The sequence below is a fragment of the Trifolium pratense genome, linkage group LG4 (genome assembly GCF_020283565.1).
Source record: "Trifolium pratense cultivar HEN17-A07 linkage group LG4, ARS_RC_1.1, whole genome shotgun sequence".
Lineage (NCBI taxonomy): Eukaryota > Viridiplantae > Streptophyta > Magnoliopsida > Fabales > Fabaceae > Trifolium > Trifolium pratense.
The window spans coordinates 24,547,629-24,604,121 of record NC_060062.1 but is presented as its reverse complement, the minus strand read 5'-3'; the positions used below and the strand labels follow the sequence as shown (position 1 = coordinate 24,604,121).

The following is a 56,493-nucleotide window of genomic DNA, read 5'->3' as shown; positions in this document are numbered from 1 at the left end:
AAGGAAGTAAATATAATAAAGGCAAAATTACACTACAAGTCCTTTATCTTATTTTTTTGTAACACTTTCGTCCTTTATCTTTTTTTTTGTAACATTTTGGTCCTTTATCTTTTATTTGTAACACTTTAGTCCTTTATTTTTTTTATTTGTAACACTTTAGTCCCTTTTTTTGTAACAGTTTGGTCCTTTATCTTTTTTTATTTGTAACACTTTGATCCTTTATTTTTTATAAATAAATAAGATAAGGACCAAAGTGTTACAAAAAAAAAGATAAAGGACCAAATTGTTACAAAAAAAAGATAAAGGACCAAAATGTTACAAAAAAATAAGATAAAGGACTTGTAGTGTAATTTTGCCTATAATAAAATATCTTAAAATTTGTGTAGTCAAATTCTTAAAAGTATAAAAGGTATTATTTTCAATATAAATTTCACTTTTTAATTTTTTAACCGGTGCTCCATGTAACGCCCCAAAATTTAGAAATAATTAGTTTATTAAAACTTATTCGCTTTAAGTGTTTTTGACGTGTTAGTAAATTTTTGATGGATAGAATGTAAGATCCTGATATTTTATTAAAAATTTTATTGGTTAATAATTGATTTCATTTGACCAAACCATAATTCATTTGTTTCTTAATTTCTATCGTGAACCAAACGTGATGCCTTGACCATGGTGGATTCATATGGCTTGGTCATATGCTAATTTATTACCTTGATTTATACCAATTCATTTTTGCCACACGTTTTACTTTCATGGTTACAAGACAAGCCACCTTAATGATATTTAATCTATCTTCAAGTAACCCCTTGAATGCACTTGATGAAGAATGATTTCCTTGTCTCACATTAAAATAATTTCCATATAATTCCTCTTATAACCTCCTTGTATTCCTAGAAGTTAAAACGTGAGACTTCCCTTGTTTTCTTGAATTCATCTTTATGACAATGATCTCTTTTGTGAATGATATTCCATACACATCATCAAGCTTTGTTATAAGTTTCATTCTTCTCGAGTTCAATTTGTCATGTGCACGACACGCGAGATTTCATTTTCAACTGTTGGATTGTCGAAACGAACTCTGGAGCGAGAGATATCGTGTGTGCTCTATAGCTGCGAATTTTAGAGTAAAATCGCTTGGAAGTAAAGCGCTTGAGGTAAGGGCTCTTTCCCCATATATTCATACTACGTAAGGATTGTGTTGTGAAGTGGTAATGAGGTCTTTATCTTTTAAAAGAAAATAATTAAAAATAAACTAATAGAAAGAAACTAGTCTTGTTTGAAGTGTGTTTGGTGTTGTTTGAGAAGTGAGTTGATGATGATTTGGTGACATATAAAAGTAATAAATAATTAAAAAAAAAGGGAGAAAATAAATAAAGAAGAAATTCTTATGAAAATAATGTTCTTGGTTTGGTCCATGTACATACACCGTCATTATGCTATAAATTAACCAGTATATTTATATGGTTATGGTTGCTAGTATCACTTGGTTTATGAATACTTTTTAGACTCCGCGTGTGCTGATGTTGTTGCTTTATTTCATGACTTGTTTCATGTAAAGAGATATATATAACAAAAGTTAGTAATAAGTTAGTCAGTTGTGTGTTTGCTTATTTGTGTAATGATTTGTTGTTGTAATTGAAAATAAAAATTACATTAAGATATATGTCGTTGTTTATAAGATGTTGTTGACTATTGATGTTGTTTCTTGATTAAGCCATTGTCTATCGATGTTGTTTCGCGATTAAGCCGTTGATTATTGGTGTTGTTATAAGGACGATGAAGTTGTTAAATAATATTGCCTATTGACGTTGCTTATTATAACATGACATGAATTCATTCATGTGTGCCAATGACGTTGTCTATTGTAGTTGTATAAATGACGTTGCTTAATGATGTTGCTTATTGGTGTTGTTCAACGAAGTTGAAAATAATGGTCGTGTACTTGTAGGTATTCATTAGTATCAGTTTTTTTTTGTGTCTTTTGATCAAAGAGGTATAAATTTATTATTATTTGATTCTGAGTTTAATTAGTGAAGTGTATGAGTATGATTGGTATTTTGGTGTTGAGATTAATCGGTGAAGAATATAACTGGTGTTGAATATTATATTAAATTGGTGGTCTCTGACTACTTTTTTTTTTCTTGAAAAATAAAGATTATAATTTTTAGAAATCTTTTGATTGATGAAGTGTTTTATTATTGTTTTGTGACATTTTTCTTATGGTGAGTATGATTCAATTTGGATAAGGAAATTGACCCTTACATTTAACATTTTAGGTACCGAAGAAGATGCTTGTTTGATGATTTGACTTGAAGCGTGTACGGGGCAAAATGGGTTTTTATAAATTGAGAACTTTATGTAATGGATAGTCCGTTGGGACACTCATTTTTTTTTAATAATTGTGTAAATAAAGTTTTTCTAAATAATTTCTTTATTTTAGAATTCGGTCTGTTACAATTGGTATCAGAGCAATAATCCTCGGACAAATATTTTTGGGTTGGGAGCGATTTTGTTTGACGTATGCCTTAAGTGATGTTTGATCTTTTGTGTTTTGCATTATTATGATAGATGGTTCTTAGTGTGATTTTGCGGTAGACTTTGATTGATGTTTCTTAGTGTGAATCTTATGATTTCTTTTGTTAAATAGAGATGACTTTGTTAGAAGCTATGCTTTCGTTTTTGAATTTTCTATTGAATTGTATTTTGTTACTTAAGAGAAAATTTTATGATGAACTATAGTTTAAAAACTTTATTTTTTTAGTGAATTACTTGTTGAATAAATTTTGTGCTCGTTTTGAAGTTATTAATTTTATGATGATAAAAATATATATATGTGGGGTAATATAGTTGTAGAAAAATATTTTTGCCGTACTTTGAATTATAAAGATTTTTGTAGAAAAGTTTGAGTAAACAAAATTGTGATTTTAGGGAGTATTTTTATCTACCGATGCTTTGAATATTAAACTCATGTCTTCCACAATTGTATTTGGTGACTATGTTTTAGTAGGGAATGAACAACTTTTATAGCTTATTTCGGGGTATGAAATTTTGTTTGATTTTCGTGTTAAATCGATTTTACGAATAAACATGACGAGAAACATGATTGATGAGTTTGATAAAAGAATAGTAATTAGCAAGCATGTTATAGTATGAGGGGTAGATTTTGTGATTCTTAGAGATGATTAAATGAGAGGAGAGTAATCATTTTCTCTATCTCAAACTCTCTACATCTCAATTGGGAGTTTTTATGGGGTTTAGGGGAATGTGTTATTTTATAAATCTTTATGTTGATTGAATGATTCTATGTGTTTTATTCATGAGTTAGAAATGAAATGCTATGATAAAAAAAAAAAATTGGTGCGTTATGAATTGTTGCTGCTATTTGAGTAAATTGAAAGTATAAAATTTTATTTATAAATTCATAAATTTGTTGTCAATTTAAATGTGTTTAAATTAAGTAAAATTAAGTAACAGTGCAGTGGAGTGTATCTGCGTCTTTACTTTAATTGTTGTGCAAATTGTATTCTCCTATAATGTTTTTGTTAGTGAAGTTGCTTTGTTCTCTTCCCCTGTTGTTGGAATTGCGTTCTCGTTGTTGTAATGACGTGAGGTTGGGATGGTGATGTGGCGATGATTCATGGGGAGGGGGGAGGTCCCTTGTTGTAGCAGGGTACTAGTTTCATTTAGGAGCATGGGTATGGGTTAGCCTTTTGGTGTGTGGGGTTGATAGTGTCACCTTGACTTTAAATATTTAGGTAGGAGAATTATAGCTTTGTGAGATATCTTTTAGTGTATTCTTTTATCTAGCTCAAGCTTTTGCATAAGAGATCTCTTGGTCCATTCATAGAGAGAGTAATAACTTGGTGAGGCTTCATGCTTTGATTAATTTTTATTTATTCAAAAATAAATAGTGAATTTTGGCACTGTTTTGTAAATTTAATGCGTTAAAATAATTCTTCTCACAATAAATTGAGGAGTAATTGAAGAGAGAATTATTTTAAAGTTAAAGTGGATGTAGAAGTAAGTAATGAAGGGTTGAGTGTGTAATTGAGTAGAGATAAGATCAGTTAAATTATGTCATCTAATGTTCGAAATGATGATTTTTTTTATAGTAAAATGCTTATATTTGATTGAGTAAAATGGTTGTTCGTTCATGAATATATTTTTTTTTAAGAAAAATGATAGTGATGAATATTCTTGAAAACTCGTCGTTGATGTATGAATGAGACTAATTAGAGCTTCGGCTCAGTGACGTAGATTAGAGCTTCGGCTCAGTGACGTTGATTAGAGTTTCAACTCAGTGACGTAGATTAGAGCTTCGGCTGATCAGTGACGTTGATTAGAGCTTCGGCTCAGTGACGTTGATTAGAGCTTCGGCTCGGTGACGTAGATTAGAGCTTCGGCTCAATGACGTTGATTAGAGTTTTGGCTGAGTGACGTAGATTAGAGCTTCGGCTCAGTGACGTTGATTAGAGTTTTAGCTCAGTGACGGTGAGGGATTGTTCGATAAAATATAACTTTGACACCAGAAAATTTGGAACCTCATGCATTAGATTTGCATCTAAGGATTTATTGATTTTTAATTAAGAATGTTGAGGATTGTGCATTTGAATTGTTTCTTTTGTTGTCCTTGGATGTGCAATTTGTTTAATTCTGTTGTCGGTCACTAAAACCTTTATATGTGCAATTTTGTTTTTCTTTTGCTGTCACTAAAATTGTTTATAAGTGCAATGATGTTTTTGCTTTCTTTTTTATACTATGGATGTTGCTTCAGTATTTTTATTTAATTACTTTGAATAGGTGTTGCATTTCTATGTCTAATTATATGTGTTGAAAACCCTCTAATTCCTTTAGTGATGTTGTTTTTGAATTAATAAACTAAGATTTATGAATTGATAAGGTAATTAGAATAATTGTTTCGTAAATTAAATTTTGGATGGATAGATCGGAGGAAATATACTTTGTGTAAATAAGTATGAAGTATTGTGGATTGATTTTATTTATAAGTGTGCTTTAAAAAAAAAAAGTAAAAAAAAAAAAATAGAAATAAAAAAAATGGTATAATGGTGTGTTTTGTTTCTTTTTGTGTATGTGCTTGCTATTGTATTGTTTGATTCTTTTGGTTATGGTCTTTGTGATAATTGATTGTCTTGTTTTCAAAAGTTTTTGACGGTCAGGTAAATTAATATTATTATTTTTATTTTTGCAATTGAGTTTTGAGATTAATTTTGTTAAAAAAAAAAAAAAAAAAAATTATACAGGTTAGAAGCGCTGCTTTATTTTGGAGTGAAATACTCGTTTAAGAATTAGTTTTCGTTTTCTTTGGATTGTGTAGGCAAAATTGAATCTTGAGGTTGTTTTATTCGGTTAATTTTCGAGGACGAAAATTCTTAAAGGGGAGGAGAGTTGTAACGCCCCAAAATTTAGAAATAATTAGTTTATTAAAACTTATTCGCTTTAAGTGTTTTTGACGTGTTAGTAAATTTTTGATGGATAGAATGTAAGATCCTGATATTTTATTAAAAATTTTATTGGTTAATAATTGATTTCATTTGACCAAACCATAATTCATTTGTTTCTTAATTTCTATCGTGAACCAAACGTGATGCCTTGACCATGGTGGATTCATATGGCTTGGTCATATGCTAATTTATTACCTTGATTTATACCAATTCATTTTTGCCACACGTTTTACTTTCATGGTTACAAGACAAGCCACCTTAATGATATTTAATCTATCTTCAAGTAACCCCTTGAATGCACTTGATGAAGAATGATTTCCTTGTCTCACATTAAAATAATTTCCATATAATTCCTCTTATAACCTCCTTGTATTCCTAGAAGTTAAAACGTGAGACTTCCCTTGTTTTCTTGAATTCATCTTTATGACAATGATCTCTTTTGTGAATGATATTCCATACACATCATCAAGCTTTGTTATAAGTTTCATTCTTCTCGAGTTCAATTTGTCATGTGCACGACACGCGAGATTTCATTTTCAACTGTTGGATTGTCGAAACGAACTCTGGAGCGAGAGATATCGTGTGTGCTCTATAGCTGCGAATTTTAGAGTAAAATCGCTTGGAAGTAAAGCGCTTGAGGTAAGGGCTCTTTCCCCATATATTCATACTACGTAAGGATTGTGTTGTGAAGTGGTAATGAGGTCTTTATCTTTTAAAAGAAAATAATTAAAAATAAACTAATAGAAAGAAACTAGTCTTGTTTGAAGTGTGTTGGGTGTTGTTTGAGAAGTGAGTTGATGATGATTTGGTGACATATAAAAGTAATAAATAATTAAAAAAAAAGGGAGAAAATAAATAAAGAAGAAATTCTTATGAAAATAATGTTCTTGGTTTGGTCCATGTACATACACCGTCATTATGCTATAAATTAACCAGTATATTTATATGGTTATGGTTGCTAGTATCACTTGGTTTATGAATACTTTTTAGACTCCGCGTGTGCTGATGTTGTTGCTTTATTTCATGACTTGTTTCATGTAAAGAGATATATATAACAAAAGTTAGTAATAAGTTAGTCAGTTGTGTGTTTGCTTATTTGTGTAATGATTTGTTGTTGTAATTGAAAATAAAAATTACATTAAGATATATGTCGTTGTTTATAAGATGTTGTTGACTATTGATGTTGTTTCTTGATTAAGCCATTGTCTATCGATGTTGTTTCGCGATTAAGCCGTTGATTATTGGTGTTGTTATAAGGACGATGAAGTTGTTAAATAATATTGCCTATTGACGTTGCTTATTATAACATGACATGAATTCATTCATGTGTGCCAATGACGTTGTCTATTGTAGTTGTATAAATGACGTTGCTTAATGATGTTGCTTATTGGTGTTGTTCAACGAAGTTGAAAATAATGGTCGTGTACTTGTAGGTATTCATTAGTATCAGTTTTTTTTTGTGTCTTTTGATCAAAGAGGTATAAATTTATTATTATTTGATTCTGAGTTTAATTAGTGAAGTGTATGAGTATGATTGGTATTTTGGTGTTGAGATTAATCGGTGAAGAATATAACTGGTGTTGAATATTATATTAAATTGGTGGTCTCTGACTACTTTTTTTTTTTCTTGAAAAATAAAGATTATAATTTTTAGAAATCTTTTGATTGATGAAGTGTTTTATTATTGTTTTGTGACATTTTTCTTATGGTGAGTATGATTCAATTTGGATAAGGAAATTGACCCTTACATTTAACATTTTAGGTACCGAAGAAGATGCTTGTTTGATGATTTGACTTGAAGCGTGTACGGGGCAAAATGGGTTTTTATAAATTGAGAACTTTATGTAATGGATAGTCCGTTGGGACACTCATTTTTTTTTAATAATTGTGTAAATAAAGTTTTTCTAAATAATTTCTTTATTTTAGAATTCGGTCTGTTACACTCCAAGAAGACTAGTTAGCATAATCTTTAAATTTTAATCATTTAGAATTTTATATGTTAGATATATAGGTGGTTGTAATAAGTTGAACTAGTATGAATGTTGCAAATTTCATAGAGTGTGCATATGTTGGGTGGGAGTATTGGCATATAGTATATACGTTGCAATTTCAAAACACATTGTGCAGGCACATGCCCCATATCGATGTATGTAGCTCCGTCCCTGTCTGTTAGTGGTGCTAGCACAATGATAATGAAAGTTATCCACCTATTTGAGGTTTTTTTTTTCCTTCTAATTTAACAAAATTTATATATGCATTCCATATGGAGTACAAATTTGTGGCTATGTGAATTTAACGTAAAATTAGTGGATATGTCATAATGTTACAAAGCCGCCACAAAACACTCTTTTTAGTTTTATTTGGATTGATGAATACAATAGAGTGGGATAGAAAGAATGAAGTAGAATGAAATGGAACAGAATGAAAAAAAATATATCATTTTATTGTGTGGATAATTTATGATGAAGCGGCAAACAATTTACTTTCTCCGTCTCAAATTAAGTGACACAGTTGACTATTGTGCACTATTGATACATATTATTTTGACTATATTTTTCTACTAATAAACAAAAATAAATATTAGCATATAAGATGTTGTTAGATTCGTTTCGATGAGTATTTTCAAAATATCAAATTATAATTTTTACTATTATACAATTACAAATATTAATAGTCAAAATTATTTATCGGCATGCGTGAAACAGTTAACTATATCACTCATTTTGGGACGGAGGAAGTACATTTCATCATTTACCTTCTAAATTGGATGGAGCAAAATTGAGGGTAACTTAGTGATATGGGATGAAATTTTCATTCCATCCAATACCATTTCCAATGTTATTTTTATAGGTAAATTTTTTTTTTTAATAGAGAGTGGCAGACTACTTTCATGGTAACGTGTTGGCACTTGCGGATATGGAGAAATAAGAGTATTTTTGAAGAAGATTTTCGTCGACCCAACAACCCAACTCATGTGATCCTCAAGATGGCTATGGAGATTAATAGATACGAGCAAAATCATTAAAGGGATGGACGCATCAGTGCGATACTGTTTTCATTGGTTGGAAGCAGCCTTGGGAAGGATGGGTCAAGCTCAATTTGATGGTGCTCATAGAAGTTCAGTTTCTCTCTCATGATGTGGAGGACTCCTCCGCGACAACAACAGTATATGTGTGAGTAGCTTCGCACAAAAAAATGGCTCTTGTGACATGCTCCACGGTGAGATGTGGGGCATGTACATTGGAATGGATTTAGCTCGAAGACAAGGGATAACTCAGCTTCAAGTGGAGAGTGATTTAAAGGTGTTAGTTGACATGGTCATGGGAAATTGCAAGGTTAATGAAAGAACTCCGCCTTTGATCAGGCGCATTCAAGATCTCAATAATATGAATTGACAAGTTCAGATTAATCATAGCTCGAGATAAGGAAATAGATCAGCTGATTGGTTAGCTAATTTTAGCATAACCTTGAACTCTTTGGATTTACATATTTTTGAGACTCCTCCTCAAGAGCTTCAAAGTCTTATTTTAGATGATTTATCCGGCGTTTGCATGTCTCGGAACATTCGTGTAATTTCCAAAAGAAATGTTAGTATATTACAATGTTATGTTAGTTTTTCTCCTTACCAGGACTTGAACCCCAAACCTCTAATTCCTTAACCCTTAGCTCAACTAGCTTAACTAGTTGAGCTACCCTTCCCACCCCAGGTAAATTCTAATATGAACCACTTCATCAAGTGGTCCATGGTGGACCAGTCATGAATAACATTATAACGAATACAAATTTTACAAAATTCACCGTTGGATTGAAAATTTATATCATATAGATCATCCATAAAAAATTTAGAAAAATTGAAAATCATTTGATATGTTATTGAGACTCATCAAGATTAACGGTTTATTCTTTCAATCTAACAGTAAAATTTGTATTCGGTAGATCACTTATCCACAATGGGCCACTTGTGAAGCTAGTCGCATTAGCCTATTTTTATAATGCAAACAACGGAACATTAACTTATTTCATCCATTATCATTCCACTTCATCTTTCATCAATCCAAATACGGGCCAGCCCAATACATATTTAGGTCTAAAGCGAAAATTTCAGTGAGGCTTTTTTAAAAATATTAATATTTTTTAAAATTAATATTAGTGGATAAAAATATTTTTTAAAAAAATATTAATTTTTTTTATTAACTTTTTGATTCTCAGAAAAAGGGCCCCCGATAATCTAAAGTTCGGCTGTGAGGTGTTTCCACTCTTGGATTCCAAACATAGCGTTCAATTCAAATATCATTTATAAGGATAAGTATTTCCTCTGATCTTTAATACTCCTCTGAACTTTACTTTTTAGATTCATAGAATGTTTAATGTACTGGACTATAATATGAACCAGATACATCTAACATTCTATGACTCTAAAAAGTAAATTTTTCTTATAATAAGGACTAGAGATGGAGTATAAGAGAACATTTATTTTTAAATATATTTCAATTTATTTAAAAAGTAATTTTTTTTATATTAAGGACCACATATAGCATAATACAGTGAGACATGAAATCGTAATGGAATTTAATCGTGCGGTGCCAGAGGGCTTATTCTAGCATGGGAAAGGGTGGTAGGTCTCCCATGGTGGGAAACAAATATTAACCTTTAGATCACAAGGGTATACAATAGGCTATAATAAAGTGTGCACACCATATTTTATCCTCTTTCATCAAAATCATTTTTTTATTTATATATTATTATTAAATTAATTATATGTTATTATTAAATTATTTTTATATGGAAAAATTTATTTTAATATAATATATATTTCACGTCGAAGTGTACATGTACAATAACAATGGTGAAAAAAAAACTACAAATCGAACTTAGAAATAGATAAGGTGTTGAGAGATGAAACACAAATAAGAGGAAGTCTCGTTGTACTAAATATCTCATTTTATTAATTTAATATATCATTTTTATACTATTATTAAATTAATTTTTATTTACTGGAATTTTATTTACAATTTATTTTCATTTTACTTGTATAATTTTGTAAGTACACTGTACTCTTGCGTGCATTTTACTCAAGACCAATAAACTAGCTTTTAACTTATAGCTTATAATTAATCTCATATAACTAAAAAAGATTTGTGTGATAACGGTCATTTCACCAAGAGTTTATAGGTTATTTTTCATTTTATTTAAATTAGCTTATGAACTTGTAGCTTATTATTATTTCTACCGTATTTACCCTTGATATTTTATCTAATCCAATTCAACCTTTTATAATTTATTATCATTTAAACCAATTTAAAATAAATAAATAAATATAAAAAGGACAAAACTTACCTGCATTTCCATACATGCATTTCTTACTTTTCCTCTCACAAAGAGGTAGTTTTTTTTATTAAAAAATAATTTTCTTTTATTTTTTCAAAATGAAAAAACACAAATAACCACCTCTTTGTGAGTGGAAAAGTAAGAAATGCATGTATGGAAATGCATATAAGTTTTGTCCATATAAAAATGCTAGAGCTAACCAATTGATACCAATTCAGATTTTCAACACAAGCCCCCACCCACCCCTCTCTTATTTTGTTTTTCTTTTACAAAATTTTATTTTTATCATACATAACCTTTTCTATCAAAATCATTTTTTAATTTATATATTATTTTAAATTATTTTTATATGCCAAAATTTTATTTTAATGTATATTTCTCGTCAAAGTGTACATATACAATAACAAAGGTGGAAAAAAAATCTGAAAATTGAACTTAAAAATAGATAAGGTTGAAACACATATAAGAAAAAGTCTCATTGTACTTAAATATCTCATTTTATTAATTTATTTAATATATTAAATATCTGTTTTTATAGTATTATTAAATTAATTTTCATTTACTGGAATTTTATTTTCAATTTATTTTTATTTTAGTTGTATAATCTTGTTTTCTCTTTTAAATACTGTTGTTTAGCAAATGTTTTGGCAAAAAACATACATTTATATTATACATACAAGTTTCTTACGCGCCCTATATATTTTCATCTGTTACCTACGAGTTACTCACGTGACTTATTTTTACTCATCCGTTACCTACGAGTTTCTCACGCGCCTTATTTTTACTCATCCGCTACGTACGAGTTTCTCGCGCGCCATATTTTTACTCATCCGCTACCTACGAGTTTCTCGCGCGCCCACAACATTTTTTTGGTACATTATAAAACAACATTTTAATTCATAATAAAACTATATTTAAATTACTTGCTAAGTTTTGTAATATTAATAATTAAACATAATATAATTTATTTTAAAAAATATAACAATAAGTAATATGATTTATTAAATATAATAAAATTGGACCACACAGACGGGTACGGAACGTGTCCGTCTGGCCACTGGTTAAAATTAATAAAAAAATGCTATTTACAGCGAATGGAAAACTCACGAATCCCATCGTGACGTGTATTCTACCCAACAACAATTTGTTGACTTCCATATTTCCCACTGACCGCCCGTGAATTCTTCCACTGACCGCCCGTGAATTCTGCCACTCTCTAGCTTTTCATTGGCTTGTTTTTGCTTCGTGAATTATTTTTCGTTATAAATAGCAATGCTGAAATTAATATCTATGAAGCATCGACGTCGTTTCACACATACTTCAGGCATAACACTGACAATAACTTGAGAAAATGAAATACTCCCTCCGTCCAAAAAATATAAGCAAAAATAGGTCAACAAAAGTTGATGAATTTGGGACGGAGGGAGTAGATTAATTGCTGTCTAACATCGACATGTGTTTGACTTTGAAATTGTCTTTAATTTTTTTTTTGTTGATAAAGAACATGTCTTTAATAAGTATTAAACATGTAACCAACCATCAAAATTAAAGAAGGGTAAATGCCTATTTACCCCCTGCAAAATTAGAGATTTTCCTTTATCCTGCGCGATTTTTTTTTCTGTTTACCCCTCTGCAATGTCAAGATTTTTCCATTTTGCCCCCTAGATGGACAATTGAGCATCTGACTGTGCATCTTTGCTGACGTGGCATGCACACGTGGAAATACATTAAATTTATATATATTTTTAAAAATCCACGTAAGTTAATATTATTTTTAAAAAAAAAAAAAAAATTTTTTTTGAAAAACAAATTCTTAAAACTTTATTATTATTTTTTACTGCCAAAAAAAAATTCAAGAAATAATAAATTTTTTAAAAAAACTAAATTCTTAAAACTTTATTATTCTTTTTTAATAATTTGTTTTAAGAATCTTTAAAAATAATAAAAAATAAATTTAAAAAATAATAAACTAATTTTAAAATTTTATTTTTTATTATTTTTACAAATTCATAAAACTTTAGTATTATTTTTTTTTTCAGTAAAAAAAATTATTAAAGAAAACATAATAATATTTTCATAAAACTTTAGTATTATTTTTTTTACCGTAAAAAAAATTATTAAAAAAATAATAATAAACTTTTAAGAATTTTTTTTTTAAAAAATATTTTTTATTTTTAAAAAAATATTAATTGACGTGGATTTTTTAAAATAAATACAAATTTAATGTATTTCCACTTGTGCATGCGACATCAGGAAAGATGCACAATCAGATGCCCACTTGTCCATCTAGGGGCCAAAATGAAAAAATCTTGACATTGCAAGGAGGTTAAAAAAAATCACACAGGGGTAAACAAAAAATCCATAATTGTAAATAGGCATTTACCATTAAAGAATAACTACAAATGTTACATGATTTTAATCGGGATTTGTAAGCCAAAAACCAAAGGCGAGTTTATAATGAATTGCAGATTTATCAAATAGATCAAAGGCATCTTCAAATTTGGAACCAAACATGGCCCAACTACTCAGCTTTTTCTCTGCCTTATTCTCAAAATCTCCTCCTTTTTCTAATCGATCTCCCGTGTTTTTAACAAAATGGAATTGATCAATTCAATCTTTCAATCTTTTCATGCAAAATTGATTTGTTTTACAGACAGAGATGGAAATGGTTACGTAAATAGAAAGTATTCACCACCAAACTGGAAAAACAAAAGAGAAGAAAAAAACATTATTGTTTGTTTTTGCTTTACGCAAATTGTGGTTTCCAATTATGGGCTCAATTTATTGGGCTGTTTTGGTTATTTTGCCATTTTATTGGGCTAGAAAAAGTTGAGAAAATTATAGGAGATATTCTTTTGCCACCCTACGCGTTTCCATTTTTAGTCTTCAGTTATTTAAGTAGCACACTTTAAAAATGAGAATTTTTAAAATGATGTCCGCTACTTAAGTATTGAATGTTATAAAAAACAAATTTAATTTGGTAGGGTGTTTTTGAGGTGTATCCGCTACCTAAGTAATGGACATGGATATTTTTGTAAATTCGTAGGGCACGCAAGAAAATGAGTAGCGTGACAAAAGAAAATCTCTAATTATAGAGTAAAGAGAGAGCTTATTTATCTTATGATTCTTAAAAACTGCTCTCATTTAAATTTAAGTTATTTAATCAAGTGTAATTTTTTTAATAACCATTCTTTTACTGATTATCTATCGGTGTGTTTATAAGTAATCCCTGTTTGAGAACTTAGGTGGCCATTTTAGCGAAGAGTCTCGCCCCTTCCTAACGATTTAGGCAAGAATACCTCATAGGGGGTGTGGGAGCGGTTATTTCCACTCCTTGACATGTCTCGTGTGTCCTATTTTTAAGGACCTCTCCTTTCAGTTGTGACTCGATTTTACTCCTATCTGATAAGGCTAATAAAATAAGTCATATGGATAAGTTTTTAGGCGTTTTGGATCCCTGATCTTCGTGGTAGGTCAAACCCAACTAAAAACTCTGAATCTCACACGGTCCACTAACATAGTTGGAGGATTGACAACATTAACGTCTCAGCTCAACAAAAAGGAACAAAAAATAAATTTGAGTTTAATTCTTGCAATCATTTATTTGAAAGGTAACTCTACCTGACAAAAATAAAATAGATGTTTTGCCACCAAACTCAACAATTACCCTCATAACAGATGCAAATGACATTATTCACCTTGCTTCAACAAGTAGATAAAGAAAAAGCTGAGATATGTGCTGTGATTATATGGAGCATTTGGAATCAACGAAATGACAAAGTTTGGCGCAACAAAGATACACCGCAACAGACTGTTATTTTGCGTGCAATGAATTTTCTTAATGATTCGAAGAACATCAAAAGTGTTCAAACTTCTACTTCAGTAGATATGCATGCTGAAACGTTTGTAATTAAGTGAAAAAAACCACCTCCGAGGAGAATCAAATGTAATATTGATGCTGCCTTCCCATCCAATAACAACCACATTAATTGGTATTGGAATTTGTATACGCGACGAGACATGTGCTTTTATTCGTGCAAAAACTAAATGGATTGAACCAAGATGTGAAGTTCATGTTGGAGAAGCTCTTGGTTTTTTGTTTGTTTTACGGTGGGTGCATGAACTCAATTTGGGTCTTGTTGATTTTGAACTAGACTCCAAATTGGTGGTTGATATTTTTCGTTATCATAAGATAGACTTGACGGAGTTTGGTGCTATTATTTAACATTGTAAAGCTATTTTTTCCCTCTTCCTATGTAAACTCTAGTGTTAAGTTTGTAAGAATACAAACAAATGAGTTGCTACGCGCGGCCCCATTTTTAACTAGTGTCCAAATTCTATATGATGTCCCTAATTGTATTGAACGCATATTAATTAATGATATGATATAAACACTAAAAGAAGATGCAAATGACATATTATGATATTACAATAGAGTGTCTATTGAGGTAAAAATCCTAATTGCAGTGCTTTAAAAAACACTAATACAATATTTATCTTAATTATTTACTAATTTACTAATTAAATTGTAAGTTTCTTTTTTCTTGTTGTTTTTTTTTTTAGTAACTAAGAGCAAAATAACATCAAATAGGATTTGTGTCAAAAAAAATCAAAGCGAATAGAAAACTTTTTTTTCCCTTAAAAAAAGGCACAATTAAAAGTAAATTGTCACAATAATGATGATAAGTAAATATCCATACTTATTCTTTTACCCATTTCATTTTTAAAATATTTTCATACTCAATAATTTCTCAATAATAAGTATGAAGAAATCACCAAAGATAGAGCCACCCACATTTATCCCAAAAACAAAATAAAAAAGATAGACCAAATATTATCTGTCTCAATCCACAACAACAACATTCACGATTATTCATTCATTCATCGTTATTCATTGATCAAAAAACAATTAACACTTATGTCTAATTCAATTTCCACTACCACCGAAATTAATACCCCACTTCTACAACAAAACCACTCAGTACTCCCAAAACAAGAAGACTCAATTCCACAAAATGGAACAATTTCAGGAGCAGTATTCAATATATCAACAACAATGGTCGGTGCCGGAATCATGTCGATTCCGGCAACGATGAAAGTTCTCGGAATAATTCCGGGATTAATTGTGATTTTATCGGTGGCAGTTATAACAGATTTAACTGTTGAGTTTATGTTGAGGTTTACAAGTTCTGGTAAAGCGGTTACTTATGCGGGTATGGTGGGTGAGTCTTTTGGTTCTGTTGGATCTCTTGCTGTTAAGATTTGTGTTATTACCACTAATCTTGGTGTTCTTATTGTCTATTTCATTATTCTTGGTAAGTTTTTCTTTGCTTTTGCTTTTTTTTTTTTTTTTTTAAATGTTGATTATTAATTTGTTGCTGATTATTTGTTTTATGATCTATTGATTGATGAGAAATGAAGTGTTGAGTTTTAGTAGTTTTTAGCTCAAATTTTAAGTGGTTGGGATTTTTAAGCATGTGTATTTGACTCATTCATAAACCCAATTTGTGTCCCTGTTATTGAGATTCGTGGGACTAGAGAATAATTAGGTGCAAAATGATAATATTTTTTATTTATTTATTTATTTAGTTATTTATCTATAAATAGTATATTAAATTAAAAATGTTAAATGGTCTAAGTGAATTGGTTCAAATGGCGATAAGAGAACACATTAAATCTTAGTTCAACTGGTAAAAAAGAAATGTCAAAATTATTAAGTCAAACGCCTTGATTGGAATTCGAATCTCAGCTCATACATTTGTTTTTGTGTGAGTTTCACTATTACCATTTGGTCAATCTAAAAAAATGGTGGTAAGAGACAAATAATATATATTATTGTTTATTCAAAAAATAATAATATTTACTCTTTTTTTTTGTTGATAGACGAAATGACAAAGCCATTGAAAACTCACACACACAAAGTGGAGTGATCGGAGTTCGAAACCCGGTCATGACGTCCAACACTAGCAATTTCGGCATTTCTGCCAGTTGAGCTAGGATTTGTGGACTAATATTTACTATACTTTCAAAATAAAAAATTTACTAATTTCTCATACTTTTTTTATTAATAATAGAAATAAGAAAAATGCTATTTCATTATTATTATTTATCATTATTGCATGCAATATATAAAATTTGATTGAACCAAGTGATTTTGTTTAAATAAATAGGTGATGTGCTATGTGGAAATGAGTTCAACGGTACCACACATTTAGGTATTCTACAACAATGGTTTGGCATCCACTGGTGGACCTGTCGCGCGTTTGCTCTTCTTATTGTTGCACTCTTCATTATGCTCCCTCTAGTTATGTTACGCCGTGTAGGTACTACTAAAACGCTGTTAATTTTTCCAAATTCGAATAAAATATTTCTGTACTCATGCAGTCAGTATGTCGGTAACCACTAGATTCAGATCAAACAGTTCACAAAATATGCTTATTTTCATATATCGATTTTAAAATGTGGACTGTCTGATCATGCTTCTGCGGTAACTAATGTGCTGCTTGTGTGAATTCAAGGATTTTCTTATCTTAACCAAGGATTTTCTTTTACAGATTCACTCAAGTACAGTTCTGCATTATCAATCGCGCTAGCATTGGTTTTTGTTGTAATATGTTCCTCAATGGCATTTCATTCATTATGGTCCGGAAAAACACAGTCGGTGAGACTATTTCCTGATTTCTCGCAAGTCACTGCCCTTGATCTTTTCACCACTGTTCCTGTATTTGTCACAGGCTTTGGATTTCATGTTAATGGTTAGTTTCATCAACATATTTAAGTCCATGTGACACTTGCGTGGTTTTTTTTTTTTCTCGTGACATGACATATGAGTTGTTATTGCAGTTCATCCCATTAGAGCAGAGCTTGTAAAACCATCAGACATGAGTATCGCCGTGCGACTTTCGTTATTAATCTCCGTTGCCATTTACTTTGCTATCGGATTCTTTGGGTACCTATTATTCGGGGACTCAATCATGCCGGATGTGTTGATAAACTTCGACCAGAACTCCGATTCGAGTGTTGGTCGATTGCTAGATGACATTATTCGGCTAAGCTACGCGCTCCATCTCGCACTTGTGTTTCCTATCATGTTCTATTCCTTGAGGGCCAACATCGATGAATTATTATTCTCAAATAAGCGTCCTTTGGCTTTGGACACCCGAAGATTTGTGTCACTCACTCTTGTTTTGCTAGCATTCACATATTTTGTGGCTGTGGAAATTCCAAATGTTTGGTACTTTTTTCAATTCTTGGGATCTACCACCATTGTTTGCCTCTCATTCCTCTTCCCTGCTGCAATCATTTTAAGGTATTCTATCAATTTGTCACCTCTTTGTTTGTCACGAACCATAATTTTGATGGTTTACTTAATGTTTTAAAAACCGGATCAAAACAGCTGGTGGAATCGCGAACTAGTTAGTTCACCTGTTGGTTTGATTTCGGTTATATTTTAGTTTAGTCCGGTTGAATTGGGGTCAACCACCGTTCATCCGCAGTTAATTCAACTGGTTTTTATTTTTGGTTAACCAGTTGAACTGTGATTGAATCGACAAAACCACGTTAACCATGACTCGAAGTTCTCGCCTATTCGAGTATAGGTCTCATTTTTTAAATATTTGATTCCTAACTCCTCCCCCAATGCTTTTGAACACAGGGATATGCATGGTATATCAAAAACAATAGATCAAGTAATGGCAACAGTGGTGATTATTTTGGCTGTTGGGACAAGTGGAATTGCTATATGGACCAACTTAAATGGTTCCAGTGCTGATTAATTACCATAATCTCTATTACACCAATGAATCCTTTTCAAGTTTGAGGTTTCATGATGATTCAGTTCTCACCAAAAGAGTGATTCTGCTTCTACAAAGATATGAATAATACTTGTGTATATGAAGTTATGCAAATAGTGTATCACATGATTTGGTGTACTTGAATTCTCTTATTCTTTCAAATTGTTACAATGTTATATATTACTCACATTGGTCATTGTCACTTAGGGTGCGTTTGGTTTTATGGAAAGAAAGTGGGAGGAAAAAAAATTACGCAAATTAATGCATGAACTTGGACTAAAGTTTGTCTAAATTCATGCATTGGTTTGCCTAATTTTCTTTCCTCCCACTTTATTTCCATATAACCAAACGACCTTTATTGAGGTGCTGGATAAAATATTAAGAACTGTGAATTTCATGAATCACTTAAATTTTATCTAAGTGAATTGGAATGTGAATGAGCATTTTAACTATAATTTTTTCGACATGCTTAATGAACTCATGCTCACATCAGAATAGTTATCAAGAATATGAAAATTAGAAACATAAATGAACAAGTTCATTGTAGCGAAGAAAGAAGGAATCAAGACTCAGATCATATATCTCATGGATCAAAACTTGATTTTTCTCTAATATGAAGAATGATGCTGTGGAGAAAAATGAAGGTTGCAACTTGAACTTGTGTTCGCGAATGCTGAATAACTTGAACAAAAAGATGATGAATATGAATATGATGATGGCTACACAAATGATTTCAAGCTCTAAGTTCGATTCTCCCTACCAATTTATACAAAGTGAATGCGATAAGGTTAATTGTGAATTCCTTAATTCAAAATATTTTTAAATTTTTGAGTGTATTGAACACTCACTTCAAGCTTTATCAATCAATGGTTATAATAGTTTACGTAATAAAGTTGTCAATAATTCTCTTGCACACTAGAGAAAATGTCAAATGTATTTAGTTGAAATTTAGTCTAAATACATTTTAATTTTTATTCATGTTTAAGATCGGATAGAGTAATCGTTAAGATTAAGAATATACTAGTATTTCTTTTGTTACAAAATAACTTATATATTAGGAAGAAAAAAATTCTTACCAAGATCGGTGGATTTCAATTTTCAATACAACATTAATTATATGTTTCAATTGTACTCTGTTTAACTTTTTTATAAGAGAAAATTCATTTTTTTAAAAATTTATCAAATAAATAAAGTATCTAGTCCATATTATAAAGAAATACATAAGTAAAACTATTACTTGCACCATAGGAAAATATTCACTTTTTAAATACATTCAAAATTTGATGTATCTAGACAATAATATAAACTAAATACATTAAACTTTTGATGTATCTATAAAAATAAATCTTCTCTTATAATTAGTTCTTCCACTTTACATGAAAGTGAGGGAGTTCTCCATCTTATTTATACAATTTTCTTAATAGAGTACTATATTCTATAAACATTTTATTTTATTAATAAATTATTAAAAAAAAATATAATGATTTATTTTTTGAGTAACGAATACTACCTATTTTTAAGACAAATATAGTTCAAAATTTTACACCAATTGGTCAATACATACTCACATCATTAATTTTCCTATTAAAAAAATGACCTACCAAAAATAAAAGAAAGACACATAATATAAAGATATCATAGAATCAACCCACTTTTCCATCCACATACATTCACTCTTCTCATTCCCCACATTTTCATCATCTCTTTTTATTCATCCAAATCCAACCTGTCACAAACACACACACCATTTTCTTCACAATAACAACAACAATATCACTGTCACAAAAAAAAACCTCTCCAATTTACCAAACCACCCTCATCAATTCAACCCTCACACACTCTCACAGTCTCTTCATCAATGGCATTTTCGTCTTTCACTAAATTCAATAATTCAAAACCAAACTTCTATAAAACCCAATCTTCCGTACATTCATCATCCTCAAAAAAACAAAACAAACCAAAAACAACAACACTTGATCATACTTTTTCCTCCATCGTCGCCGGAATAATGTCGCCGGTGACCGGAGCAAACATACCTCTATTGCCAGGATCAAAGGTATCTCCTGAACCGGCGGCAACGGTTTCCGGTGCGGTGTTTAATGTTGCGACGAGTATAATTGGCGCCGGAATTATGTCACTTCCGGCGACTTTGAAAGTTCTCGGAGTGATTCCGGCGTTTGTTTTGATTTTGGTGATTGCTTTATTGGCGGAAATATCGGTGGATTTTTTGATGAGGTTTACACATTCAGGTGAAACGACGACGTATGCTGGTGTTATGAGAGAAGCTTTTGGACCTTTAGGAGCTGTTGCAACTCAACTTTGTGTTGTGATTACTAATCTTGGGTGTTTAATTATGTACTTAATTATTATTGGTAAGTAAGGATTACATGCACTTAATCTTTGGTGTTTATATGCAGTTTAATCATAAAAAATAGTTCAAGCAATTTTTTATTTTTTTACTTATTTTAAAAATTGTTCTACTTAGATTTTTGAGCTTGATGAATGAAAATTTCAATAATAAAAACAAAAACCTCAGCAATAATATTTTTAGTTGTTTAGTCAAGATTAACCATGTGATCTCAATTGTATTAAAAAAAAATACACGTCATCTCAATTAATGTAGAGATGGTTTAAAATTGATTTTTCCTTTATAAATTGTACATAAAAAAATATATTTTATAAGTGTGTAATCTAAATATTAAATAAATCAATAGTTACCATTGTTTTTTTGAATGTAAATGTGTGCAAATTATGGTTAAATGTGCAAATTATTATATTTCCATATTAAGTTGTGAATATTTAGATACAAGTGAGATTTTTTTTTTGTGAATTTAGTACACATTTTATTTGGATATTTAAGTAGATAATTCTGATTACTTTTTGGACCTATCAGAATTATCTACCACTGCAATGTATCAATACATATTCGATAAGATGTGTACCGGAGTGATCACCTTATATTGTCATAATAAGCTCATTTGAATTTTGGTATTAACATTGTGTATTATTTGGTGTATTTCTCAGCTGATGTACTTTCTGGAAATAAACCTGATGGAGAAGTACATTTGGGTCTTTTGCAACAATGGTTTGGAATTCATTGGTGGAATTCAAGGGAATTTGCTTTAGTCATCACTTTAATCTTCATTTTGCTCCCATTGGTATTGTACCGTCGTGTAGGTAAGTGCCAAAGTACTTAAATTAATTAATATTTGAGCTTAAATTTTGATATTATAAAGGTAATTAAAAAATGTTACTACTATGGTTACAAAATTGATATGATTTATTGTTTTTTACAGAGTCGTTGAAGTTTAGTTCTGCAGTATCAACTCTACTTGCTGTGGCATTTGTTACAATATGTTCTGTGTTGGCAATTATTGCTCTTGTGGAAGGAAAAACACAAACACCTAGATTGGTTCCTCGTTTGGACCATGAAACTACTTTCTTTGATCTTTTCACTGCTGTTCCTGTTATTGTCACAGCCTACACATTTCATTTTAATGGTAAGAATCTCATTAGTTACTTTCCAAATTCACATTAATAATTTAGAGATTAAAATTAGATAGGATCATGTGGCTTGTGGCATTGTGACAAGTAGTATTATCGAGTATCGCGAAGTTGAAGAGTAGAATCCTCAACTAATTGACTTCTTAGAAAACGGGGTGAAGTTGAAATTATTTTTCTAAACAAAATTGAGAAAGGAAAATATGTGAAGTTAATAGATTGAATAAATGATCATTTTACAATTATTTTTAAGAGAATTTAAACTTGATCCATTAAAATTACTAAGTTATATACGTTGTAAACAATAGATAGTATGTGTATCAAAACACAATGCTATTTGTTTTTTACATGATCCTTACAATGCAAACTATTATTCACCTTGATTTTCCAAATGCTACACACTTTGTAACTTCTGCAAAATCACGGTGGATCACAAGATTCTTACGTACTCACCGTGATCCGAACCATACATTTTGAAGTAAGAATTGAGAATATATATTTGCTAATAATTGATTTTATTTTGCAGTACATCCAATTGGATTTGAGCTAGGAAAACCATCAGACATGACAACAGCAGTGAGAATAGCACTAATCCTATGTGCAATCATATACTTCTCAATAGGTCTATTTGGTTACCTTTTATTTGGTGATGCAACTCAATCAGACATTCTCATAAACTTTGATAACAATGCTGATTCATCATTTGGTTCATTACTCAATACTTTGGTCCGTTTAAGCTATGCTTTTCATGTCATGCTAGCATTTCCTCTCCTCAATTTCTCATTGAGAACAAATATTGATGAATTCTTCTTCCCTAAAAGACCTTTGTTAGCTACAGATAATAAGAGATTTGTGGCTATTACTTTGGTGCTTTTGGTTTTTAGTTACATTGCTGCTGTCGCAATTCCGGATATTTGGTTCATTTTTCAGTTTATGGGATCAACTTCTGCTGTTTGTCTTGCTTTTGTGTTCCCTGGTTCTATTGTTCTAAGGTAATTAATCATGTTCTATTCATTTTCCTGATGTATCTAGTCGATATTATATCATGTCGAAAAAATGAATGTTTACTTATAATAACAGAAAGTGAAATTTTCATTTCTTTTCTATGTTAAGATTTTTTCTCATAATGAACCATTAATTATGATTTCTCTAATTATTTTTTCTTTTGTCCAAAAATAACAGGGATATTCATGGTATATCAACAAGAAAGGACAAAATTATAGCACTAGTAATGGTTATACTAGCTGTAGTAACAAGTGTGATTGCTGTTGCCAACAATATATATAATCTTTTTTAGTAGGAACACATAAATGTGTATTCTCTTTTTTGCCCTGTATCTACAAATTAGAGAGAGAGTTCTAGAAGCATATGTGATACTTGAGGAGATTGTATCTCTAGATTGTTGTAGATGTTATTGTAAAATTCATATATCAAGAACAAAATATAAAATGTAAAATGTTAAACATGCATATTCAATAGTTATATTGTTTTTAGTCTCTGTCTGTGTTAAGTTATAAAAAATAATTGATGTCTATAATATTTATCTCATTCTTGAACCATATATAGAATTAGACTAAAAATATATTTAATCTTTATATAATATGAAAGTTTAAGGTCTAAGTAACAAATAACATGGGTTTACAACAGAAATTCATGTTATTGGTACAAAATATTCATTAGTTATTTTTCTTATGAAATACTCCCTCCCTCCGATCCTTAATATAAGAAAACTTTCACTTTTTAAATACATTAAAACACTGATGTATCTAGACTATATTATGGTCTAAATACATCAATGTTTTAATGTATCTAAAAAGCGAAAGTTTTCTTATATTAAGGACCGAAGGGAGTATTGCTTTCGACTTTTGGGAAAATTTCTTCGTTCAACTATATTTTTTCATCCAAAAATTGAACTTAAGATGTATTATTTAAGGAATTTGAGTCAAATTTCACTAAACCAATATAATGTGCTGTGGTGCATATGAGTCGCATTACATGAGTTCTAATTAGGTATGACAATAAAACTCATACCCGCGGGTACCCACCCAAACCATATCCGTTTTGACGGGGAAAACCCGAGTTGACTGGGTTTGAGTTCGGGTTTGGGTTTTTCCCGATTTCAAAAGATGGGTTTGGGGCGGGTAATGGGTACATTGATACCCACCCCAAACCCGCCCCGCTTATACTAAAAATTAAATTTCACCTCTTTTAAATTAGAAACGCTTAAACAATCTCTTAAATTACGTTCATATATTTATTTTTTAATTTAATTTGAGTATTAAACAAACTATTTTCTCTATTTTTTTTTATTTAAAAAAAATATTGTTGAGAGAAAATAATTTTGAAAATTTAACTTTTTTTTTTAATAAAAAAATACTAAAATATAATATAAATTCACGTGAAAAGAGGCGTAATACGGATACCCGAAACCCGATGGGGATACCCAATCCCCGTTGGGTATGAGTTTGGGGTTATCATTTTTATCCCAGCTCAAATTTGGGATGAGTTTGGGGAAACCCGAACTTTATGAGTTTGGGTTTGGGGAGGACAAAACCCGTCCCGCCCCATTGCCATGCCTAGTTGTCATATGATTATATATATCAATCAATTTTCTTTCAATATATTCCTCTTCTAATCTAGAATGTGGTTCAAGTGCTAAAAATGTTATTGGTCAAAAATGAAATAGAGAACACATGATCCTTGTTAGTCCACGTCCTGTTACTAGTACTTATTCGTTTGTATCATATAAATGTTAATAATGTCACATTATTAATGTGGGGTGCCCCATATTATTAATCGTGGTATCTACCAATGGATTGGTCCAAATAGTAAGAGTTTTGATCTTCTTAAACATATGATTAGAGGTTCAATTCATGTCCCATACATGGAGAAAATTTAGTTAAAAGGATAAAACTCACCTTATATGGATTCCTCGACAGAGATTAGCCATCGTTATAGCGGTAAAAACTTTATACTAATATTATGGTAACTAAAAAAAAGTGGGATACCCCCTTGTTTTCTAGCTAAGCATTTCAATTTGATGTCTAGTTTGTGGTAAATGAGATGAGTTGAGCTATTAGTAATTATTTGAGCTTGATTAGTTAAGTGTCAGTAAAAAAAATGTTAATGTGTGATTATTATGTGTTTCCTAAGCTTATTGTTATAAACAAACCATGCAGACTGAACTTTGCATTTGTCTTCTTTGATGTGCACCCTATTATTTAGCATGAAAATATGGCGCAAAGCAGGGTCCTTGTAGTTTTTGGACTTGGCTATCAATTTTTTTTGCAACATCTCTATTATCTGCTCAATCTGCTTCACGAAGATAGAAGATGTTTCTACTTTATTGTCAACCTTGGGGTATTCTTGTAAAATTTGTTCCAGTTTCCACCGTGACTTGCAAACAGAAGTCATGTAGTTCACGACGTTGACAGTCATTCGGTGATGTTGGCCATAAGGCGTAGCAACTTGCATTGCTTCTGGGACTATGAAATAAACTTATCCATTTCCATGAAAAGGTCTCTGCTAGCTTCTCCTAATCTATTTTGAACTGCAATTGCTTTGTTCAGCAATGTTGAATCAGGGAACAAAGATTGTAATTTAGGAGTTATATCACGCAAATGCTTGAATATTTTAAGCATTTTCGAGAAACGCCATTCTGTAGGACTCCCAGAAGCAAATGTATCTGCAAAATTCAGTAGCTGAAACATTGATTTTTGGCAAACCTCAATGAAACAGTGAGAAGTGGCAGAGGAGAATCCAAGAAGACACGTTTGCAGAGTTTTTGTTCAATGGGAAACAAAATATTGATAGCTACATCGGAAGCAGTTATCCATCTTTCAAACATGCAATCTAAAAATTGCTCCCTTTGATCCTCACTCATGGTGTTGATCTTAGTCTCTGGCAGTGGCAACCCAAATATTTTATTTATCAGAAATTCCTGTAAGAATACCGAGCGCCAACTGCTATACACATCAGAGCACTCTTTCTCATAACCGGAGGCTACCATCAACTTCACAATTTCGTGAAGATTTTGTATCTTTCCTAACGAAAGAGCAGCCATCACAAATTCACAATTATCAAGTAAATGTAATGCACTTTTAACTATGAGATTCATATTTTCCTGTTGAAGTGCATTAGTAAAAGTCGGAAGCTGTTGCATCATTCTTGAAAATTCATTATTTGGCCTTGGTAGTGAATCCATTTCAATGACTACGAAATTTCCACCTGGAAGCTGTAAATACTCTTGTTCTGTTGTGGTGTTTATGGAAGTAAAAGAAGAACGAAGAATAATAAGAGAATAGCTGAAACCTGCTCCAAGGATGAATAACTGCAATTTAATCTTCATGAGTAACACAATTAGACATCCAAGGAAAAAATAAAGAAGACCCACCTCAAATCCGCACTGAGATTGCCTTGACAAGCACATTGACATGATAGCGAAGGCGGCACATGAAATCAAGCTATATGCATCTGGTTTCCCATTTAGACAGATGTGATTGTCAATACCAGAAATGCGGTATGGGCTTTAAACCGAAGACTTCTTGATGACTGCCATATCTTTGTATACAAAACCATAAAGCTGGTGATGAAGCTGAAAATAGTGTAAAGAATAATCTTCAACAAATTCCAATTTCCAAATAGATGGTTGAAGGAAGAGCTAGAGCATAACAAACCAATCCAACAACTGCTAGCCCACAAATCTCCACACTATTGTCTGCATCAGCCACCTCCGAATTTGGATAATCATGGACATGATTTTCTCTCTTTAATGAGTTACTTAAAATTGTTTTCAAAGATAGATGGATGCACTTAGATCAACCATATGTGGCACTGGATGAGAAGTCATCACCTTATTTCATATGAAGTTTCGAGGAATGGTACCACAAGCCAAAGTAAATATAAGAAATTATTAATGGTATTGACTAACTGGAAAATATTAGAAATAAATGGCATATTTTATATTTAAAATCACATCATAATAATCACTCAAGTATGCTTCCAGGTTTCTGCTAATATATTTAGAAATTTGAAGCGGTAAACTTAAGTGTCTCTTGATGCCATTGTTATAAATTTTTTAAAATTTTAAATAAAAGTGAATGTTGAACGGGTTTTACGATGGATGGACTTTTTAGCAAGTGTATTAAAAATGTTGTAAGTAATAATATTTAGCAAGAAGAAAGGGAGATTTTGTTGTTATAAATATCCTGGTGTATTTAAAAGTAGAAAAAATGACAAATTAGCGTGTCACATCATCAAAATAGATAGTCATATTTCAACATGTATAGTCATAAGTTAAAAATACGGAATCTTTGAATTACAGGAGGTAAAGCCAAAAAAAAATAAAAAATTATAGGGAGTAATGCAAAACTCACCCAAATTACAGGGGACAAAATACCTATTAACCCTAAACATAAATAACATATATTTAATATTTCACTCACCATTTTCTTTTGCAATTTTTGAAACATATTGCATTTTCAGAACATTATTTTTACTGTCTGCATTTTTCGTATTTTTTTTCTTCATATATTATATATATATTCTCTCTATCACAATAGAACAAGAAATTGTGAAGCTACTTGGATTTTTTTTTTTAAGAATAGCGTTGCACTCCTCTCTAACAAGTCTTTCATGAATTTATCACAAACCGAGATTTGTTCAATAACCTCGTCTAATGGAATGTTGACTTGAAGCTTAGTAAAAATCTCCATGAACTTCACCACCTTACTTGAACAGGATCTGTTCTATAGGATCGTACTACTGTGTCCTTGATTTCTAAGGAGACAGGAACATAAAAATCTCCATGAACTTCTTAAATTGACCTTCATTTTTTATTTCCTTCTTCTTTTTCAAATGAGGATATTGTAACTTAACATAGTTAGATTTGCCATTCTGCATGACCGCAAAATTCGTGTCTCATTCTTTGATCTTGATGTTTCCGGATTTATTGAAGGTTGCAGGTTTCATAGGTTTGGATTTCGCGTCTGTGCCGCCCGTTATCCGTATTAGTCCTTGTGGCTGATTTCGAACTGATTTGATATCCTCATCATTGATTATTGGACTGTATGGCTCAAAAGGTCTCTAAACCTGTTGTTCGTCGTAGGGGGTTGTTGGTTCTTGGATCAATTTCATGTTGATGGGTCCATGCACTAGAACGTAGACTTTGAATTAGTCTATTAGGACTATTTAGAAGTTGGTTATCAAATGTCCTACGCTTTTGTTTGGACTCACTGGGTTAGGTTTATGTGCCCCCAATTCTTGTATATATATATTTTCTTTTTTTATTAATAAGGAAATATAGGCAAAGAATGAGGTGAAGTCTGTTTTGTCCCTTGATGTCTAGATGCTCTTCGCTTATAAAAAAAAAAAACTTGACATAGTACGGAATGACTTACTACTCCGGTTTTGAATATAAGTAAGAAACAATTTTTTTGTTTCATTGAATAAAACATGTATTAAGGAAACATATAATAATTTCCATAGAAAGCATTTTGTTGCCAGCATATGAAAACTTCATTGGTATGTTTTAGGATGTTGTTGGTAAAAATGCATATGAGTATATCCAGGATGGAATGCCTGACATTCAAGATCATCTTAACCGGTCGTTTTTACTACAGGGATGTTGATTTTTGTCAATGGATCATATGAAAATTAGGTTGTTTGTTAGTAAAGGTCTGTAAGTATTTATGATAGTTAAGCTTTCCAATTATGATATCCCTATTTCTTGTTAGGGAGGACATAAAAAATGGATTTTTCATTCAAAGATTTGACTAGAAGTGGCTTTTGCATTAGTTCGAAAAAATTTAACTTAGTTTTACACCATACCTTCAGAGTATAAACATTTGAACATAAAGAAATCATTTCACTTCAAACTCAATTTAAACCAAATTAAGTTCATATATAATCATATCTATCAATGTGTATCACCACACATAAACCTTGCGCCACGAAAAAGCATCAGGTAAAACAAGCAGAAGACGACGGCACCAACTTATTGCAGGCATAAAATAAAGTTTAAACTAACCTGTTTCTCCCGGGTTTTGGAACAATCAACCCTCTCTTCTCTATGATTTTATGCCGATCCTCTAGAAGGGTGTACCAATCCTAATTATCTACACCAATAAAAGTAGGAAAATCTTATTGCATGTTTAAATACACCTACCTTAAGCTTTCAAAATATAATTTACAAGCCTACCTTAAGCTTTCAAAAGGATCCATTGATCTCTTCAAATAGAACTTGAATGGGAGCAGGCTGAAACCTGTTACAATAATGGAATTGATATAAACAAATTATGTTGTAGAAATGAATCAATTCACTAGAACGTGTTTCATTAAACATCGTACAACTAAACCCGTCCCCATAAATATGACAAGCACATAAAAGATTGCTTACTTTTGTGCTTTCCTAAGCAGGGTGGACATTCCTTTAACTTCTCTTGTTTAGCAACTTGTCGTGCCTCAAACGTCTTCTCAATTTTTCCTCATCTTCATGCTTAATTTCCTCAACGATTTTAGAGATGCTGCCTCCAAAAGAACCATGAATGTCTTCTTTGAAGCAGCTTCTCCATTGTCACCATCATTTTCATTATCACCTTCATCATCGTCACTCCCATCATCCCACATCAAGAAAATAAATCTGGCCAAATTGCAAGGTTACTGAATAAGAGGGAATAGAGACTTGAGACATATACATTCACATATCAAAAGCTTCGTACATGTGGAAATTTTTTCATAAGTACAATATTTACATATTACGTATGATAATAAAACCAAAATGTGTCATATGAGCTTAACTCAGTTGGCAGGGACGTTGCATTATATATGCAGGGGGCCGGGGTTCGAACCCCGGTCATCCCACTTATACACCTTAAGGGTGGAATTTCTAGCCACTAGGCTACTTGACAAAAAAAAACCAAAATGTATACTAAATGCTTTAGAATAAGTACATTTATCACCCCACATATCAAACACATCAGAATCTAACATGGAACCATCCTTATATAGATTATTTGAAGGAAAAAAGTCTATAAAGAAATTTGTGATGAAAGGGAAAAAGGATATTAATCAGCCATACTGTGGTAACAAACAACTTACTGACCTTATGACTATCTTGATTAACGCCTATACTTTAAGACACTGCTTTCCGGTTTTTAGTGTTTCTTTAGAGTAGAAGAAGGAACCGGCTTAACAAACTGGTTTTTCTATAGCACGCTATCAACACGAAGCACTTTTTCCCTGTGCCATTATCAATATATCGACCCAGCTATGAATCAAGCAACCAGAGTTAGCAGAATACAAGCACACTGATGCAGACAAGGTAAGAACCACCTAGCAAACTCAGGATCTCTGCCTGTGACACAAACAAGCAGCCGCAGGGACAGAACCAGAAAAACTTATTAAGGTTGGCAAAAATTTAACTCATGTATGAATCTTTGTTTGGTTTGAAACCATATACTCGAATTAATCAATTTAAGCACATTTTTTTAAGCGAAATGTTTTAATATAAATGCATATTTCTAATGATATATTTAATTTTTAGTGAAAATATTTTAATAAATAAAACGCCTTATTTTCTTTTATAATGGTTGAGTAACTAGAGTGTTTGGGTTTGAACCACGATTTTGCATTTACAATGCGATGTATAACAATTGTTTCTTCTTAGCAAGAATTAATTCACATTGAGAAAATATGAATAACTATTCTAATGAAAACATAAAATTCTAACTCTATGAGAATGTGGCATTGGAAAGAAGATATGGTGAATGTCTACCGCAAGAATCGAAAAATACAATAATTTGGAGTAGTAATGTACTTCCTCCGGCTTTAATTATAAGGAAATTTCCATTTTTTAGATTCATTTGATAACTAATGTATCTGACAGGAGTATACCAGAGTGCATGAGTGGTGTTGATATTAAATTCAACATCATGCATTTTTCTAAATCTAATAACAATCAAAAGCGAGTATGTAACTTCAAGTATGCATATTGATACATTTTGGACTAATAGGGTGGCGGCTGCCCCTAATCAAATGCACCTAGTTCCGTCCCTGAGCAGCGGCATCATGAAGGTACTGATTGAGATACAATCAAACCTTCACACTGGAACCAAAACGGACACAAAGTTTGAGATGCGACCGAGTTGCCAAAGGATTCCAACCAAGAAACAAAAAAAAATCAAGCACCTTCCGGAAGCAGCCTGCAGGGATTACCAACGCAAACTACACTAGGATAAAAAATTCGATGTCCAAACAGCAACATTTTGAAAAGATAACACCAAGACTTCAACTGATGGAATCCAGGCATATAATCGGAGCTATCAACCACTGAGAAGTAGAATAACCGAAACTTCTGACTTTAACTCTCAGCCAATTCCACAAAAGCAATTTCGCTTCTTCCACAATCTTTGAAACTGATATACTTTTGTTTTAAAAAATCTTTGCGTTTCTAGCTTTCCAAATATCCAACGACAAGCGAACCAAATATATCTGAGACCTGATGCAGTACCCTTCTTTCCCTGTGCTTTTCGATCTTCTTTTTCTACTAATACAGTACTCTCCAACCAACAAATTACCAAGCAGGAACTAGAAACATAGATTATTATAACTCATCATCTTTTACAGCAACAAAACCTTATCCCACTAAGCGAGGTCGGCTACATGAATCAAACGACATCGTAATGTTCTATGCATGCCATAATTCTATTTAATTAACTGATTAACCTAATTTGTCCTCTTCCACATAAACTAAAATTAGAAATCTTTTCTCACGCGAGTTTATGTAATTCATGGAAATACATAAACAACTACAATAAGTCAGCTACAACATAAAGGCCTAGTTTGGATAAACAGTATAAATAAGTGCTTATAAAACATAAGCACTTATATATAAGCTATTTCTATTTTTTTTTTTAAAAGTCAGACTGTTTTAATATAAGTTATAAATTGGTTTCATAAGCTATCTTGGATATCTTACTGAAATAAGCTGAAAACAACTTACGGACATGTCATAAGTTTTTTCTATAAGCTCTTCCAAATAATCACACAAGTGTTAATGCCACTAGATAAGCTCAAATAATTCAATCCAAAGAGTCCCTAAAACTAAAATTGATTTCCATCTACAAGCTTATGTAATTCATGACAACACAAATAATCACAATCATAATTTTTTTAGCTTTTGTTGCATAAATTACAAGTCCACACTACCTCATAATGAAATATTAAAAACAAAATTTCCATAGAACTAAACAATAATAATTAAAATTAAAAAAATGAAGAATATTAAAAATGAGATTGGTACCTTTGGATTTGTCTTCAAAAAAAGAGAGAATCAATGGAAACAGCTTAAAGAGAACCACCAGAAAGAGCGTCTTTTGTTGATTTCTCGAAGAAAACTTCAATCTCGGCGGTGCTTATATACGTTGTCGTTGTTGTTGTAATGATGCAGAAGATGGAGCATGTTGATGGGCTTTACTAATTGGGCCTGCTAAGTTCGGCCCAAATGTTTACTCCCAAAAAAAGGAAATTTCTCTTTTATCCTTTCATGTTTCTCCCACCCAACCCCCAAAATTCTTTTTTTGTCATTTAAAATTATTTGAAATCTATTTTTAAAAGTAAAAGAAAATTTCAAAAAATTTGAAATCTATTTATGTTTTTTATTTAGATCTTATGTTTTTATGTTAATCTTTTGCGTTAATCGGGTATCATCTATGCAAAGCTGCAAAACTATTCTCTCGAGTTTTGTGCGACTCAAATGAATGTCAAACTCTTCTTAAGAGTTATAACACTGCTGCATGCCCAAATTAGGAATCGAACTCATGACATTGGTTAAGTGCTCTTGGGTTGTCTTTAAGTGAATTTTTGTTGTATGCGGTTATGAACATATATCGTTTGAAGTTATCGTTTTATTACGGCCAAAGGCTCCGCAACACGTTGGATAACTTTTTTATGTATTTTGTTTTTTGTATTAATCATTTGGTTCCCAGAAGAAGGGTTCTGGTAACTCAGAGTTTGATCGCGACGTAATTCAAATCTAACCGATCATTATTTTTATCAAGAATCAAACTCAGATTTTCCCTAACGATTCATTTTTAATAGGACATGTTAAAGTTTTTGTTGAGTGAGTTTCAATGGGAGTATTAACTACAGTTTGATTATTTTTGAAAACAGAAATTAACTACTTTTAACTATTTAATGTTATTATTCATTATATACCTTTCATTTTATTTGAAGAATATTTAATCTGACTAGTTGAATTTTTTTTAATAAAATAAAATAAAAAGATGTTCAATTTAGTCTTGACAAAAAAGACGACAATTTAGTAAATAGAATTTATATTTGACACGAAATATAAAAAAAGATGTTGAATTATCATTTTATTATGGCCGAAGGCTCCGCAACACGTTGGACAACTTTTTTATGTAGTTTTTTTTTTTTTTTGTATTAACCTTTTGGTTCCTAGAAGAAGGGTTCTGGTAACTTAGAGTTTGATCGCGGCGTAATTCAAATCTGACCGATCATTATTTTTACAAAGAATCGAACTCAGATTTTCCCTAACGATTTATTTTTAATAGGACATGTTAAAGTTTTTGTTGAGCGAATTTCAATGGGAGTATTAACTACAGTTTGATCGTTTTTGATATAAGCAGAAATTAACTACTTTTAACTATTTAATGTTATTATTCATTATATACCTTTCATTTTATTTGAAGAATATTTAATCTGAGTAGTTGAATTATCTTTTTTAATAAAATAAAATAAAAAGATGTTCAATTTAGTCTTGACAAAAAAGAGGACAATTTAGTAAATAGAATTTATATTTTACACAAAATATAAAAATAAAAAATTAACAACATTAAACTAAATTTATAATCATGCAATAATAGTTATAATAAAAGAGGTAAATATTATTTTTGTTTATAATGGAGTAGAGCATTGAATCCATAACTTCATACATACTACCTAAATTTTTACCACTAAATCAAACCATAATGGCTTAAATATTGACAATACATTTATAAGTATTCTTTAAATTTAAAAAATATTATCGGTTTTGGAAATGAAAATTGGGCATATAATATATACTTATCAATGACTTTATATTTATATCCCAAGGACTCATATGACCTCATGTTTCTATATACATTATTTTTGTGACTAAATACATATTATTAACTTCTTCATAGTTTATATTTACAAATAGATTCTTGTGTTTGTACTGGCAAATGCAACATATTTCTCTTTCTGCCTGTCCACGAGAACAAGAAGCCCTTGTCACCCAACTTTATAGTTTTAATAATTTTTGTTTCCATTGCACACATTGGCATGTGAATGTACTTTTCCTAAGTGCAAACTCACGTGAGTTTTGATCTCTCGCAAGTGACAAAAATCCTATAAATATATTAACATAAAGATATTGGAAACACAATATGTTATTTAGCGACAAGAAAAGAAAGTAAATAGGTAACAGATAAAAATCATACGAAAGAAAGAACACACACATGTGATTAATAAATATAAATGGATAAATATTGCCAGACATAATGTACAATATTTCATTTTATCCTTCGGATATAAAATTGAATTGGGACTGTAAAATGTGTAATTTCATTTTCATATATAGAGACAAACTATTTAAAATTTATTTTTCAAAAATAATAATAATTTGGAATGTCACGAGAAACTTTTCTGAACTGAGCAATAAAATTTTGTGAATAATTGGACCCTAATTTTTATTTTCTGTTTTTGGTTTTATTATGGCCTCATTTGGTCACATGATAATGATAATCTATACAAATGGACACTAAAACGCGTACAGATCAGCAACACATATAATATTGAGATAATCCAATTTCTTCATCACATCACTTACTAATCTTATATAATTTTTAATAATTATTAACAGCTTCACTTATTTAATTTAATCATGGAAATTAAGTAGTATGATGTGGTATAATCATTCGACATATATTTTTTTTTTTTTTGACACATCATTCGACATATATTATATTATATTATATACATAAGTATAATTCCTTTGTGTAAACTATACACATGCATATAATTCCAATCATATATTAAAAACATTTAACCGTACATATCATATTCATAGATCGTGGAACTTGTGCAAGTAAAAACAATCAAATCCAAAATAGAATATTCACAATCTCCAACTTTATTGCAACTAACTATTCCTCCAAGTGTTCTCCAATTTTTCTCACTCAGTCACGAAGGACTTAGACTCCAGTCACTACACTAATTAATAACGGATATATAGTAATCAAAGAAGAGCAAGGGTACCTAACACAAGGGAGACCCATCATTTTTGTCCTTTAATTTTATTATTTTTTTAAAAAAATTATTTGAGTCAAAATGAGATTACAGAGACAACATAATTTTTTTAGGTTAAATTACACTTTTGCCTCTTAACTTTTACGACTTTCAATTTTGGCTAAATAGCTTTTAAAATAGCAGTTTTGGTCATTAACTTTCACAAATTTTTGAGTTTTGCCCCCTAAATTTAATACATTTTGCAAAAGAACGGGCCCCACTGAATTTGACCAAGTCAACACCATGCTGACGTGACATGTGAGTCACTTGTCACATGTGCGTTGACTTGGTCGGGGCCAAAAATGCTGTTTTGAAAGTTAAGGGGGGCCAAAAATGATGTTTTGAAAGTTAATGGGTTAAAATCGCAAGTGTGTAAAAATTAGAAAGATAAAAGTACAATTTAAATGACTTTTTTTTATTTATAAAAAATAATTGAACATTTTTTTATTTGATCCACCGAGGACTATATCCATATTAAAATTTACCCAATAAAAATGAGTACATATAGGTGTAGCCGTAGGAATAATTGTAAAATAAATAAAAATGTAAAAATTGTACTTCTGTTTTTCTTTCTTTTGCTTTTTCAATAACTCGGTATAATTATGGAGCTTATGGATTTGGATTTTTTGCTATTGTAGAAGAATTATACAGTTTTATGTTGTAGTAAATCTCGACCGTCAATTTGAAATTAGAAGATTCAAATTTTAAATTTAGTTTTACATGGTAAAATAATTTTAGTTGTAGATTGAAATTCAAACGACTTAGATCAGTTGCAAGTCATGCTATACATGCAGCAAAACGGTGAGAGTACCTCAAAGACAAAATTCACATATATTGAGTGCTCTGAAGGGAAAATTTGTAAATTCAAGCTCACGTCCCTACATATCAAATATTCTTACAATCTTTTATCTTTCGAAGACAATATTTTTTTTTTTGACAATACTGAGACTAGAAGTTTAAAGCTGTTAATATTTGTAAATTGAATTCGAAAGTAAAATAAGACTTAGAAGAGATAACCTTGCCATCACTCATAATACATTGACTTCCCTTTGCTTTAGCAAAAAAACTACTTCCATGAAATAATTTTAATAGTTTCTATTAAATTGATCAAAAGATGTTTTTGTGGAAAATATATAGTCTTTTTTTTTTCTTCGAATTAGAGCTGTCAAATGGGCAGTTCAATTTGTTGAGCCATACTACAAAAATAAGTCGGTCTGGTTCGGCTTAATTATTATTGGATTATGCATTAACGAGCTCAGTCCAACACATCATCGTGGCCCATTTTTGACAGCTATCTACTTCGAATACCTCACATCACCGAATGCCAAATTAATAACAATCTCGTTAAAATTCTAATTTGTTCTTTAAGCCGCTTTTTGCAAAAAAATAAAACAAAATGGTCTTTTAAGTTATAAAATGTATTCACCATAACCCGTAATATTAAAAAAAAATTATGTGATAGTTTAACACCGATATGAAAGTTTCAAAAAGTACTACCAAAAATGATTACTTACACATGCTTTCTTCTTCTTCTTCTTCTTCTTCTTCTTCTTCTTCTTCTTCTTCTTCTTAAGTAATCGGATTATCTTGTTTCATCTAATTAAGACTATGAACATCAATTTTAAGAGTATTTAATTTATACAAGTCATTTTAGCATTAAACGGCCACATAACAATATTTTAGCGAAGTTTGATGAAAAACAGAAATGGTGTAAATATTTTATGATTTAAAGGTCATTTTTTATTATTACAAGAAAAACTTAAAAACTTGTTAAAAATGTTTAACTTAAAGATCCTTTAAATGCATTTGGACTAATATTATTCACCCGAAATATGTCATACCAAACATCATATGAGAAGTCACTATGAAAATTAGACTCCTAATTAACTTTCAGATTAGAGAGCAGAATGAGTTTTACAACAGAAATAATCCGATTGATTTAAAACAAACAACAGAAATAATCCGTGAATTTAAATCTAATATTAAATATGACTTTGATTGATTTTCTTTTTTGGTAAGCTTAGGAGAATAAAACTCATGACTTTGATTGAAATGATATCCCACCCACACGCACCCAAATTAATTAGTATATATACATTTAAGATTTTAAGGATATACATATACTTTGATTATAATCAGTTGCTTTATATCATCACAAATCATTGTATAATATAATGACTCAAGTTTCCTGCATTTTCATGCATTTGCATTTTTGTTTTTTTAACACTTAAAATATATTTATTCATTCTGTCTCCTAGTCACATTTGAACTAATTGTAAAAATCGTAGGTGTGTTCAACTGCAGTGAATCTTAATTCATATTTTGCGACCTAGTCACACTTCCTCGGAAAATATATTTTTGAGATTGAACCTCCGCAACAATTATATACGTGTAGTGGCTCCAAAAATGTTGGATTTGGGTGCAAGATCTAATTGTAAGCATTGCACTCAAATTCAATAGTTTTGAAGTTGTTACACATTAATACAACTATTGCAGAAGATCTAATTGTGTATTTTTCATTACATTCAATTTTCAACAACACACGCACATATATAGCTCCGAGTGTATAAATAAAATTTAGTTATTACACTGTAAGAATTTCTTAATCATAATAAAAGTATAAAGAGTGCTCCAATCTATAACAAAATAAATAAGATATAGTGAGATATGATAGACCAGACAAACGCATCAATCTACACCCGATATCAACAATCTAGAGCCTAGAGGGTCGACAACACACCATTCATACAAGAGACAATATATTCATTACCCTTGTGTTGTTGGGTATATAACTCATAGATACTAACAAGTGGGTAAGATTCAAGGATATTATTGTAATTTGAATCATAATATTTAAAAATTAAAATTTACGGTATTATAAACTTGTAATACCGTAAATTTTAATTTTTCACCGATAATACAATGGAATTACATTTGCTTTGTATGTGCAGAAACATATGCACATATGACCAAATTTTTTTTTTACACAACAAATTAAATAACCTAACTTTGTTTTTTTTTTTGTTTTGTTAAAACATATATCAAGTATTTATTTTTGAATTATTTTTTTCATTATCTTTTATAACGAGTTGATGTTCTGGCTAGTAAGACCTAGCTAGCTAGAAATCATCTCTATTCTCTATGACTACATAGTCTACACCCAATCTAGAAAATGTAATTTTTTTTAATTAATATTTTAGGTAAATAAAATATGTACTAATCATGTTAAGGAATAATATTAATGAAAGACATATATAGAGGAATCCAGATAGATAGGTGACTGTGAATTATACCACGCGGTAAGACAAGATATAGAAGTGTCCAAGAAATCATTATGTTCAATGTTGTAGATAGAAAATAAGGATAATTTCAATGAAATTAATAGTTGAGTTGATGAGAAATATTTAGTAAAATGGAATCTAAAAAACTCTTTGGAGAGTTGAGAGGAACAAATACTTTTTATGGAAGGCAAGAGACAAAGGTAGGAGCAGTATATGTGTATGGAGGAAATTGTTTTGTTGTGATGATTAATGGGCACACATGTGAATATAGGTGGGTACGTTATTTGTCCTTGAGGAATGGTGACAATACTTCATGGCGGATGCAACAAGAATCAACAGCTCTTCAATTTATTATATGATATGATATATATTGATATTATCCGTGAATTTGTATGTATGTATGTATGTATATATGTTGTACATGATCATAATCTATATAGCTAGCTATATACATATAGACCTAGACTTAATTATTAATATCTCTTGGTATATATGGTATAATTAACTTCACTAATATACACCGTTTGATTATCAATTATTAGAGGGAATGAGTTTTATTTGGAAGTTGATACACATAAATGAGAGATAGATAATTATAAAAAAGGATTATGTAATTGTAGTATTGCGCCTTATGTAGTTGTTTTTGGATTCTGATGAGTCGATGACTTTTGATTTGAGAACAGGAGTTAGTGTTTAGTGACATATTTCTGGGTCGGATTGATATCTTCTCTGGTGGCTTGAAAGTCGAGGGGTGTCTTTCTAATTATGAGATTAGGAGGTGGACCTCAATTAGGCGGTGTTTATTTTTTGTGTTCCGCATATATACAACGTCTCTTATGTAGTTCTCTTTTTTGCTGGTCTTTGTTTGTCTTGTGCAGAGACTTGGTTAATAATATATTTGCCGTTAAAAAAATTTATGAAAAAGGCTTAAATATAACAATTTTAATATTGTCAGATGAGTTAGATCTTAATGACACAATAATCTTACTATTGCTTATTAGAATATGAGTTAATTCAGTCTAATTAACTTTTACAAAATCGGTTTGAAAGATGAAAATTATTCTCCACCCTTCCCCTCATCACACTCAAGACCAAATATTAGAAAATGACCCAAGTGGTATGATAGAAGTGACCTAATAACAAGTAGCTCAATTTATCTTAAATGAACTTTAATAATGTTTTAGAATTTGAATTTAGTCTCAATTCTTATAAAAATGCTTTGTAAGGTAAAAATCGTCCACACTTATATAAACTTATGTTTAAACTTATCATCATTATCATCATTTAATGTGAGACTACTCTCTTAACAATTGGATGCATCGTTGTTATTAGAGGAAGTCAAGATTACATCTTGGGTTTGGTATAGCAATCGTTATGGGCGTAAGGCCTGTTTTCCTTTTTCTAGTTAGTGTTTGAATCCTATGTCTTGTATTCAAAGCTCTTCATCATTAGTTTTTCTTTGTAAGGGATTGAGTATCTCTTGTACTCCATTGTATTATATCTTTTCCTTATAAAAAAATAAAATCTTAACAATTGGATGTAATTTGTTAAGTTTCTAGCTGAATTTGAAGAGTATAAATGGGCTTTGTACGTATCAAATTAAACACTATTATGGTACTATGCAATGTGACATTTCGAAACTTATTAGTGTGTAATTTCCACGCGTTTACGATTTACCCTCCCTTTCATTAATTTTCCAGCTAATAACAACATAGAGGAATAAAGAGTTAGTGAGTTACCAAGGTCTTATTTTTTAATAGAACAAAACCATTTACTATTACGTATCTATATTCGTTAATATCTTAAGTGTGAGTTGAGTCTCACATTGAATGGAAAAGTGAATGTTGAATATTTTATAAGAGTAGTGTTAAACTCATTTATGTACCAAAAAAAAAAAAACTCATTTATGTATTGCTCAATATCTAATGTGATAATCACCGGACCCCTCATGACCCAACAATATATTATGAGAAAAAATAAATTATATATATATATATATATATATATATATATATATATATATATATATATATATATATATATTAATATCTTTTGACAAATTTTTACTTATAATTTGAGATCGAGAGAGTAAGAACTTGAAAGCAGGGCAAACAAGTTTTTTTCCTGTCAAATAGTAATCTATAAATTAGACTGAAATTTAAAGTCTGAGCTCAGACCATCGCGTATCAACGTAATTCGCAACAACCAAACTGTTGTATTTACCGGACAACTCACTTAATTTGTCACTGACTTACATTATTATTTTTTTATTTTTTATTTTGGTATAGACAAACTTACATTATTTTAATAATAATATGAAGCTAAACCTGTTCTAGGTAATTAAAACCATCCCTTGTAATTTATGTTAACATAACCTGTTTCTAAGTACTTTTGTCAAAAAAACAGTACTTAAAACCATCCATTGTAATTAAGATTACTCATCACATTAGTAATGATAAGATAAGATTTGTGTATAAGGGTAAATTTTTACTTCCCCTAGTTTCATGGAACTTGTAATTTACTATCCCTATAAACAGAAACCTATACAATCACGTTGGCCATGCTACGGCCTTTCCCCCTTATAAGAGACAATAGAGACAAAGTGTAGGGCTTAGTTAGTTCTTGAACTTAATTATATATGTCGAATAAATAAATTACTAATTTTATTTAATATAAAAATTCAAAATATATGTTGCAATGAGAATAACTTTATTATTTACGTGTGAAGACCAATTCAGTCCATAAAGAGATACATGTAATGTAATCTCACTCTCAAGAATTGAGATTCAAATTTGGTACACGTGTGGTTAAAAAAAAAATGCTACACGTGAGTGGATCCTTAATTTATGTACAAGTACAAGTACTATATATTCAAGGCAAATATCATAAACATAATAATCTCTTATACACTCTTTCCGTAATTTAATAGAAGAAAGGAAAAATTCCTTTCTAATTTTCCACATAGTTAGACAGATTTAGAGAGAAATTTTACATTTTTTCATCTAAAAATTTTTCTTGGAAATTTAACTTTTTTTTTAGTAGTTTGGTGCATGGTTAAATCAACATATACATACTCAAATAGTACATGAATTAGGGAATACAAGGATATTTGGTTAATCAACATATAGATGATGCGTCAAAAAAAAAAAAAAAACATATATGGTACATGAATTAGGGGTAGGGGATACAACATATAGTACATGAATTAGGGTAATATTTGCCATAAAATAAATATAGTACATGAATTTATATTAAAAAAAATACCTAGTACATGAATTTTTGTCCAAAGAAGAAGAATACTCTTATAAAATTTATTCAGGCACACATATATAGAGAAAAATATACATTTTATTTTAAAAATGTATTATTTAATTTATAGTTATCCTTTTAGCTTTTTATTTGTCTTTGTATGTACTCAAATAAATTTTATTTGAAATTGCGACCACGAAAGTGTTTTGTCATAAGAACTATATGAATTCGATTTTTACGTTTAATGAATTCTTTTATATAAAATTGCATACTAGAGATAGTATAATTAGTTTTAATTTTGGATTACCATGATATTGAGACGAAATTTTCATCGTTATTAGTGATGATTAATTTTCATCGAAGAACCTGTAGAGCATATAAGGTGGATTCTCTCATTTCAATCAATTTTTTTTCATTATACAGAGTTTTATCTTAAACTTCAAATTTTACATACATGTATGTACTTTTTAATAAATAAAATTAATATTTACATCATTATGCATTATTGTTTTTCTTAAAGGAACATTACATTATACGGCTCCGGACTAATGGACGTTAATTTAACTTGTCTAGTGGAACTGCATGCATAGTACTCACAAAAAAACATTACAATACAACTAGCAATTGTGCTAGTCACTACTCACAAGTCACAACGTGAAAATGAAAGACAAGTAATAATATAATAAGCTAGTGAATATCACATTTTTATTTCGCTTTCAAGTGGGAAAGAAAAACCAAAAGGACAAACAATCTTTTTTTTTAAAAAAAATGTGATACATTGTTATTATTAATTATTTTTGTCATAGATCTATTTTTTGGTAAATGATTTAGTTATTTGATATATGTCGGTTAATTTAATCTATAAAATTATTAAATATGTGTTTGTATTTTTGATATATTTTTAAACAAATAAACTATTAAATTAATTCTGAATTTTGTAATGTACGGTCAAATAGGTTTACGATCAACCAAGACATATTGGGCTCAAGAAATGGTTAATGAGATTTTCTCAGGACAAATATTTTTTTGGTGAATTTAAATTCGATTTCTGGTGGAAATAATTATTGGCTAGATTTTATTTATATTGAGTCCGAACTCTGAATTATCGGAGATCCTTTTCCTTAAGAACCAGCTACTCAATTCCAAAAAAATAAGTTTACGAGATTTTGATTATGTAAAAAAAAAAGTCTCACTCTATTAAACTTGTTGGGTCACAGGGGCAGTCAAAGAGATCATCCACATTTGACTCAAAACAACTATATAAGTGATTTGGACACTATACTTTAACTCAAAACCTTAGATTTATTGGCCACTTCACTTATAAAGTGTTAAACCTCAACATTTCTAAGCAATGTGAGATTAACTCACCTCACACTTGTCACAACAACCTCCCATCAAATGCGAGTCATTCAATTATTTATGTTTTCCCTCAAGCATAAGTTTTTTCAGCCACATACACTTGTTAGACTTGCATTGTCGTTGCGCTCTACAACGGGACTCGTCGCCTGACAAGTGTAACAAATGTATGTGTTTGAAATAATTTTGACTTTAAAGGAAGCATAACAAATTGAATGACTCGTATTTAAAAGGGAGATGTTGTGACAAAATATGAGATAAGTTAAATCTTACGTTACTTTAAAAAATTATTTACAAGAATTGAATGATCACACTAATTATTATTTACTTACAACCAATTTAATCTCTAACATACTTAGAGAATAACTAATAATATGAGAAAAATTTAATAAAATAAAAAACCACTAAAAAGTATTCATATAGTTAAAGAATTATAAGAGAGTAATTTGATGGTTTTATCCATTTCAATATATATTATTGTGACATAAAACATCAAGTACCAAAAAGATAAATGTTTGTTGAAAAGTAAAATGAGTTTGTTTGAGTAGTGTCTGATACGATGAGAATGAGAGTATATATGAATGATGGCACGTGTGGAGAGAGAATTGAAAAAAATGACAAAAAAATAGAGAAAGGATCAAAGAGTGGAGGAGAGCCTAAAAAATCCCCCGTGAGGAGTGTTTGGAACCATTCCAAACTCACAACATCCTTTTGTTGCTTCTCCTTCACTTCTTTCGATGCCAAATTTTTTCCCTATCATCACGAGTTTTTGATTCTTCTCTTCACCTCAAAACTTATTATGCCAGCTTATCATTTTTTTTATTTTCCCAATTTACCCCCTTTTTAATAATTAAATAAAATAAATAAATAATAATTCACTCATATTTATACTACATCATTGTAAGTATTTGGAAAAGTATATAATGATGTTTAGGATGGAGAGTTAATAAGTAATGTTATAAGAAGAAAGATGGTTTGATCTTCAATATAATTTTAACTACTTATACGACATGAAAGAATGATGGTTTGTTATTGGATGTCAATGTAAAACTATGTTACACTGATTGTATATGTTCATTAAACTCTAAATTAAATTATTTGTGTATTCAGATGAATTATATTAGAACTTATTAAAAATCTTTTCATAAATTATTGGGATGATTTTACATTATTCATCTATAGTTTTGAAATCAATTATTTTTTTATACTATTAGAATGAAGATGGTTAATCTCCCAATTTTAATATATATTTTTTGTTTCTATTATTTAAAAAAATATTATTCACTAGCTAGCATAATATAAGATATATATATATATAAGATATGTTTTACATCAAATATGTAAAATGGAAGGTTGAACTAAAATACTATTTTATTCTTAAAAAGTAAAATATTGTTGATAAAATCCCATCTTTACTCAAATGCCTTGCCAAGGATAAAAAATATTATTATTGTAAATTTAAAATTTTTTTATAAGCAATTTTTTATTTATTTAAATGAAATATAATTAAGACGTACTCCAACCTGTTACATTAAAATATTTTAAGATTTATATACTCATATTTTTAAGAGTATTCAATACAGCTACCCTCCCTTTTTTGCTTTTGAATGGCAAATAATATATATATATATATATATATATATATATATATATATATATATATATATATATATATATATATATATATATAATAAGAAATGAAAATCCAGTCCAATACAAAAATAACAAAGAGTATAAGAAATAATCCTAGAGATTTGATATAGGATACCTTCCATGTAGATAGCTACAATCTTTCTACTAGCCCCCCTCTCTTGCAAACAATTATTCTATTTCTCAACAACCACAAATATCCGAATTACTGCAAGCCAAATTAGATATCTTACTCTTGGGTTAAAAAATGAGTAGATATCTAACTCTAACATACTTCTTCCCCCTAAAATCATGTAAAAATTAAATAGAACTATAGTAATGCAAGGTCAAAAAGAATTATCAGGATACAAAAAATACATATAATACAACTTTAATATAACGTACTAATTATGAGAGAATCTTAATTCGAACTCAAGTTATATGATGTGCAAGTGGAATATCCAAACATTTGTTAAAAAATAAACATCCAAATTAATTAAAATAGCTAGGGATATGGACATATATACTCCAAATTATATAACACAAAAGGGCATTTTAGTAATTTCAACAAAAATCTAAATAGAATTTGTCTTTGAATAAACTAAGGACAGTCATGTGAGAAGAAAACACATGAGATCATTTGGATTTGAGAGCTATAGCTAGCTCATATCCCTTCCTTTTAAATGACCTCACAACTCATCAAAATTTGTAGCAAAAGAAAAGGCAATTACTTGCACCAAAGAGATAGAAAGAGAAAACACAAAAAAGAAAAAATTATGGTTTCTAGGGAGCAAAAGAGAGCAGCACTGCATGAGAAGCTGCAACTTCTTCGTTCTGTTACTAACTCTCATGCTGTAAATATTCTCTGCATTTTCTATCTCCTATATCTTTCTTTTCTTTCCATTGGATTGGATTAGATTTCTCTCCATCAATATAATATATTCTCAATCAAATATTCACCAAATTCCATACAAGAATATTCAAACCTTTTCTATGGTACTCTTGTTCCTATAATTTGGTTCCATTTCTATTATTGGAATTAAGGTTTCCAACTTTGCTATTTTTGATTATTTGAATTTGAATCCTTCATTGCTCTATATATTCGAATTAAGTTATTTTGTTTAATTTTTTTTATAATCAAGTGTGTGCTTATTACAACTTAAATTTTTGTGTATCGAAATTGTATACACAAAATTTATTTTTGGACCGAGTAATTTACATATTTAATTTATAAATTATAATATCTTACGGCCCACTTGAATATTTCAGTCTAGCTCCACCACTGAGTAACTATATGTTGTTATATTATATATTGATATTGAATATAGTGGTTGATATGTTTTCTTAATTTAATCTCATTTATCTTGTTAACTAACCCATATATAGTGTGTCCTATCAATTAAGTGAAGCTTATTTATGATATGAATTAATGATCTTCTAATACTTAATTGTTTTGCTTTTTATGTATGGTTTGATTGCAGCTAAATGATACCTCGATCGTAATCGATGCATCGAAGTATATCGAAAATCTAAAGGAAAAGGTTGAAAGATTGAATGAAGAAATAGCATCTGCAGAAAGTTCAAGTGTTCATAACCCATTGCCAATGGTAATTGAGAAAAGTTATACATGATCTCTTAATATACATTTTTTATTGATCACCAATTTCATTCACAATTTAACCTTTTCAAACTCAACCGAAATTTGACCATGTTTAGATAAACCACTTAATTAATCGTTTATTGCAAAAACATTTATCGTATAAGTACTTATGTATAAGTTTGTTTTTCTAAACTATCTTCAAAAACTTATTGAAGTAAGCTGAAAATATCTTATGAACATAAGCTGTTTTTATAAACTCTCCAAACAATCTTACAATTTTTTTTTTGAACTGCAAAAGTATATTAAAAAAAATTCTCAATGCGAGAACAAGTAGGAGTACAAGTAATACTAGACCCACTACTGGGTAGAAGTATAAATGGTACTCAACCGATGTACAAAGCAACACAAAAGGAACATCTTAGGTCCTAAGAGCACCCACATCGGTGCATTTGTATGGTGTTTTTCCAGAACAAAAACGTTTTTGTCAGGGATACACCGATAATTCATGCTTAAAGAACGCTCTTGAGTTTGCAAGCGTTGCTCTGCATTCCAACGCTCTTTCTCTGCCACCCTCTAACTTTATTGGTTGTTTGGATTAAAAAATATTATATTTAGATGCACAAAGAGTAAAAGACCCAATAATGAGAGATTTAGTGGGACCAAGTTAGAGTTTTTGATGAGTTGTATGAATATTTAAAAAATATGTTGAGTTGTTTAATTAATTGAGAAGTATAAATTAATATAAAAAATTAAGTGGGACCCATTTAAAGAACTCAAATGAGTATTATGGATATTGATGCTCTAAAAAACACCTAAACCACCACCTCTCCAAACAATCTTACAAATGTTTATGCTAATAGATAAGTTCAAATAAATCAATCAAACAGACTCTCTCTATCGATGCATCTATTCTATCTATCCTAAAAAATATTTTAACCGTGATAACTTGTGGCATAATTTTATTTGTTTTCTTGGGATCATTATAGTTTTTGTTAATCACAATTGTCTATATATGTTGATTATCAAGCTAACATTCTAAGATCTTGCAAGTATCAGTTTTGATTAATGGAGTAACATTTTATGGGTTGACAATTGTGTGTAGGTTACGGTGGAAACCCTAGAAAAAGGATTTCTTATAAACGTTTTTTCAGCAAAAAGCAGTCAGGGTATGCTTGTTTCAATACTTGAAGCTATTGAAGAGATGAGACTTACGGTTCTAGAAGCTAGGGTTTCTTGTACAGACACTTTTCGATTCCAAGCTGTTGGAGGAGAGGTAATTTAGTTACACAGTGATCAATTATATTTATATATTAATTTTTTTCGACAAGTATTTATATATTATTATTGAATTTTATTTATATACATCATCATTATAAAATATAATAACCATAAAATTAAACATTCGTCAAAAAACCATAAAATTGAACACAATTATTTTAAAATTACACATTCGTCAAAAAACCATAAAATTAGAGTTACATATATGAATGGTCATAATTTGTCAACGAGCAAAAATGTTTTTACATTGACAGTGTATCAGAGTTAAAATGATCTACTAAAGAAAATTTTCAAAATTTTGGAAGTTAAATTTTATTATTATTATTATTATTATTATTATATACAATTGCATATTATAAGTTCAACATGCGTATCATTAATCTCTCTATCATTTTCCTTCACTTGTCAATATTTTTGTATGTCACATGTTTTGTCCCTTTATATAAAAACGTTTCCTCATTGGGGTTCTCGAGAAAAAGGGACCGAGTTGCTGTACATTTAATCATTGATATTGGTCATGCAATGCATATATGGTGCCTAATATTATTAACCCTAATAATACAAATATAGAGTCTTCATTTATTGTCTAATATATTACGTATAAGTTTATAAATAACAAATATTTTCTTGTATTTGTCCATAAATTTTAGCTCAATCGATAAAAATGTTGAAATTGCTAGGTCGAACGTAATGAATAGGGTTCGAACCTCAGTCCCTCTATTTCGAATGACTTACTATTTTGTCTATCCAAAAAATGTCGAAATTTCTAAGTCAGACGTAAAAAATGGGGATCGAACCTCAGTCCCTCTGTTTCAAATAACTTACTATTTCATGTATCAAAAAAATGTCGAAATTACTAGGTCAAACGTAATAAATGGGGTTGGGATCTTAGTCCCTCTATTTCGAATGACTTACTATTTTTTTTTACGAAGACTTACTATTTTGTCTATCCAAAAAATGTCGAAATTGTTAGGTCGGACGTAAAAATGTGGGTGTGAAATTTGAATAACTTAATATTTCGTCTATAAAAAAAAGTATTTTGTTGAATTTTATTTCTTTGTTTTAATACTATATATGCATTTTAATTATTTCCCATCATGCATGAAAATGATGGACAACTATTGTGACTTTTGTAGAATGAAGAACAAGGTGAGACTATTGATGCACAAGCTGTGAAACAAGCAGTGGGACAAGCAATAAAAAATTGGACTGAAAGTACCGATCAAGTGTAAATTGCAATATATATATATTTATATATTGCGTTTTCTATATTTATTATTATTTTTCTATCATTTTTTGCTAAGTGGCATTTTGTTGGTTTAAGGAATCAAGCTTTTGTGTAAGATAGCTAGCTTCCAAATATTCTCCAGTTATGCAAAATTTAATGAGAATATATGCCGGTAAAAGGTCCAAGAGACATGTTGATGAGTAGATGCATGATGGTTTGATGAAGTTTATGTGTGGAGCCAGCATATAAACACAAAATCCATTTTATGCATAAAAGTGTTTGGAAAAGTCTATTTTTTCTTTAATTCCTTCAAATGTTTATGACTTAAGAGGATTTGCAAGGTCTTTTCTCCACTGTCATTATTTTTTTTAATGTTTAAGTCAAAGATAATATATATTTAATATAATTACACATAAATAAAATAATGTAGACGAATAATAAATTACATCGCTAAATTATATAGCAAAAGCAATCCAGCAGAAGCGGATATGTCTAGCCCTTCTTTTCCAAAATCATCCATCTCTATTGAGACATTCTAAATACATACATGCACAATGTAACGATACAAAAAAAAAAAAAAACCTTAATGTAGTATTTAATACTTTCATTTGGAAACTTCTAGCGACGGTCAGGGTCGGGCCGGCCCTGCTTAAGTGCATGATGTATTAAGCACGATGTATATTAAATATCATAACAAATTTAAAATACATTAGTATATATATTTTTTCATTTAAAATGGACAAAGAAGCTCCAATATGCTAGAATCTAGTTTTTACGATAATTCGTTTTAGCTAAGTGAAATAGGAACGTCGATTCAACTTATATATTCATAGAGTTTACCTCATATTAAAATAAACATATATAATATATATTTTAACATATTTAATTTTGAAAATAATATGAAATTAATAATTTTATTTTTAATTTAGGAATTTAAGTGTTATGAATATTAATTCAGAGGATATCGAGGCATATTATCTGATCGGAAGGAAACTCTGGGTAAAAAAAAAAAAAAAAAAGAAAAAAAAATTAATTCAAGAAAATATGACTATATTATTAATTTTAAATTAAAAATAAATTTTAAATATTAGATAATTCACACTTAATTGATTTTTTCTCATCCTCATTAGTTAAATATGACTATAGTCATGCATTTTAATGACAAATAACACAACCATTGTATGTCAATATATCTTGTAAAGAAATAATTTTTCACTCATTTTTTTCAACATATTAAATATGAATTTATGAATCATGCATGTCATGTGAGATTGAATGTTATATATTGTTGAACTACAAAGTAACCGTATATTTTAACCTCTAATGTTTTATTTTATTTTTATGAAATCCCATTTTTATTTTTTTGAAAATATTTATGTATCTATTATTTATCAAATAACTTATTATATTTAAATGTATATAAATCTTACCTCAACTGACAGAAATGCCGAAATTGCTAGGTCAGATGTCATTTCATATATCTACAAACAAAAAACTTAGTATATTTAAATAATCACATAAAATTTTGCAATATTATATATAATTACTTATTTGTTTTGTTTCTCACTTATTTTCATCTATTCTTTTTGTATTGTTTTATCTTTTTCTTCCTTTTATTTTGCACACATGTATAAAAATAAGAGACATTGTTGAGAGCACACGGGTACTAAAAATTATTATTTGTCTAACTTTTAATGCACTCCCTCCGTTCTCCGTCACTTTTTATAAGCAAAAAATCTCTTATTAGAGTCATTGAATAATTGATGTACTTAGTCTATAATATTGACCAAATAATCAATTATTCAATCATGAATTTTTGCTTATAAAAAAGAATAATGAGTACATTGTTATTAAAAAGAATCATAAGTCAAAATAATTGTTACTCATGTAATTATTAAAATAATCATAATTATGTTGTTAATGTTGATGGTATGTTGTGTATGTGATTGTATGTTAGTTAGTCATGCCTTGTGATTAATATATACTAGTATCTCTTTATCTTTGCAAAACAATAACTCTACGATTTACATTTTTACTTAAAACAAATGCACCTATTAACTTTGAGTATTGAAAATAGAGAAATGGAAGCTCAAGAGGAGCAGCCCTACGACATAGTAGTCATGTGATTAAGGTGTTACTAGTCCGAGTACCCATGCTAACTGAGGGAATAATTTGTTTATATGATTCAATCATATATAATTTACTTTAATAACAAAGTTTTTTTTTTAATAACTTTAGAGTCATGCTAACCGGTGCCCCCAGGGCACTGGTTAAGGAAACCAAAAAAGGAAATTTTAAAATTGAAAATAACACTTTTTAGACTTTCGAGACGTTGACTGCACAAACTTCAATATGATATTACTATATTTGGTTCCTTAAACAGTGCCCCCGGGCACTGTTTAGCATTTTCCATAACTTGGAAAGTTAGACAAATGTTAATTGACATAATACAACATTAGTATACCCATGAACTTTTTGAAATATATGATATCTTGCAACAATAATTATTTCATCAAAGCACAAAGATTCAAGAATCTCAATATCATATAATCAAATATTCAATCTCCAACTTTTTAGAAGCTTTTATACGGTCTAAAAACTACATTTTTTCTAGCTTAACCAATAGGCCTTGAGTAACTGAATCAGTGTATATCATAAGGAATACAGAATACTACTCACAAGCCACATTTCCTAATTGCAATCTTTGAAAGCCTACGCTTTGGTACCATTTGGCCAATCTTTATAAATAAAAATTGAAACAAATAATGTTTTCCATATCAATGGTTACCTGCACAGCCCATTTTTCAAGATTGTCTTGAGACGGAACCGAACAACTAAGGTATTGCTTAAGCTCCTTACATATATTTACCAAACTTGATGGAACTTTGACTCCCTCAGGAACCGAAAACGAAAGTCTCGTTGCTTGACCAGGTCCATGATAAGGGTCTAAAAAAACACAAAATCAAAATTAGTTAAGTAAAAATTGAGAAAATTAATCATACTATAGTTCCAAAACAACATAAATGAGATGAAATTTTTTGTGTTGCATCATGTTTGTAATATGTCCACCAAAATTGGGACATTTTTTTATCAAACTCGAGTTTCAAAACAACATGAGTTTATTAACGATTAAAAGAAAGAAACTCAAATTAACTTTTACCGGAAAAGAAGTTACAAGGTTATACATAGTTTTGAAAAATTAAGCTTTCAAAAACTATTACATAAAATACAAACAAAAGCACCGACCTGCAAGAACATAAGCTTTCAATAATTCTAAGATTATAGTACTTACATGTTCTTATTCTTAATATACTACATATTGCTCAACTCATCATGACAAAATATGACTATAGCAGATCCACAAAATATGGCTAAAAAAATAAGATTTTTATTAACTGGAGATGAAACTTACCAAATAAAATAATCAATTTGCAATGAAAGCTTTATCTACTTCATGGTCAAAAGTTATGAGTTATATTTAACAATTGTAGAAATATAGGATTCTTATAGATTGAACCCACTTAATATATTAACAAAAGTATAACAATATGTAGTGTAATTTGATGGATTATACTAATTCATCAGTTAGCTAAGTAGTTAGAAGTCAGTTTGTTTTGTTTGATCCTAGGTAGTTAGTTGGTTAGTCTAACTACCAAAAGTTGTTAGGAATTAGTTAGGCCAAAGGTAGTTACTTGTAGCTTAAGTAACAAGCATAAATACACCTTAGTGTATCAATTGTAATTCAACCTTTGCCCCTATTGTGGATGAATAAAAATTTCTATTTTCCCTAAGCTTTCATAATCAGTTTTTCACCAAAATCATCAAGAAACGCTTTCATCTTGTTAAACACAGTTTTTGCAAAACTGTGTGTGTGCTCAAGCTCAAGCCTTCCTCGCCTATGAGCTTGCCTGCAGTGTGCGTGCCTGTGCCTGCAAATCAAGCCTGCTGAGCCTGCCAAGCCTGCAGCTTGTGCTTGCTGAACCTTGTCTTGAGCTTCTGCTGCGCCAACAATTGGCATCAAGAGCCTGGTTCAATCACAGGTAACAAGAGTGAATTGTGAAGGAATCAAGTGGAGAAACACAAAGTGAAGCTGTGTAGATTGATTTCTTGAAAATTCAAGATGAACACCCAAGGTTTTGGTACAAACATTCTGATTCTTGATGGAAAGAATTGGGATAGATGGAGTGCAGTGATGAAGTCCTTATTTGGAGCACAAGAGTGTCTTGAGGTAGTGGTGAATGGATACGATGAGTTGGGAGCAAATCCAACCAATGATCAGAGAAATACCTACAAAGAAAACAAGAAAAAAGACTGCAAGGCTTTGTTCTATATCCAGCAGAATTGTGATGCACAGCATTTTGAAAAGATTTCAAAATCAACTAAGTCCAAAGAAGCTTGGGATATACTCGAGGGTTACCATGATGGTGGAACCAAGGTCAAGAAAGTGAAATTACAGGCCTTTAGGAGGCAATATGAGTCTATGGTGATGGAAGAGGATCAAAAAGTAAGTGATTTCTTCTCAAAACTTCTTGCACTTGTTCATCAAATGCAAAATTGTGGAGAGACTGTCACTGATGAAATGGTAGTAGAGAAAGTGCTTAGATCCTTAACTCCAAACTTTGATAATGTGGTAATAGCTATAGAGTATGTGAAGGATACAGCTACTATGAAAATTGAAGAATTACAAAGTGCTTTGGAAGCACATGAGATTAAAGTTCTCAGCAGAGGTTCAGAAAAGAAAGAACAACAAGCCTTGCAAGCTCAAACCAACAAGAAAGAAGATAATGGCAAGAACTACAAAAAGAAAGGCAAAGATAAACCAAAGTGGCTTAAAGATCAGAGTTCAAAAACTGATGACAAAGCTGAATCCTCTAAAGGAGGAGGTTTTGTCAAAGGTAAGAACAAGAAGAAGAACTTTGATAAAAGCAAGGTGAAATGCTACAATTGTGAGAAGCCTGGCCATTTTGCAGATGAGTGTTGGTACAAGAAAGATCAACAAGAGGCTAATGTTGCAGAAGAAAGTGATGTCAAGTCTGTCTTGATGATGGCTACTATAGGGGATGAATGTGAGAAGAATGAAGAATGGTTTCTTGATTCAGGATGTTCAAATCATATGACACCACATAGAGAATTGTTAACCAATTTTGATGCAGGCAAAAGGTCTAGTATAAAACTAGCAGATGGGAGAAAACTTGCTGCTGAAGGTATTGGTAACATAGTGATCAAAAGTAAGAAGGGAGGTAAAGTGATAATCTCTGAAGTGTTATATGTCCCTGGTATGAACTGCAACTTGCTCAGTTTAGGTCAATTGGTGCAAAAAGGGTTCTCTGTAAGTATGGAGGATAATGCACTGAAGCTGTTTGACAAGATGAAGAACTTGATCTTGATGTGCAGCTTGTCAAACAACAGAACCTACAAGTGTAGAATCTCAAGTGTAGATATGATGTGCATGTCTACCACAGTGATTGATGAGGTTGAAGCACTTTGGCACAAAAGGTATGGACACTTGAACTATAGAAGCCTCAGTGATTTAAATTCTAAGGAATTGGTGTATGGCCTGCCTAAGTTTAAGACTAAGAAGTCCATATGTGAGATATGTGTGAAGAGTAAACACAGTAGAAAACCTTTTGTAGCTGAAATGCCTAGGAGAGCTAGTGGTGTATTGCAAGTTATTCATAGTGACATCTGTGGTCCATTTGAAGCTGCATCATTAGGGGGAAGCAAGTATTTCATCACATTTGTTGATGAATACAGCAGAATGATCTGGTTATACACTTTGAAGCTAAAGAGTGAAGCTTTAGAAGTATTCAAGAAGCTTAAAGTCTTAATTGAAAAAGAAAGTGAGAAGGCAATCAAGATTCTGAGAACAGATGGTGGTGGAGAGTACACCTCAAGAGAGTTTGAGAACTTCTGTACTAATCAAGGCATTACACATGAAGTTACTGCTCCATACACACCACAACACAATGGACTAGCTGAAAGAAGAAACAGAACATTGTTAGATATGGCAAGAAGCATGATTAAGCAGAAGAATCTGCCACACATGTTCTGGGGTGAAGCAGTACTTACTGCAGCCTACATTCTGAACAAATGTCCAACTAAGAAACTGAAAGTTGTGCCAGAGGAAGCTTGGTGTGGGAGGAAGCCAAGTGTGAAACACCTCAAGGTTTTTGGCTCATTATGCTATAAACATGTACCAGATGCTAGAAGAACCAAACTTGAGGATAAAAGTGAAATAATGATACTCATAGGATATCATCCAACTGGTGCCTACAAGCTATACAATCCAGTTACTCAGAAGGTTCACATTAGCAGAGATGTAATTGTGAATGAAGAAGAGAAATGGAAATGGGAGAAGGAACCAGTGTACAATAGTGAATTGCAGTCAACTTTCATCTATCCAAGTTCAAGTGATGAATCTGATGGAGGTGATGAAGGTGAACCTGCTGCTGAAACTATTCAGAATCAAGGTACTGATAGTGATGGTAATATGAATTTATCAAGTGATGATGATGATAGAATTCATATGATTGCAAGGACTCAAAGAACCAAACGTGTACCAGCTAGATTGAATGATTGTGAAGTTACTCAAGACAATGCAGTGAATGATGAGGGTGATCTCATTCACTTTGCATTACTAGCTGATTCTGAACCATTGAACTACAGAGATGCTTTGAAAAGTAATGTGTGGAAGAGGGCAATGGAAGAAGAGCTGAAGTCAATTGAGAAAAATCAGACTTGGAAGCTAGTTGACTTGCCAGACAAGAAAAAGAAAATTAATGTGAAATGGGTGTTCAAAGTGAAATTGAACCCTGATGGCACAATTTCAAAGCATAAAGCAAGGTTAGTTGCTAGAGGATTCTTACAGAAACATGGAATTGACTACAATGAAGTGTTTGCACCAGTTGCTAGAATAGAGACTGTGAGGTTGGTTGTAGCATTGGCCTGTAAGAACAAATGGAGCCTATACCATCTGGATGTGAAATCAGCATTTCTGAATGGTCCTCTTGATGAGGAGGTGTATGTGTCACAGCCTCCAGGTTTTGAAATAAAAGGAAAAGAACCAATGGTGTATAAGCTGTATAAGGCACTATATGGCTTGAAACAGGCTCCTAGAGCATGGAACAAAAGGATTGATGACTTTCTGATTCAGATAGGGTTTAAAAAGTGTGCTGCTGAGTTTGGTGTATATGTACATTGCCCTAAAGATGAAGATATTGTCATAATCTGCTTGTATGTTGATGACTTGCTCATAACTGGAAGTAGAATTGCAGAAATTGCAAAAGTGAAAGATAAGCTCAAAAGTGAATTTGAAATGTCTGATCTTGGTGAACTTTCATTCTTTCTAGGAATGGAATTTATGAGAAGAGGAGATGGTATAGTGATGCATCAACAGAAGTACATCAGTGAACTGCTTGATAAGTTTGAAATGACTGAGTGCAAGCCAATTTCAAACCCT

The 56,493-nt window shown here is 30.5% G+C and overlaps 3 protein-coding genes and 1 long non-coding RNA gene across 6 annotated transcripts; 3 read left to right on the top strand and 1 right to left on the bottom strand.

Moving 5' to 3' along the window:
- The first annotated feature begins 15,526 nt into the window (after positions 1 to 15,526).
- Positions 15,527 to 18,766, top strand: LOC123924609 (amino acid transporter AVT6C-like). The gene is made up of 5 exons (XM_045977557.1): positions 15,527 to 16,105; positions 16,961 to 17,113; positions 17,345 to 17,545; positions 17,634 to 18,099; positions 18,445 to 18,766. The coding sequence occupies exons 1-5, from the start codon at positions 15,709 to 15,711 to the stop codon at positions 18,563 to 18,565; spliced, it is 1,338 nt and encodes a 445-aa protein (XP_045833513.1). The 5' UTR covers positions 15,527 to 15,708; the 3' UTR covers positions 18,566 to 18,766.
- A 1,518-nt stretch (positions 18,767 to 20,284) lies between these two features.
- On the top strand, positions 20,285 to 23,627 carry LOC123881388 (amino acid transporter AVT6C-like). Its single transcript, XM_045930067.1, has 5 exons — positions 20,285 to 20,955; positions 21,608 to 21,760; positions 21,880 to 22,083; positions 22,611 to 23,076; positions 23,267 to 23,627. Exons 1-5 carry the CDS (start codon positions 20,442 to 20,444, stop codon positions 23,379 to 23,381), a joined length of 1,452 nt encoding a protein of 483 aa, XP_045786023.1. The 5' UTR covers positions 20,285 to 20,441; the 3' UTR covers positions 23,382 to 23,627.
- Positions 23,628 to 24,960: 1,333 nt separating this feature from the next.
- On the bottom strand, positions 24,961 to 32,494 carry LOC123881511. Of its 3 annotated transcripts, XR_006799493.1 has the most exons (6): positions 32,385 to 32,471; positions 30,186 to 30,437; positions 29,481 to 29,723; positions 29,283 to 29,346; positions 26,761 to 29,199; positions 24,961 to 26,678 (listed from the first exon to the last, which is right to left on the bottom strand). It is a non-coding gene; the product is annotated as an uncharacterized LOC123881511 (long non-coding RNA). The 3 variants fall into 3 exon arrangements; XR_006799492.1 differs by lacking the exon at positions 30,186 to 30,437 and having other exon boundaries at positions 24,967 to 26,936; positions 29,112 to 29,199; positions 32,385 to 32,494; XR_006799491.1 differs by lacking the exon at positions 30,186 to 30,437 and having other exon boundaries at positions 24,962 to 29,199; positions 32,385 to 32,494.
- Positions 32,495 to 45,572: 13,078 nt separating this feature from the next.
- Positions 45,573 to 49,374, top strand: LOC123919440 (transcription factor ICE1-like). Its single transcript, XM_045971357.1, has 4 exons — positions 45,573 to 45,782; positions 46,410 to 46,535; positions 47,631 to 47,801; positions 48,943 to 49,374. Exons 1-4 carry the CDS (start codon positions 45,612 to 45,614, stop codon positions 49,036 to 49,038), a joined length of 564 nt encoding a protein of 187 aa, XP_045827313.1. The 5' UTR covers positions 45,573 to 45,611; the 3' UTR covers positions 49,039 to 49,374.
- Positions 49,375 to 56,493: the final 7,119 nt, after the last annotated feature.

Bases quoted from the DNA above. Each gene is read 5' to 3' on its own strand.
- LOC123924609 (XM_045977557.1), top strand. From the start codon at position 15,709: ATGTCTAATTCAATTTCCACTACCACCGAAATTAATACCCCACTTCTA. The intron at 16,106-16,960 runs GTAAGTTTTTCT...TTAAATAAATAG, and splicing joins TGTCTATTTCATTATTCTTG to GTGATGTGCTATGTGGAAAT. The intron at 17,546-17,633 runs GTTAGTTTCATC...TTGTTATTGCAG, and splicing joins CTTTGGATTTCATGTTAATG to TTCATCCCATTAGAGCAGAG.
- LOC123881388 (XM_045930067.1), top strand. From the start codon at position 20,442: ATGGCATTTTCGTCTTTCACTAAATTCAATAATTCAAAACCAAACTTC. The intron at 20,956-21,607 runs GTAAGTAAGGAT...TGTATTTCTCAG, and splicing joins TATGTACTTAATTATTATTG to CTGATGTACTTTCTGGAAAT. The intron at 22,084-22,610 runs GTAAGAATCTCA...TTTATTTTGCAG, and splicing joins CTACACATTTCATTTTAATG to TACATCCAATTGGATTTGAG.
- LOC123919440 (XM_045971357.1), top strand. From the start codon at position 45,612: ATGACCTCACAACTCATCAAAATTTGTAGCAAAAGAAAAGGCAATTAC. The intron at 45,783-46,409 runs GTAAATATTCTC...GTTTGATTGCAG, and splicing joins CTGTTACTAACTCTCATGCT to CTAAATGATACCTCGATCGT. The intron at 47,802-48,942 runs GTAATTTAGTTA...TGACTTTTGTAG, and splicing joins TCCAAGCTGTTGGAGGAGAG to AATGAAGAACAAGGTGAGAC.